At 42.8% G+C, this 60948-nt stretch overlaps 1 protein-coding gene across 1 annotated transcript; it reads left to right on the top strand.

Annotated features, from left to right (window-relative positions):
* Positions 1-3179: 3179 nt before the first annotated feature.
* lingo3a (leucine rich repeat and Ig domain containing 3a) lies at positions 3180-44259 on the top strand. The gene is made up of 2 exons (XM_021603822.2): positions 3180-3985; positions 39674-44259. Exon 2 carries the CDS (start codon positions 39724-39726, stop codon positions 41542-41544), a length of 1821 nt encoding a protein of 606 aa, XP_021459497.2. The 5' UTR covers positions 3180-3985; positions 39674-39723; the 3' UTR covers positions 41545-44259.
* The last annotated feature ends 16689 nt before the right edge of the window (positions 44260-60948 follow it).

Raw genomic sequence — 60948 nt, 5'->3', positions numbered from 1 at the left:
GCATCTCTGTTTTGTCCGAGTTTAAAAGTAGAACGTTTGCAGCCATCCACTTCCTTATGTCTGAAACACAGGCTTCTAGCGAGGGCAATTTTGGGGCTTCACCATGTTTCATTGAAATGTACAGCTCTGTGTGTCATCCGCATAGCAGTGAAAGTTAACATTATGTTTTCGAATGACATCCCCAAGAGGTATAATATATATAGTGATAACAATAGTGTTCCTAAAACGGAACCTTGAGGAACACCGAAATGTACAGTTGATTTGAGGACAAACCATTCACAGAGACAAACTGATATATTTCCGACAGAAACTGGCCTGGTTACAGCTTGAGGACAGGAGACATGGTTTGTCGAGGAGTCCCCTGACTAAAAGACAGGCTGATACAGCTGGAGGACAGGAGAGATGGTTTGTCGAGGAGTCCCCTGACTAAAAGACAGGCTGATACAGCTGGAGGACAGGAGAGATGGTTTGTCGAGGAGTCCACTGACTAAAAGACAGGCTGATACAGCTGGAGGACAGGAGAGATGGTTTGTCGAGGAGTCCCCTGACTAAAAGACAGGCTGATACAGCTGGAGGACAGGAGAGATGGTTTGTCGAGGAGTCCCCTGACTAAAAGACAGGCTGATACAGCTGGAGGACAGGAGAGATGGTTTGTCGAGGAGTCCCCTGACTAAAAGACAGGCTGATACAGATGTCTGAACTGAGAGAGACCTTGCACTCAGCTTTAAAATGATACAAGACACATCTATTACTTTTCATAGTCTTTTGTTATTATTGAATGGTAGGGGGGCGGGGACTGTCTTATATGGGACACCATATGAAGAGATGACGACTAACATGTACCCTCAGACAAAATGCTGATAGCTACAGTATCTATATCAGATTTGAATGACAATAGAAGATGAGAGACAAGTGTAGCCTATTTACAGTAGAAGATGTTTTGTCTTTGTAACACAAACACACCCATGGAATTTTGTTGTTGTTGATAAATGTATCTACACATAACCCTGATAAGTCAGAATTGTAATAATTATTTTGCGCAAAATGAGTGTACTGGGCCTTTTATTAGTTCTGTATGAGCGGACAGAAATAGCCGTCAGCAGCATGGGGAGAAAATGTTCTCTCATACCCCATTCATTGTAGTCCTTGTGATCTGTAGAGTTGCTATTTTCTTGATTTTTTTTCGTGTCAATTATCTCGTGACATTCCTGGATTACTCATCATATTACTAGTCAGATTTAATCAACAAATATGATATTAAGTAGAAAAAGGGTTAAGGGTACAAGACTGTCCAAATCTGGATGTGTTGGCAAAATCACTACATACAGTATCCCATCAAGCCAAGCGGGGAAAGGCACATTGTCACAGTTCCAAGACCAGTCAGAAACGCCCAGCTAACCCTACGTCAAGGATGCCGGTGGATCTGAAAACTGAACTTAGATCTGCGTAAGCAATGATATCCTTCACCACCGTCATCTTCCGACAGATATTTCAAACCTATTCAACAAAACAATACATCATTTGGAAGTTTCTTTACAGCGAATTCCTTAGTTACGTGATTGTATTATTTGCAAAGGAGTTTTGAAGGTGCAGTATTTATGAAGTTTGACAATGAGGACGAAAACTAGCATAGTTCAGCTAGTTTAGCCATGGAAAACCGTGGAAAAGTTTGATTGAAAAATTCAGAGACTGAAACATATAAATCAGATGATTTATATTTAAGGACAGAAAATCGATACACAATCCTGAAATCAGCAGTACTGCCAATAGTAAAACAAAGCTTAAAATGATGTTTGAGTGAACCCTGAATATAGAACATTCGCTTCCAGACACGGTAGACACCTCACCACTTTATTGAGAAGCATGTACATGAAGAGGAAAGGCCCACCCCCCCACTTGTACCATGTCATGAGGATACCTGGACCTCCTATTGAGATGTACCTTTTAAGTAAATCAGGTGAAAAAAGTAGACTGGAGTGTGAAATTTAAACTCTGTTAGGGATCAGTTGTAAATCCTCAGTCCATAAAACAGCAGAACAATATAGGAGATTTTAACAGATAAAAATATGATAATATTATAATGTAGGCTGAAATATGATTATGAACATGTACAGTGCCTTGCGAATGTATTCGGCCCCCTTGAACTTTGCGACCTTTTGCCACATTTCAGGCTTCAAACATAAAGATATAAAACTGTATTTTTTTGTGAAGAATCAACAACAAGTGGGACACAATCATGAAGTGGAACGACATTTATTAGATATTTCAAACTTTTTTAACAAATCAAAAACTGAAAAATTGGGCGTGCAAAATTATTCAGCCCCTTTACTTTCAGTTCATGATTGTGTCCCACTTGTTGTTGATTCTTCACAAAAAAATACAGTTTTATATCTTTATGTTTGAAGCCTGAAATGTGGCAAAAGGTCACAAAGTTCAAGGGGGCCGAATACTTTCGCAAGGCACTGTATGTGGGCAACTACATTCCAATACTTTAAGTAGGAGTGGTGCTAGTACAGAAAAACAATATCACCCCTTCCATATTATCACTGGGTGGTTCCTTACATAATATAACTGTGTTCGTATTTGCTACATTTTGCATAGAGATTCTCCATCAGTGCACACGAAGTGCTGTCTCTAAGTGACAATAAAGGGATAATAAGTCAGCCAGCAGTAGAGGGTGAAATTGGGTACAGTCTGTGTTCACCTGAATATGACACTCCTGCAATGCCTCAGGCTCAAATTTACTCTGTGATTAAACAGCATGGCTTAAGTATAAAATATCTGTGTGAAATGCCTGAAGGTAAAGCAAAAGTTATCTCCTCATTCTCAGCTTCAGAGCTTACTGGGGGGGGGGGGGGATGAGCTAAGCCCTTGACTCCTGTTTTCTAGACTTTTGAGATGATCCCTAAGCAGTTTATTGACCATCAGAGTAAGTTGTGAAGCTAAACAGCCAGTGAAGTGGAGCGGCAGCAACAGTGCATAATGAGTTCCACTGAACAGCAGCAGCCGTAGCGGCAGTATCTCTCCCTTACACACACATTTACTTGCAGGGCTGTCTCTCTCCCTTACACACACATTTACTCGCAGGGCTGTCTCTCTCCCTTACACACACATTTACTTGCAGGGCTGTCTCTCTCCCTTACACACACATTTACTCGCAGGGCTGTCTCTCTCCCTTACACACACATTTACTCGCAGGGCTGTCTCTCTCCCTTACACACACATTTACTCGCAGGGCTGTCTCTCTCCCTTACACACACATTTACTCGCAGGGCTATCTCTCTCCCTTACACACACATTTACTTGCAGGGCTGTCTCTCTCCCTTACACACACATTTACTCGCAGGGCTGTCTCTCTCCCTTACGCACACATTTACTCGCAGGGCTATCTCTCCCTTACACACACATTTACTCGCATGCTCCCGTAGTGAAAGAGCACACCGCCACCAATCCAGGCTTTCACTGTGGCAGAGCTCCATCCTCCCCTAGACACAAAGCCCCGTGCCTACTGGGATCCAGGTTCTGGGTCTGGAACACAAAGAACAGAGAGAGTAGAGAGACTTCAGTTGCCTTTTTATCTGCAGAGGAAGAGGGAGTTAGTAGATGCTCTATAGATAGGGAGGTAGCGCGGGGGGAGAGGGGGAACAAAGCGATTTGCAGTCAGGCTCAGCTGCTGATGCTACAAGCTGGAGGCTCACTGACTGCTATAGAAAGCTGGAGGCTCACTGACTGCTATAGAAAGCTGGAGGCTCACTGACTGCTATAGAAAGCTGGAGGCTCACTGACTGCTATAGAAAGCTGGAGGCTCATTGACTGCTATAGGAAGCTGGAGGCTCACTGACTGCTGTAGGAAGCTGGAGTAACAACATCACAGTACAGCACACACTCTCCGACAGACCGCGGAACCAGAGACGCACAGACACATACACGCTGAGTGAGGAACAGGTTTGCGAATGTGGATGGACCAGTCAAGTTCCAGTCCTGGGTAAGCCAACTTCCTCTGATACACAAGCTCCACACACACAGGCATGCACCCAGTATAGACACCGAACAGAGAGAACTAAGAATGGGTACTCCGACACTGACACTCACCTGTAATTAACTGAAGGCATACAAACATTATTTAATTAGGTTCTCAAACCACATATTAGGTCATAGATACGTGAATGGATACTGTCTCTTCATCCTGTTTTGACTCCCTGCCTTGTGGACTTTTGTGCGGTTTCCTATCACATCAGTGTCATCCCAACCCTTCTGTTATTTCTCTCAGAGGCTCTGTTTGTTGTTTCTACATCAGCCTCAGGTCAAATTAGGTTTGGGGGTTATGGAGTCATAACAGATCAAATCCAATTTTATTGGTCACATACACATATTTAGCAGATGTTATTGCGGGTGTAGCGAAATGCTTGTGTTCCTAGCTCCAGCAGTGCAGTAGTATCTAACAATTAACAACAATACACACAAATCTAAAAGAATGGAATTAAGAAATACAGTGCGGCAAAAAAGTATTTAGTCAGCCACCAATTGTGCAAGTTCTTCCACTTAAAAAGATGAGAGAGGCCTGTAATTTTCATAATAGGTACACTTCAACTATGACAGACAAAATGAGAAAAAAAATCCAGAAAATCACATTGTAGGATTTTTAATGAATTTATTTGCAAATTATGGTGGAAAAGTAAGTAAGTAAGTATTTGGTCACCTACAAACAAGCAAGATTTCTGGCTCTCACAGACCTGTAACTTCTTCTTTAAGAGGCTCCTCTGTCCTCCACTCGTTACCTGTATTAATGGCACCTGTTTGAACTTGTTATCAGTATAAAAGACACCTGTCCACAACCTCAAACAGTCACACTCCAAACTCCACTATGGCCAAGACCAAAGAGCTGTCAAAGGACACCAGAAACAAAATTGTAGACCTGCACCAGGCTGGGAAGACTGAATCTGCAATAGGTAAGCAGCTTGGTTTGAAGAAATCAACTGTGGGAGCAATTATTAGGAAATGGAAGACATACAAGACCACTGATAATCTCCCTCGATCTGGGGCTCCACGCAAGATCTCACCCCGTGGGGTCAAAATGATCACAAGAACAGTGAGCAAAAATCCCAGAACCCCATGGGGGGACCTAGTGAATGACCTGCAGAGAGCTGGGACCAAAGTAACAAAGCCTACCATCAGTAACACACTACGCCGCCAGGGACTCAAATCCTGCAGTGCCAGACGTGTCCCCCTGCTTAAGCCAGTACATGTCCAGGCCCGTCTGAGTTTGCTAGAGAGCATTTGGATGATCCAGAAGAAGATTGGGAGAATGTCATATGGTCAGATGAAACCAAAATATAACTTTTTGGTAAAAACTCAACTCGTCGTGTTTGGAGGACAAAGAATGCTGAGTTGCATCCAAAGAACACCATACCTACTGTGAAGCATCATGCTTTGGGGCTGTTTTTCTGCAAAGGGACCAGGACGACTGATCCGTGTAAAGGAAAGAATGAATAGGGCCATGTATCGTGAGATTTTGAGTGAAAACCTCCTTCCATCAGCAAGGGCATTGAAGATGAAACGTGGCTGGATCTTTCAGCATGACAATGATCCCAAACACACCGCCCGGGCAACGAAGGAGTTGCTTGGTAAGAAGCATTTCAAGGTCCTGGAGTGGCCTAGCCAGTCTCCAGATCTCAACCCCATAGAAAATCTTTGGAGGGAGTTGAAAGTTCGTGTTGCCCAGCAACAGCCCCAAAACATCACTGCTCTAGAGGAGATCTGCATAGAGGAATGGGCCAAAATACCAGCAACAGTGTGTGAAAACCTTGTGAAGACTTACAGAAAACATTTGACCTCTGTCATTGCCAACAAAGGGTATTTAACAAAGTATTGAGATAAACTTTTGTTATTGACCAAATACATATTTTCCACCATCATTTGCAAATAAATTCATTTAAAATCCTACAATGTGATTTTCTGGATTTTTTTTCTCATTTTGTATGTCATAGTTGAAGTGTACCTATGATGAAAATTACAGGCCTCATCTTTTTAAGTGGGACAACTTGCACAATTGGTGGCTGACTGAATACTTTTTTGCCCCACTGTACATAAATATTAGATTTAGCAATGTTGGAGCGGCATTGACTAAAATACAGTAGAATAGAATACAGTATATAGATATGAGATGAGAAAAGCAGTATGTCAACATTATGAAAGGGACTAGTGTTCCATTATTAAAGTGGCTAGTGATTCCAAGTCTATGTGTATAGGGCAGCAGCCTCTAAGGTGCAAGGTTGAGTAACCGGTTGGAAGCCGGCTAGTGATAGCAATATATTGTCTAGCTCCTTTGAAAACAGACATCTGATCTTGTTATCTTTGCAGGTGGGTATTCTCTCCTTGTCCCTAAAACGTGTCTTCTCTATTTGCTTCCTCTGTGCCGCCCTGCTCGGCCTGTGTCTTTGCTCATCCTCACACAATTAGATCTTAATTACCAGGACATGGGCTTGAGAGAAGGTTGCACCCCAGGATCGATCCTGCAGGCGTATCACGGTGAGGGGGACGTGTTGTCTGACTCCCTGTCCTGCCACAATCAGACTGACTGGCTTAGTGGGACTGACTGACTGTGAAGCTCCTCTAGGGCTTCCAGCCTCCCTAGACACGCAGACCGAGAGAGAGAGAGAGAGACAGGCAGGCAGACAGACAGACAAGCGAAACAATAACTGCTGGTGGAATGCAGTTCAGTTCTCCTATCCAATTCACCTGCCTATATGCCTGGAGTTATTTCTGATGATGCCTGTCCTTATTGGTTTTCCTGATGTTTGTTACGTGAGAGATAAGATGAGATGCGATTATACTTGGTCTATTATGGGATATTGGATGGGATATTGGATGGGATATTGGTTCTTCAGAAACAGAAGGGCACCGGTAGCTATTGGACTTATACAGCTCAGTCAATTGTGTTTAACAGCATCTAGCCACAGTATAACCCTGTCCATCCATAACGAAATGTCCTAATGAATGTTTATGGCATCCAGAATGCATCAGAGTGCAATGTATCCATTATGCCTGCGGTTCTTTGCCATCTCCTGCTGTTGCATATAAAGATGTCCACTGTGCTCAAATGTGACATTACATCTCCTCAGTACTGGCAGTGCCGAGCTTCATTGTGTTCCATCATGGCTTTACGAGGCCAGTAAAACCCATGCATCCCCTGTCATCAGGCTTAATGCACTGCTACTATCACAGTCTGCAGTAGAGAATGAGGGAACAAGTAGAGGTGTGGTGGAGGACAACCCAGGGGCTACTAGTGGCATGTCAGTGGCCACAGTGAAAATGTCCAGCTGGACAGTTCACTCTTGAAATATACCTCCCACTCACTCAGTTGCATAATGAAAGTTCAGAATGACCTGTCCTTGCCAAACTGCAGCGCTGTCCCTTGGCAACATCAATCGTACCTTAAGAACATCAAACCTGGATCACAGCTTATGAAAGTCATTGAAGAGACAGATTGACAACATTGAAAAGAGCCTGTCTTACACGTTTGTGTGAGGGCTTTCATTTACTACATTGCCTTGTTATGAAGGTGTACTATGTACAAGAGAGGTGTAGTGATTGGAATTAGCACCATTATGTAACTTGATTCAGTATTGTACTATGATGTCTACCTGCTGGTGACCAAAGCTAATAAGTAACATTATTCTGCAACAATAGGGAATATTCCTCAGTTCGATCAGAGGTGGACCTATCATCAATCTTATCATCATATCGCACCTATCCAATTGTCACCTCCACGAACCCTAATGCATTTCCTCTGTTTCCCCGGTCCCCTTGTTGAGCGGAGCCCTTGAACCCGCCGTGTAGTTACATTTGGCATCTGAGCTAATGAGTTTGCCTGTATCCCCTTTGTAGCGCCCAGATCATCTGCCAGCGCAGATACTAAAATAGCAGGGCAGAACAGAGGAGAGGCGGAAACAGGGATTTGTATTACTTTGTATGTCTTTTGGGTTTCGGCATGAAAGAGAGTGAACAAGTCATGTCTATACATGGGTGCTGAGAGAACACTCATTAGTAGTGGTATACTGTATGTGCTGTAGCTGGTTATTATTTCTATATGCTATTTCTGTAGCATGGTCAATGTGATCTGCTACAGCCTGGAATATATATTGAGGAGTGAACAAGTCATTTTGTTCAGGTTTTTAGTTGTTGGTTTCCCATCACATTTCATATCAATTATTGAGCAACAATATATTTGTTATTGTTTTTTTCTAAAATGCACTCAGAAACACTTAGATCCTGTTATTTTCAGAAGGTCAACAAAATGGCAGAAGATAGAGGTATGGTAGTGTAAGAGGCTAGCAGTTAAAAACATGAACCTTTAGGTGTAACTGAGTGTGGCCGCAGAGCCGCTAAATCACCTAGTGGGCAGCTTTACGAGGAGGGGGCTGTGAGTTTATATACTTGTCAGTCTCCACCTCATTTGATTTGATGAATTTTCTGGGCCTGGCAGCTTCACTGGAAATAGTGTGACTTTCTGGCCATAAAACAGATCTCTCTCCGGTATGGTACATGAGTGGGTTGTGGGGGCAGCAGGGTGAGTTCTACAGGCTCTATACTACAGTAGCTGTATCACTCATAGGCCATAGCGTCTCTGGCATTCCTGTTTTATCCCACCTATTTGCTTGGGCCTTTGGGGACGATGGTTCAGGTTCCTCTCTCTCTCTCTCTGTGTGGACCTATTGTTTGGGTCAGCTCTTTAATTATGTAATTAGATTAATAATCATCTAGTCATCGCACAAGCCACAAGCTGGTTGTACCAATGTGCCATAATGTGATTGATGTGAGTCCACAGGGTGTTTGATTACCCGGCCCAGGGTCTGCCCACCACTTGCCAGCAGGTGGCTTTAATTTGATTGATTTATAAGTGTTTGCCCAAAATAGCTGTTATATTGTATAACTGTTCCCACACACAGCCCCGACCCAGGCTATAAGTCATAATAGAACCCTATTTATTGTGTAACCAGCCTTAAACAGATTGCTGCTCTGTGCAAATGGGAGTATTTAACATTAGATGGATCCATCCGTTTTCACATGGAGCATTTAACGCACGTTAGTTAATAGTTTACAGGGCCGACTGAGCTTGGAACTGGCAACGTTCAGCAGGGGAGTGAGTGACAGGTGAAGATGGGTGATCAGTCACATTGTGCTGGAGCTCAGTCATCCACCCGCACTTTCCTCAATCAGCCTCTCTGTCTATTGCAGGGGATCATGGTATCCGTTCAGAAGCATGCTACATTTTAGCTGTTCAGCATTAAATAATAATGTGTCAGTTCATCAAATCATGTTATGAGGAGGCAGAGGATACAGCAGAAGAAGGAGAGCAGAGCAGAGCAGACACTGCTATCCAGCAGCAGGGAGTCGGGTAAATTATATTTTATTTCTGAGAGCTGTGGCAGCGAGGGGAGCTAATGATGAAAACTGTAAACCCAGTTGTTTCCTTCATTATGCAGGGTTAATGTGTATGTGATGTAAAGAGCCGACGGCAAGAGGAAGAGAAGAAAGACCTCCTCCTCCTCCTCTCCAAAAGCATCCCAGGAGTTGGAGTGTATTTTTAGGTCATTTGCTACTTTTTATTTTTTTATTTTTTACATTTGCAGGGGAAGGGACCTATTCCATTTCTATCTGGATGTTTGGAACCAAGATATTGAATGTCTGTTGTACATGTTGGTGACAGTTGATGGTGAGATCTTTCAGCTTCACTGCCAGAGCAAGTTTGATCAGAAATACAGTGCTGAGAATCCAGGCTTTGAACTACATGAAAGACATGGATAGGACTTTTCATTGTATTGAGGCCTGCACTGGAATCTATGATATGCTGTGCACACACTGCATATTTCTGTCAACTCACATGAGAATTTGACTTCACTGGCTGCTTATACATTAGCTTTATTGTCATTTAGTACACTCTTATCCAGAGCAACTTATAGGAGCAAATAGTTTTAAGTGCCTTGCTCAAGGGCACATGGGCATATTTTTCACCTAACCGGCTCGGGGATATTCGAACCAGCGACCTTTTAATCCCTGGCCCAACACCCTTAACTGCTAGCTTAACTTCCGTATACAGACAGAGTGAGGGGAATACTTTGTTGGTGAGTATGTGTGTGTATGTGTCGCCTCTCTCAGAGCCTTGACGAGCAGGGCTGAGGAACATTTGGTATGCATTGTGGGTGCGTTTCTGGATGGCATTCACTGTTCTCTCTATTTGACAGGTATACTCATCTCTCTGCACCGGGTTGCCACACTCTTAAGGTTAAGAGGACGGAGCGCCTTTGGTTCATGAATTCATCATGGGAGTTGAAATGGATGCAGCGGCATCTATGCCTCTCTCCACTCCAGCATGCATCTGGCTGAAATGAATTATGCAGCTTTCTTAGAAATAAATACACAACCATCACAGATTCACAGATTGGCCAGTTGTATGGCAGTAAACTGTCAGAACCTATCTCCCTCTCCAATCCTCTATCTAGCATGTCTTTCCTGCCCCTCTCCCTGTCTCATCGCTCGCTCTCATCTCAGAACAATCAATCTCTCGTACTTCAGATGAGGAGCGGCCTTTCTTCGTTCATGGTGTGGTGAAGGCTGATTGGTGGATGTGTCTGGGTTAACATTGTCTAAGGGGCCTATTATCTGTGTGTCGGGAGTTTGTTGTTTGTGTGCTTGGCTGTGCGGTTTCTTTGAGACTAACTGCCTGCATGCGTTTATACAGCATGCTGTTTTATCCCAGCTCCAGTGAAGCCAGTGAATTCCTGTGTGGTGTCAGAAGAGATCTGTGTTTGATGTGCAGCACCCAATTACCCAGGGACCTCATTGTACAGAGCAGACCATGGCATGCTGCCTACCCAAGCCTTTGGGAAGCTATGAGGTGAATATGGGACCTCTATGTTAGCATCTGCCCAAATCCAGGGTCAGTAAAATTACAATTAATTCTGATTTCAATTGACAGGTTTAGTGTGACTCAATTTTGTTGGTTATCATTACGCTAGACATGCTACAGACTGTCGCCATTGTAATTTGAGACTCTATTGTTGGCCTTTTGGTGGCATTTTCTATAAGGCAAATAATCAATCATTCATGATCTATATTGTAGATTCAAATGACATGTGATTGTAAAAACGTATGATACATCTCACTTAGTACTATTCCTGTTGGGAGGCCGGCCCAGTTTGCAGGGGTAGGAATCACATACTGGGATAGAGAGCAAGCAGCTGAGTCCTCCTTCCCCTCCTCTTAAGTCCCTTTTCATCCCTCTCTCCTTCCCTTTCTCCCATAAGCTCTAAAAAAAAGAGCAGCTGAGTCCCCTGCTATCTTTCCCTCCTCTCCAATCCTTCCACATTCCTCCCCTCTATTTTTTCATTCTAAGCTTTCATCAGGGAGAACTCAGAACCTCTGTCGTTTGCACGGTTCAGTGTGAACTCTCCCTGGAGCATTAGGCAGACTTTAGCAAGGCCACTGCACAGTGGGGTAGTATTTCTCTAACGCTGAGATTTACACCGGAGAGACAGGAGAGAGCACCTGTCAAATACCCATCCAATCACAAACGTCTGCACTCTCCGCAGCGCCTCAACTTCGGCAAAACCCTTTTTTCTACTCTCTCTTCTTCCCTGGTTCTGTCAAATTGTATAATCCCTCATCACCTTCCCTTAAACCCTCTTTCTCCTTTACTCTGTTTCTTGTGATTAGTTTTTTTTTCAAATTCTTTCCTTCTTCAGGAAATGTTTTTTTTTTGTTCGCTTCCTCTCCATCAATTTGTAATTTCTGCCATATCATCCTACAGACTTCTCTTTTTCCTTAACTGTAATTTAAATTATTCTCCCCTCCTTTTGACTTTCCTTCAACTGTTTACTCGTCATGGTCACTCGGTCTCTCCACACCTCTATTTTCTTCCCTCTCTCTCCCTCTGTAACAAGGGGCTATATCAGATCGTTTTAGAATGATTTCTCTGTAGACGTGGCTCTGTAGTTTGTCCTGAAAAAAGTTTCTCCCAAGTGTGTGTGACACCTACTCAACTTGTCTGCGACACTGACTCTGAAGTTATGGCTAGCCCCAAGTCGTTATATTTTTTTATTGTGCTTTATGCCATTTGCCTCATGACTCCTGCATGCTTTGTTTACTATGAACTTGCTTGTTTACCCAACTGTGGGACAGACTATGTTCGTTCCCACAGTTGGGATGCTGACTCTCTATTGGTTAGATGGACTCCTGGCCTCCCATCCTATTCTAACCACCTCTCGCTGGTTTTGTATTCATGTTACCTGATGAAATCGCTGTACAATATGATCTTATTGCCATCTAATGCACATTCAAATGAGGACAGCTCTCCCTGTCCTCTGCCATGCCCTGATTGTATTACTGCTGCTGATATCTAGAAATGTGCATGTACACCCTGGCCCATCTACTGGTGCTGTTGCAGACTCTGATTTCTGCTTCACTGATTTCTGCCCTCATAAAAGCCTGGGTTTTCTGCACGTTAACACTAGAAGCTTATTACCTGAAATGGATCAATTGAAAGCTTGGGTTCACAGCTCCAATCCAGATGTGTTGGTCATTACTGAGACGTGGTTAAGAAAGAGTGTTTTGAACACCTTTCTGGTTAGAACCTTTTTTGTCAAGACAGATCTTCCAAAGGTGGTGGAGTGGCAATCTTTACCAAGGAACACCTTCCGTGCTTGGTTGCTAGGTGACCTAAACGGGGACATGCTTAAACCACCTGACCATGTCCTAAAGCAATGGGACTCCCTAAATCTTTCTCAGATTACTACCAATCCCACAAGGTATGACTCCAAACACCCAGAAAAGGCTCCTCTCCTTAATGTTATCCTAGCAAACATTCCTGATAGATATTAGTCAGGTGTTTTCTGTAATGACCTTAGGGATCACTGTTTTACAGCCTATGTTTGTAATGGCTGCTCAGTGAAACAACCTGTCCTGATTCATAGACGCTTGCTAAAACACTTGAATGAGCAAGGCTTCCTTCATGAACTGGCCTCTGTAAACTGGTATAGAAGCAGCTTTATCCCCTCTGTTGAAGATGCTTGGACTTTCTCATTTTTTCAATATTTTCAGTGGTTTTGTTAACAAACACGCCCCCATAAAGAAAATGAGAATTAAAAACAGGTTCAGCCCCTGGTTCGACCCTGATCTGACAGTTACTCCACCTCAAGAATTCCATTTGGCAAAAGGCTCGGCATACTCAGCCTGACTGGCTCTCGTTCAGGAAAATGAGAAATAAGTGTACTCCGGCTATGCGGAAGGTCAAAGTTAGTTACTTTAAGGAGCAGTTCTCTCTCTGGGTCTAATCCCAATAAGTTCTGGAAAATGGTTGAATACCTGTAGAATAAACCCTCCTCCTCACAGCTGCCCATGTCCTTTAATGTTGATGATGTGGTTGTTATTGACAAGGAGCACATGGCTGAGCTCTTTAATCACCACTTCATTAAGTCAGAATTTCTATTTGACTCAGCCATCCCTCCTTGTCTGTCCAACATTTCCTCATCTCCCACCCCTTCTAATACGACTAGCCCCGATGCTCCTCCTTCTTTTCCCCCGCCCCGCTACAAAGTTTCTCCATGCAGGCGGTCACTGAGTCAGAGGTGCTAAAGGAGCTCTTTGTTTTTGTGGTCAAATTTAATCTGGGTCAGAAGGTTTAGAACCTTTCTTCTTTAAGGTTGATGCCCCTATCATCGCCACGCCTATCTCTGACCTTTTTAACCTGTTTCTCTTCTCTGGGGAGGTTCTCATTGCTTGGAAGGCAGTCCCGGTACATCCTTTAAATAAAGCTAATTCTAACTGTTAAAGGTCCATTTCTATTTTGCCCTGTTTATCAAAAGTGTTGGAAAAACATGTCAATAATCGGCTACACATACCTCTCCCTAATGTCAATATGCCTTGTCTATTGCTGTTTTGGTTTGTGATTTTTGTCTTATTTCACTGTAGAGCCTACAGCCCTGCTCAATATGCCTTAGCTAGCCCTTTTGTTCTACCCCCACACATTCAGTGACAGCACCTGGCTTAAATGGTGCTTCTAGAGACAAAACCTCTCTCATCGTCACTCAATGCCTAGGCTTACCTCCACTGTACTCACATCCTACCATACCCTTGTCTGTACATTATGCCTTGAATCTATTCTTCAGTGCCCAGAAACCTGCTCCTCTTACTCTCTGTTCCGAAAGCACTAGACGACCAGTTCTTTTAGCCTTTAGCCGTACTCTTATCCTACTCCTCCTCTGTTCCTCTGGTGATCTACAGGTTAACCCAGGCCCTGTAGCCCCCAGCATCACTCCCACTCCCCAGGTGCTCTCATTTTATGCATGTTAACATTAGATGCCTCCTCCCTAAGTTTGTTTTATTCACTGCTTTAGCACACTCCGCCAACCCGGATGTCCTAGCCGTGTCTGAATCCTAGCTTAGGAAGGACACCTATAAGGAATCCTATAAATAACTATAACATTTTCTGACAAGACAGAACTGACAAAGGGGGCGGATTTGCAATCTACTGCAGAGATAGTCTGCAGAGTTCTGTCATACTATCCAGGTCTGTGCCCAAACAATTCAAGCTTCTTCTTTTAAAAGTCCATCTTTCCAGAAACAAGTCTCACACCGTTGCCGCTTGTTATAGACCCCCTTCAGCCCCCAGCTGTTCCCTGGATCCCATATGTGAATTGATCGCCCCCCATCTATCTTCAGTATTTGTACTGTTACAGTGCCTTGCGAAAGTATTCGGCCCCCTTGAACTTTGCGACCTTTTGCCACATTTCATGCTTCAAACATAAAGATATACAACTGTATTTTTTTGTGAAGAATCAACAACAACTGGGACACAATCATGAAGTGGAATGACATTTATTGGATATTTCTAACTTTTTTAACAAATCAAAGACTGAAAAATTGGGCGTGCAAAATTATTCAGCCCCTTTAATTTCAGTGCAGCGAACTCTCTCCGGAAATTCAGTGAGGATCTCTGAATGATCCAATGTTGACCTAAATGACTAATGATGATAAATACAATCCACCTGTGTGTAATCAAGTCTCCGTATAAATGCACCTGCACTGTGATAGTCTCAGAGGTCCGTTAAAAGCGCAGAGAGCATCATGAAGAACAAGGAACACACCAGGCAGGTCCGAGATACTGTTGTGAAGAAGTTTAAAGCCGGATTTGGATACAAAAAGATTTCCCAAGCTTTAAACATCCCAAGGAGCACTGTGCAAGCGATAATATTGAAATGGAAGGAGTATCAGACCACTGCAAATCTACCAAGACCTGGCCATCCCTCTAAACTTTCAGCTCATACAAGGAGAAGACTGATCAGAGATGCAGCCAAGAGGCCCATGATCACTCTGGATGAACTGCAGAGATCTACAGCTGAGGTGGGAGACTCTGTCCATAGGACAACAATCAGTTGTATATTGCACAAATCTGGCCTTTATGGAAGAGTGGCAAGAAGAAAGACATTTCTTAAAGATATCCATAAAAAGTGTTGTTTAAAGTTTGCCACAAGCCACCTGGGAGACACACCAAACATGTGGAAGAAGGTGCTCTGGTCAGATGAAACCAAAATTGAACTTTTTGGCAACAATGCAAAACGTTATGTTTGCCGTAAAAGCAACACAGCTGAACACACCATCCCCACTGTCAAACATGGTGGTGGCAGCATCATGGTTTGGGCCTGCTTTTCTTCAGCAAGGACAGGGAAGATGGTTAAAATTGATGGGAAGATGGATGGAGCCAAATACAGGACCATTCTGGAAGAAAACCTGATGGAGTCTGCAAAAGACCTGAGACTGGGACGGAGATTTGTCTTCCAACAAGACAATGATCCAAAACATAAAGCAAAATCTACAATGGAATGGTTCAAAAATAAACATATCCAGGTGTTAGAATGGCCAAGTCAAAGTCCAGACCTGAATCCAATCAAGAATCTGTGGAAAGAACTGAAAACTGCTGTTCACAAATGCTCTCCATCCAACCTCACTGAGCTCGAGCTGTTTTGCAAGGAGGAATGGGAAAAAATTTCAGTCTCTCGATGTGCAAAACTGATAGAGACATACCCCAAGCGACTTACAGCTGTAATCGCAGCAAAAGGTGGCGCTACAAAGTATTAACTTAAGGGGGCTGAATAATTTTGCACGCCCAATTTTTCAGTTTTTGATTTGTTAAAAAAGTTTGAAATATCCAATAAATGTCGTTCCACTTCATGATTGTGTCACACTTGTTGTTGATTCTTCACAAAAAAAATACAGTTTTATATCTTTATGTTTGAAGCCTGAAATGTGGCAAAAGGTCGCAAAGTTCAAGGGGGCCGAATACTTTCGCAAGGCACTGTAGGTGACCTAAACTGGGACATGCTTAACACCCCGGCCGTCCTACAATCTAACCTAGATGCCCTCAATCTCACACAAATTATCAAGGAACCTACCAGGTACAACCTTAAATCCGTAACCATGTGGGAACCCTCTTAGATATCACCCTGACCAACTTGTCCTCTAAATACACCTCTGCTGTCTTCAACCAGGATATCAGCGATCACTGCCTCGGTCAAATGACCAACCCTCATCACTTTCAAACGCTCCCTAAAACACTTCAGCGAGTAGGCTTTTCTGATCGACCTGGCCCGGGTATCCTGGAAGGATATTGACCTCATCCCGTCAGTAGAGGATGCCTGGTTGCTCTTCAAAAGTGCTTTCCTCTCCATCTTAAATAAGCATGCCCCATTCAAAAAAATGTAGAACTAAGAACAGATATAGCCCTTGGTTCACCACATACTTGACTGCCCTTGACCAGCACAAAAACATCCTGTGGCGTTTTGCATTAGCATCGAATAGCCCCTGCGACATGCAACTTTTCAGGGAAGTCAGGAACCAATATACTGAGTCAGTTACGAAAGCTAAGGCTAGCTTTTTCAAACAGAAATTTGCTACTTGTAGCACTAATTCCAAAAAGTTTTGGGACACTGTGAAGTCCATGGAGAATAAGAGCACCTCCTCCCAGCTACCCACTGCACTGAGGATAGGAAACACTGTCACCACCGATAAAGCTACGATAATCAATCTTTTTTTTTCTTTTACCCCCTTTTTCTCCCCAATTTCGTAGTATCCAATTATTAGTAGTTACTTTCTTGTCTCATCGCTACAACTCCCGTACGGGCTTGGGAGAGACGCAGGTTGAAAGCCAAGCGTCCTCAGAAACACAACCCAACCAAGCCGCACTGCTTCTTAACACAGCGCGCATCCAACCTGGAAGCCGGCCGCACCAATGTGTCGGAGGAAACACCGTGCACCTGGCGACCTTTGTTAGCGTGCACTGCGCCCAGCCCGCCACAGGAGTTGCTGGTGCGCGATGAGACAAGGATATCCCTACCGGCCAAACCCTCCCTAACCCGGACGACGCTAGGCCAATTGTGCGTCGCCCCACGGACCTCCCAGTCACGGCCGGCTGCGACAGAGCCTGGGTCTCGACAGAGCCTGGGAACCCAGAGTCTCTGGTGGCACAGCTAGTGCTGAGATGCAGTGCCCTAGACCACTGCGCCACCTGGGAGGCCGATAATCGATCATTTCAATAAGCATTTTTCCACGGCTCGCCATGCTTTCCACCTGGTTACCCTTAACCCGTACCAACATCTCAGCACCCCCTGCAGCACCCCCCCTCCCCTCTCCTTCACCCAAATCCAGACAGCTGACTTTCTAAAAGAGCTACAAAATCTGGATCCCTACAAATCAGCTGGGCTAGACAATCTGGACCCTCTCTTTCTAAAATTATCGTCCGGAATTGTTGCAACCCCTATTGTTGATTATTACTGCATTGTCGGAACTAGAAGCACAAGCATTTCGCTACACTCGCATTAACATCTGCTAACCATGTGTATGTGACAAATAAAATTTGATTTGATTTATTACTAGCTTATTCAACCTCTCTTTCGTATTGTCTAGGATCCCCAAAGATTGTAAAGTTGCCGCGGTTGCCGCGGTCATCCCCCTCTTCAAAGGGGGGGACACTCTAGACCCAAACTGTTACAGACTTATATCCATCCTGACCTGCCTTTCTAAAATCTTCGTTAATAAACAGATCACCGATCATTTCAAATCCCACTGTACCTTCTCCACTATGCAATCTGGTGTCCGAGCTGGTCATGAGTGCACCTCAGCCACGTTCAAGATCCTAAACGATATCATAACCGCCATCGATAAAAGACAGTACTGTGCAGCCGTCTTCATTGACCTGGCCAAGGCTTTCGACTCTGTCAATCCTCGCATTCTTATCGGCAGACTCAATAGCCTTGGCTTCTCAAATAACTACTTCTCAGTGTTCAGTGTGTCAAATCGGAGGGCCTGTTGTCCAGAACTCTGGCAATCTCTATGGGAGTGCCACAGGGTTCAATTCTCGGGCCGACTCTTTTCTCTGTATATATCAATGATGTCGCTCTTGCTGCTGGTGATTCTCTCATCCACCTCTACGCAGACAACACTATTTTGTATACATCTGGCCCTTCTTTGGACACTGTGCTAATAAACATCCAAACGAGCTTCAACGCCATACTACACTCCTTCCGTTCGTCCAACTGCTTTTAAATGCTAGTAAAACTAAGTGCATGCTCTTCAACCAATTGCTGCCAACACCCTCCCACCTGACTAGCATCACTACTCTGGATGGTTCTGACCTAGAATATGTGAACAACTACAAATACCTAGGTGTCTGGTTAGACTGTAAACTCTCCTTCTAGACTCACATTAAGCATCTCCAATCCAAAATTAAATCTAGAATCGGCTTCCTATTTCGCAACAAAGCCTCCTTCACTCATGCTGCCAATTGGGGCGGCAGGGTAGCCTAGTTAGAGTGTTGGACTAGTAACCGGAAGGTTGCAAGTTCAAACCCCCGAGCTGCCAAGGTACAAAACTGTCAGTCTGCCCCCAGGCAGTTAACCCACTGTTCCTAGGCCATCAAATAAGAATTTGTTCTTTTAACTGACTTGCCTAAATAAAGGTAAAAAAAATAACAAAAAAACATACCCTTGTAAAACTGACTATCCTACCGATCCTTGACTTTGGCAATGTCATTTACAAAATATAGTACTCAGAGCACGCGCTCCAGCAGGTATATTTCACTGGTTATTCCCAAAGCCAACACTTACTTTAGCCTTCTTTCCTTCCAGTTCTCTGCTCCCAATGACTGGAACAAATTGCAAAAATCACTGACACTGGAGTCTTATATCTCCCTCTCTAACTTTAATCATCAGCTGTTAGAGCAGCTTACTGATCACTGTACCTGTACACAGCCAATCTGTAAATAGCACACCCAATTACCTCATCCCCATAATATGACTTACCCTCTTGCTCTTTTGCACCCCAGTATCTCTACTTGCACGTCATCCTCTGCACTTCTATCACTCCAGTATTAATGCCAAATTGTAATTACTTTTGCCTCTATGCCCTATTTATTGCCTTACCTCCCTACTCTTCCACATTTGCACACACTGTACATAGATTTTTCTATTTTTCTCTTTTTATTTTGTGTTATTGACTGTACGTTTGTTTATGTGTAACTCTGTGCTGTTGTTTTTGTCACACTGCTTTTTTTTTATCTTGGTCAGGTCGCAACTGCCTACCTGGTTGAAAAAAAGAGAAATAAATACAGATGTACAAGTATAAATAATCAGCTTTCTTGATGTCTATAGTATTCTCTCTGGTATGCAATCTGGTTTCCGCTCAGGTTATAGATGTGTCACTGCAAGATCCTAAATGTTGTCACCATTGCCCTTGATTCTTAGTCATGTTGTGCTGCTATTTTTATTGACTTAGCCAAAGCTTTTGATACGCTAGACCATTTCATTCTTGTGGGCCGGCTAAGGAGTATTGGTGTCTCTGAGGTGTCTTTGGCCTGGTTTGCTAATTACCTCTCTCAAAGAGTGCAGTGAATGAAGTCAGAAAATCTCCTGTCTCAGCCACTGCTCAATCCTAGGCCCCACACTCTTCTCAATTTACATCAACTACATAGCTCAGGCAGTAGGAAGCTCTTTCATCCATTTATATGCAGATGATAGTCTTATACTCAGCTGGCCCCTCCCCGGAACGCTCTACAACAAAGCTTTCTTAGTGTCCAACAAGCTTTCTCTGCCCTTAACCTTGTCCTGAACACCTCCAAAACAAAGGTCATGTGGTTTGGTAAGAAGAATGCCCCTCTCCCAACAGGTGTGATTTCTACCTCTGAGGCTTTAGAGCTTGAGGTAGTCAACTCATACTAGTACTTGGGAGTATGGCTAGATGGTACACTGTCTTTCTCTCAGCACATATCAAAGCTGCAGGCTAAAGTTAAATCTAGACTTTGTTTCCTCTATCGTTAATCGCTCCTCTTTCACCCCAGCTGCCAAACTAACCCTGATTCAGATGACCATCCTACCCATGCTAGATTACGGAGACAAATTTATAGATTGGCAGGGGAAGGTGCTCTAGAGCGGCTAGATGTGCTTTACCATTCGGCCATCAGATTTGCCACAAACGCACTTATAGGACACATCACTGCACTCTATACTCTTCTGTAAACTGGTCATCTGTATACCCGTCACAAGACCCACTGGTTGATGCTTATTTATAAAAACCTCTTAGGCCTCACTCCCCCCTATCGGAGATACCTACTGCAGACCTCATTCTCCACATACAACACCCGCCAGTCACATTCTGTTAAAGGTCCCCAAAGCGCACACATCCCTGGTTCGCTCCTCTTTTCAGTTCGCTGCAGCTAGCAACTGGAACAAGCTGCAAAAACACTCAAACTGAACAGTTTTATCTCCATCTCTTCATTCAAAGACTCAATCATGGACACTTACTGACAGTTGTGGCTGCTTCATGTGATGTATTGTTGTCTCTGTCTTCTTGCCCTTTGTGCTGTTGTATTTGCTCAATAATGTTTGTACCATGTTTTGTGCTGCTACAATGTTGTGCTGCTGCCATGTTTTGTTGCTACCATGCTGTGTTGTCATGTGTTGCTACCATGCTGTGTTGTCATGTGTTGCTACCATGCTGTGTTGTCATGTGTTGCTGCCACGCTACGTTGTTGTCTTAGGTCTCTCTTTATGTAGTGTCGTGGTGTATGTTTTGGCCTATATTTTAATTTGATCCCAGCCCCCGTCCCCGCAGGAAGCCTTTTGCGTTTTGGTAGGCCGTCATTGTAAATAAGAATTTTGTTCTTCAATGACTTGCCTAGTTAAAAAAAGGTTAAATAGATAAAATAGCTCATTTGAATTCGAGCCCTTTTACCAGATGGGTTCTCCTCTGGAATATCGTCTCCCCTCGTTTGTGTATTTGGCTAAGAATGTTATAGATACAGTGCAATGGGCTAGTAATTATATCTGTAGATGTATCACCAGTTCATTTTCTATGATGTGATGAGAGACTTTCCTCCCTATGCGCCGTGAAGAAGATTGCCAATGTTTTCTGTGGCTCTTAATTGCATTAGCAATTAGTGTAATTAGCGTAATCTTGCCAAATAGCATTGGCATGAAACCCCTCATTATTTGGCTTTATCAAGAAATAGACATTATTAACACTCAGAGAATAGCTCACTAAAGAAATAAATTACCCAACAACATTACCTCATAGCAAAATGTAACATCAATGTTGGTCTGTGAAGTGGACCTTCTTTTTATGGTCAACAAACATAAATCAAAATACTATTTTCATTACAACTGTATCACAATAATTGCCTGTTGGACTGGACGTGTCAAACTTTATTGGTCACATACACGTGTTTAGCAGATGTTATTGCAGGTGTAGCGAAATAGTTTTGTTTATAGCTCCAACAGTGCAGTAAAATCGAACAATTTCACAACAATACACACAAATCGAAGTAAAATGAAGAATGTATAAATATATGGACGAGCAATGTCAGAGCGGCAGTCCAAACGTGCCCTCAGCTCCACCCAGTTCAAACAGTTTACATCACACACCAATCTCCCCGCAGACTAGGCTCACAGTGCTACATGTCTCTTGTGATTGGGTCAGGTGAGTTCCCTCCCCGAGGGATACATTTTTTTTTGCCTCCAATGTAATTCTCCCAAACTGTCCTGTCACTAAAACCTTGAGGTGGAGGCTGCAGACAGCATAGCAGGGAAACCATTTGGGATGTTTAACCTTTTGTTCCGGTGTTTAGACAGCTTTCTGTGTGGTCTCAATTTCCTAGAGAGCCTCCAAGGCTGCCAGCTGTACCCAAAGGCCGCCTGTCTTGGAAGCGGTGAGATTACCAGGGGTGTAGGAGGCAGAGTGGGCCGGGCGGCCAGAACACCACAGGATTAGACCGAGTACACTGAAGTAAACCAGGCAAACATGCCCAGGCTTAAATATGGACAACATAGAACATAGGACTATCACAATAACAGTATATGATAATCATTCTCAGTATGCCTTAGATTTGTGTGTCAATTTTTTTGATTTGGTCAGTAGTAGTAGTTGTTATTGTCTGAACTGCACTATTAACAAAAAAATAAAAAGGTTTCTATGGATCACATTATCTGAAGAGCAAAGACGAAGCAAAAAAATAATAATTTTGTACGTCCATAAAATCCTCTAAGGAATCATTGTTGTGCAAAAGATTAACAAACAAAAATCTAATATATACTAAAATAGCCTTCTGTATCTCAAGCTGTTGCCCTGTCTTTGAGCTAACAAGCATTAGGCTACTGCATGAGGGGAATCACGTGACCTATTCTGCTATACTTTTTGAGTCTTACTGCACCAGCAGCTTGTGAGAGACCTTTTCAGGTGTGTGAGGGCTGGAGTATCGGGTGTTCTCTATGTTGTTGGGGATGAGAGCCCAGGGTTAGCCCTAGTCTTTAAGCCACTCTGGTACAGTGGTGACCCCTGGGGCCCCCTGAGGCCATGTCCACCTCCTGTTGGCCTTTACTCCCTCTCTCCTGTCCCTACTATTGCCCTTTACTCCTCCACTCTGCCCTTCTGCCACCTACCCCTTCCTCCTTCTCTCCCCCTCCGCCCACCCTCCTCACCCAAGGTCAGGGCTGCAGGTGGCCAGTCTGCTGCAGGACCACTGTGTCCCACAAACCAATCAAGATGTGCCATCATTGGACAAGATGTTGATTTCACATCACTCCGGTTTTCTTTAGAAAGTATGTTTTTGACATAGTTTGCTTGAAATTGTTTTGAATTGACCTTGATACCAATCAGACATCTTGTCCTCTACGGAGACTAAACCTCTCTGCCAGTTGGAAATAGAGCAGTGAAATACCATTCACTTCAAAGGTACTTCGATTCTCTCAAGTAATGGCTTTTAAATTCAGTAGAGATATATAAGAATCTATGTGGAAGGCTGTTGTGAGTGAGATCGTATTGTATATTGTTTATTTTGAAGTGTTACAGTATGTATTTCCCTTATGTACCATGAGTTTGCACAAGCATTTCGCTACACTCGCATTAACATCTGCTAACCATGTGTATGTGACAAATACAATTTGATTTGATTATTGATTTGATTATGTGCCATGAGTTTGTGTTTTACAACTTCTGTGTTTAATTCATCTGAGTGAAATCCCGTGTCACTTCAGAGGGAAACGGGTCATCAGCCATATTTCACATACATTATTTGAATTTCATACTCTGAGAGCCGACCTTATCACGTTGGGTTACCATAGTAAATGCCAGGTTAGCTTTTTCTTGGCGGCCCCCTTGAGGCTTCATTATAAGGACTAAATCCCTCTTCTCTTATAATGGGCTATTACAATGTTGGAATGCATTGTATGTACAAGTAGCACTGGAATACAGATCTTACTGAGAATAAATAATTATCCCTCAGAGCTCAGTTAAGTTTAATAATTGGACTTGTGTCATATACAGTTGAAGTCAGAAGTTTACATACACGTGGGTTGTAGTCATTAAAAGTTGTTTTTCAACAACTCCACAAATGTCTTAAGGACAAGGACATCTACTTTGTTGTAACACACTTAATTTCTCCAACAATTGTTTACAGACAGATTATTTCACTTACAATTCACTGTATCACAATTCCCGTGGGTCAGAAGTTTACACTAAGTTGAATGTGCCTTTAAACAGCTTGGAAAATTCCAGAAAATTATATCATGGTTTTAGAAGCTTCTTATGGGCTAATTGACATCATTTGAGTCAATTGGAGGTGTACCTGTGGATGTATTTCAAGGCCTACCTTCAAACTCAGTGCCTCTTTGCTTGACATGGTAAAATCAAAAGAAATAAGCCAAGACTTCAGAAAAAAAATTGCAGACCTCCACAAGTCTGGTTCATCCTTGGGAGCAATTTTCAAACGCCTGAAGGTACCACGTTCATCTGTCCAAACAATAGTACCCAAGTAACAACACCATGGGACCACACAGCCATCATACCGCTCAGGAAGGAGACGCGTTCTGTCTCCTAGAGATGAACGTACTTTGGTGCAAATAAATCCCAGAACAACAGCAAAGGACCTTGTGAAGATGCTGGAGGAAACAGGTACAAAGGCATCGATATCCACAGTAAAATGAGTCCTATATAGACATAACCTGAATGGCCACTCAGCAAGGAAGCTGCTCCAAAACCGCCATAAAAAAGCCAGACTATGGTTTGCAACTGCACATGAGGACAAAGATCGTACATTTGAGAAATGTCCTCTGGTCTGATGAAACAAAAATAGAACTGTTTGGCCATAATGACCATTGTTATGTTTGGAGGATAAAGGGGGAGGCTTGCAACCCGAAGAACACCATCCCAACTGTGAAGCACAGGTGTGGCACCATCATGTTGTGGGGGTGCTTTGCTGCAGGAGGGACTGGTGCACTTCACAAAATAGATGGTTTCACAAAATAGATGGTATCATGAGGCAGGGAATTTATGTGGATATATTGAAGCAACATCTCAAGACATCAGTCAGGAAGTTAAAGCTTGGACGAGAATGGGTCTTCCAAATGGACAATGACCCCAAGCATACTTCCAAAGTTGTGGCAAAATGGCTTAAGGACAACATTGTTAAGGTATTGGAGTGGCCATCACAAAGCCTTGACCTCAATCCTATAGAAAATTAGTGAAGTGCACCAGTCCCTCCTGCAGCAAAGCACCCCCACAACATGATGCTGCCACCCCTGTGCTTCACTGTTGGGATGGTGTTCTTCGGCTTGCAAGCCTCCCCCTTTTTCCTCCAAACATAACGATGATCTTTGTTTCATCAGACCAGAGGACATTTCTCCAAAAAGTACAATCTTTGTCCCTGTGTGCAGTTGCAAACCGTAGTCTGGCTTTTTTATGGCGGTTTTGGAGCAGTGGCTTCTTCCTTGCTGAGCGGCCTTTCAGGTTATGTCGATATAGAACTAATTTTACTGTGGATATAGATACTTTTGTACCTGCCTCCTCCAGCATCTTCACAAGGTCCTTTGCTGTTGTTCTGGGATTTATTTGCACCAAAGTACGTTCATCTCTAGGAGACAGAACACGTCTCCTTCCTGAGCGGTATGATGGCTGCGTGGTCCCATGGTGTTTATACTTGCATACTATTGTTTGAACAGATGAACGTGGTACCTTCAAGCATTTGGAAATTACTCCCAAGAATGAACCAGACTTGTGGAGGTCTACAATTTTTTTTTCTGAGGTCTTGGCTTATTTCTTTTGATTTTCCCATGATGTCAAGCAGAGGCAATGAGTTTGAAGGTAGGCCTTGACATATATCCACAGGTACACCTCCAATTGACTCAAATGATGTCAATTAGCCTATCAGAAGCTTCTAAAGTCATGACATAATTTTCTGGAATTTTCCAAGCTGTTTAAAGGCACAGTCAACTTAGTGTAAACTTCTGACCCACGGGAATTGTGATAGATTATTTCACTATGTCTGTAAACAATTGTTGGAAAAATGTATTGTGTCGCGCACAAAGTAGATGTCCTAACCAACTTGCCAAAACTATAGTTTGTTAACAAGACATTTGTGGAGTGGTTGAAAACGAGTTTTAATGTCTCCAACCTAAGTGTATATACACTTCAGACTTCAACTGTGTGTGTATGCATGCATGCATGCATGTATGTATGTATGTACTGAACAAACATGCAACACTTGCAACTATTTTACCGAGGTACAGTTCATATAAGGAAATCAGTCAATTTTAATTAATTCATTAGGCCCTAATCTATGGATTTCACATGACTGGGAAGGGGTGCAGCCGTGGCTGGTCCTGGGAGTGAATAGGCCCACCCACTTGAGTGGGAGCTTGGGAGCCTGGCCCAGCCAATCAGAATGAATTTTTCCCCACAAAAGGGCTTTACTACAGATAGAAATACTCCTCAGTTTCATCAGCTCTCCGGGTGGCTGGTCTCAGATGATCCCGCTGGTGAATAAGATGGATGTGTAGGTCCTAGGCTGATGTGTTTACATGTGGTCTGCTTTCGTGAGGCCGGTTGGACATACTGGCAAATTCTCTTGCAGTATATTTAGTTGGTAGGGGTCTTCTACATTATTGTGTTTTGATGTATTTCTAATACCTTTTGAAAACTTTTTTCTGGTACAGCAAGATGTTGTCTAAGACCCCATTTCCATCTGTTTGACCAGAAATCAAAGCCTTTTCTTATTCCAAATGTTTAGGATGGAAAGTGGTTGAAATGTGTATATATACCTTCATTTCTCCAACATATAGACTCTCTTCGCTTTCATTTGACACCTATATTTGACACGCTCCTATGAATTTGTCCTTTCAGATGGAAATGCCCCATAGCTCTGTTCAACGTGGTATAAGAGCATTTCACATTGCTATGGATGTAAATCCGAACCACTCCATTTAGTATGACATGTTACTTTTTGTATGGTATGTTAATTTGTGGATGTCCATCATCCATTTTGTATGATATGTTATGAATTACAATTCGTATGATATGTTATTAATTTGCTAAATGTACAACATTTAATGAATTTGTTAAATGTATGATGATACGAATACCAAATTTGTTGGGCCTAACATTGGCTAGGTGGCTAACTTTGGCTAGGTGGCTAACGTTAGGTATCTGGGTAACGTCAACTTCAAGGCAAGTGTGTCAAAATCATTCCATGGCGGGCCTAGTGTCTGCGAGTTTTTCGGGTTTTCCTTTCATTTAAGACCTAGACAACCAGGTGAGGGGAGTTATTTACTAATTAGTGACCTTAATTGATCAATCAAGTACAAGGGAGGAGTGAAAACCCGCGGACACTCGGCACTCCATGGAATGAGTAGGGGGTTATTGGTTAAGGTTAGGATTAAGGTTAGGGTTAGCTAAAAGGGTTAGGGTTGGGGAAAGGGTTAGCTAAAAGGATTAAGGTTAGGGTTAGCTAAAAGGGTTAAGGGTTGGGGAAAGGGTTAGCTAAACGGATTAAGGTTAGGGTTGGGGAAAGGGTTAGCTAAACGGATTAAGGTTAGGGTTGGGGAAAGGGTTAGCTAAAAGGGTTAAGGTTAGGGTTGGGGAAAGGGTTAGCTAAAAGGATTAAGGTTAGGGTTAGCTAAAAGGGTTAAGGGTTGGGGAAAGGGTTAGCTAACATGCTAAGTAATCGCAAAGTACCCAAAAAGTAGTATGTAGTTGCAAAGTTGCTAATTAGCTAAAATGCTGAAGTTGTCCGTGATGAGATTTGAACACACAGCTAGACGTTTGCGTTATGCGCCCACCCATCTACCTCAACCAACCACGCTCCTTTAGTTTTTGCCTTAAGTAACCGTCTATCTTATGTAACCATACCCAAACGGAACATGTCATACTACACTGAACAAAAATATGAATGCAACATGCAAGAATTTCAAAGATTTTACTGAGTTACAGTTCACATGACTGGGAATACAGATATGCATCTGTTGGTCACAGATACCTTAAAATAAAAGTAGGGGCGTAGATCAGAAAACCAGTCAATTTGTCCACCATTTGCCTCATGCAGCGCGAGACATCTCCTTCACATAGAGTTGATCAGGCTGTTGATTGTGGCCTGTGGAAGGTTCAATGGCTGTGCGAAGTTTCTGGATATTGACAGGAACTGGAACAGTCGGTTATGACGCCGAACTGCAGTCAGGTCAAGAGCCTGGTGAAAACGACGAGCATGCAAATGAGCTTCCCTAAGACGGTTTCTGACAGTTTGTGCAGAAATTATTCAGTTGTGCAATCTCACAGTTTCATTAGCTGTCCGGGTGGCTTTTCTCAAACGATCCCGCAAATGAAGAAGCCAGATGTGGAGGTCTTGGGCTGGCGTGGTTACAGGTGGTCTGTAGTTGTGAGGCCGGTTGGACGAACTGCCAAATTCTCTAAAACTAAGTTGGGGGTGGCTTATAGTAGAGAAATTTAAATTACATTCTCTGGCAACAGCTCTGGTGGACATTATTGCAGTCAGCATGCCAATTGCATGCAGGTGGTTGGATTATATTGGCAAAGGAGAAATGCTCACTAACAGGGATGTGATCTTTTATTTCAGCTCAGGAAATATGGGACCAACACTTTACATGTTGAATTTATATTTTTGTTCAGTGTAATTTGAGTGTCCCGGATTTACGTTTACTATCCTACGTCTAGTCTATGAGACCAGTCTGCTCTGTTAGGTAGTCTTCTCCTACACAGCACGGATGGCTGAGCTTGATAAAGCTAATGGATGAGCAGCAGACATATTTCTACACTGTCTTGGCTGTCTCCTTGTCTCATTGTAACTACCTACCTCAGCATTCTCTCAATTCTCACTTCAACATCTAATTGGACCTTCTCTTCTGGAGATGTCATGGCCTATTAAACTTTCCCACTGCTTCTGAGTGATGAATGAGTTTGAATCCATTTGGCCGGGCAAGAGGAAAGGGATTACTGTCAATTTATACACCGCTCCCTCTGGCAGAGCACTTCCTCAAGGAGTTTGGATTTTGAATGCAGTATTGGATGGCCAGAAACACTAGCCTGCCAATCATCATAGACGTTTGAGAAATGTGCATGCTCATGTCACTGACTCTCTGTTTGACTCCTCACCATCTGACTCACAGTTCTCACTTTACTGACAGAAGCTAAAGGAAGAACCATCCGTAACGTTCTCGGATGCTCATTGACTCCTGTAAATTGTGCTTAATTGCCCTGGTTGATATGCTTGCAGTGAAAGCAATAGACTGAAGGATGGAGAGTCAGAGAAACCCTAATGGAGGTGATGAGAAGGACACAGAACGCCTGTGGGTCTCATCCGGATTACACAGCCTGTTACGTGTCACTGCACTGTCTGTTGCGCCAATCAAAGCACAGGAAACACAGAGGCCATGTTCTGTGGCGTTCTGGGATTCCAGAGACCCACCTTCATTAGCACAACATGGATGTGTTTGCAAATAAGGACTCTGCCTGTGACCTTGTGTGTTCTCTCTCTGCCTACAGACACTGACCTTTAGAGGGAACAGTCACAGTCACGCTGACTGCACAGGAGATGGAGGCATAGGGAAATACGTGTGTATGTGTGTCATAAGGGTGCGTACGAGTGTGAGTGACTATGCATCTGTGCATGAGTGTGAATGTGAGTGCGAGTGCTGATGGGACTGATAGTCTGTGAATGTGTGTAATCAAGTGTTAGTGGCCTCATATGCCCCATCTCTGCATCTACGCCAAGTGAATCCCACAGGCAATTCCCGACCCGGGTGAAGGGATGGATCTTGACAGGGCAGTGAGGCCAGCCAAGGAAGGGTGAATGCCAAGCAAGATGGCAGCTCACACTCACCTTCACTCTGTGGCAGCCACTTCACCATCCTGCCTCCAAGCAATCTATACAGTCCTGCAATGTACAGTGCACTCTGGCCCCCTGATAGAAATCAATGGACAGCCTTATGCAGTTATAAATATCCACTTCTTCATCCTCAATGTCATCATGTCTATTTCTGGCTAAAGATTTAGCTACCTGGAATAATGAGCAATTATTCTGCAAACGTAATAAGCGATGAAATATATTTTAGTTTATAATTCCTCGACAGGAAATGGAATGAAGGTATATCAGCGTGGTTGAACAGATGCCATGAATACTTAAACAATCAGAGCGCTTGACAAAAATCCACTTGCTATGATCATCAAGGGCCATGGAGTAATGGATGTTTCAAAGTCATTACATTTGGTACTTGATGAAAGTGCTTTTCAATGACAGAGTACTTTCCAAATGATGTTCTACTATAACTTAATAGCAATCCGAGGCTACAAAAGGAGATTATATTTTCTCTGCTTTAATACTGCAAGTTTCCCAGACAACCGTGAACTATATACAGTTGAAGTTGGAGGTTTACATACACTTAGATTGGAGTCATTAAAATTGGTTTTTCAACCACTCCACAAATTTCTTATTAACAAACTATAGTTTTGGCAAGCCGGTTAGGACATCTACTTTGTGCATGACACAAGTATATCCATCCTGCCCTGCCTATCTAAGGTCTTCGAAAGCCAAGTCAACAAACAGGTCACTGACCATCTCGAATCACACCGTACCTTCTCCGCTGTGCAATCTGGTTTCCGAGCTGGTCACGGGTGCACCTCAGCCACGCTCAAGGTACTAAACGATATCATAACGGCCATCGATAAAAGACAGTACTGTGCAGCCGTCTTCATCGACCTTGCCAAGGCTTTCGACTCTGTCAATCACCATATTCTTATCGGCAGACTCAGTAGCCTCGGTTTTTCTGATGACTGCCTTGCCTGGTTCACCAACTACTTTGCAGACAGAGTTCAGTGTGTCAAATCGGAGGGCATGCTGTCCGGTCCTCTGACAGTCTCTATGGGGGTGCCACAGGGTTCAAATCTCGGGCCGACTCTTTTCTCTGTATATATCAATGATGTTGCTCTTGCTGCGGGCGATTCCCTGATCCACCTCTACGCAGATGACACCATTCTATATACTTCCAGCCCGTCCTTGGACACTGTGCTATCTAACCTCCAAACGAGCTTCAATGCCATACAACACTCCTTCCGTGGCCTCCAACTGCTCTTAAACGCTAGTAAAACCAAATGCATGCTTTTCAACCATTCGCTGCCTGCACCCGCACGCCTGACTAGTATCACCACCCTGGATGGTTCCGACCTTGAATATGTGGACATCTATAAGTACCTAGGTGTCTGGCTAGACTGTAAACTCTCCTTCCAGACTCGTATCAAACATCTCCAATCGAAAATAAAATCTAGAGTCGGCGTTCTATTCCGCAACAAAGCCTCCTTCACTCATGCCGCCAAACTCACCCTAGTAAAACTGACTATCCTACCGATCCTCGACTTCGGCGACGTCATCTACAAAATAGCTTCCAACACTCTACTCAGCAAACCGGATGCAGTTTATCACAGTGCCATCCGTTTTGTCACTAAAGCACCTTATACCACCCACCACTGCGACCTGTATGCTCTAGTCGGCTGGCCCTCGCTACATATTCGTTGCCAGACCCACTGGTTCCAGGTCATCTACAAGTCCATGCTAGGTAAAGCTCCGCCTTATTTCAGTTCACTGGTCACGATGGCAACACCCACCCGTAGCACGCGCTCCAGTAGGTGTATCTCACTGATCATCCCTAAAGCCAACACCTCATTTGGCCGCCTTTCATTCCAGTTCTCTGCTGCCTGTGACTGGAACGAATTGCAAAAATCGCTTAAGTTGGAGACTTTTATCTCCCTCACCAACTTCAAACATCTACTATCTGAGCAGCGAACCGATCGCTGCAGCTGTACATAGTCTATTGGTAAATAGCCCACCCAATTTTACCTACCTCATCCCCATACTGTTTTTATTTATTTACTTTTCTGCTCTTTTGCACACCAATATCTCTACCTGTACATGACCATCTGATCATTTATCACTCCAGTGTTAATCTGCAAAATTTTAATTATTTGCCTACCTCCTTATGCCTTTTGCACACATTGTATGATGTTGTAACTTCAATGTGTTACAGAGTTAATGTTTAAGTTTATTCTTTGAGCTGTATCTAAAGATATTTCTTTAGATTTATTTGCATATGTAATTGTATTGGGTTGTGTTGAATTACGCTTTTTGACTGCAAGTCCCAGAATGCCTTGCGAGAGGAATGAAAGAGAACGCGCCAATTATGTGCAGGGGCAGTGATTGTGGCTGACTTTCCGACAGCATCTTACCTGCATTGCTCTGTACCAAACCAAAGTTGTTAAATGTAACGTGAACAAGTATTATTACTAAAAGAAGCTTTCGTATCAAACCCGACATCCCGAGTCATTACTTTGAAGTGAGTTAATCTAAAATATATAGACTCTCTTTTTTTTCTACTGTGTTATTGACTTGTTAATTGTTTACTCCATGTGTAACTCTGTGTTGTCTGTTCACACTGCTATGCTTTATCTTGGCCAGGTCGCAGTTGCTAATGAGAACTTGTTCTCAACTTGCCTACCTGGTTAAATAAAGGTGAAATCTTTTTTTAAATTTTTTATTCTCCAACAATTGTTTACAGACCGATTATTTCACTTAGAATTCACTGTATCACAATTCCAGTGGGTCAGAAGTTGACATACACTAAGTTGACTGTGCCTTTAAACAGCTTGGAAAATTCCAATAAATTATGTCAGGTCTTTAGAAGTTTCTGATAGGCTAATTGACATCATTTGAGTCAATTGGAGGTGTACCTGTGCATGTACCTTCAAACTCATTGCCTCTTTGCTTGACATCATGAGAAAATCAAAAGAAATAAGCCAAGACCTCATAAAAAAATTTGTAGACCTCCACAAGTCTGGTTCATTCTTGGGAGCAATTTCCAAACGCCATGTTCATCTGTTCAAACAATAGTACGCAAGTATAAACACCATGGAACCACCTAGCCGTCATACCGCTCAGGAAGGAGACGCATTCTTTCTCCTAGAGATGAACGTACTTTGGTGCAAATAAATCCCAGAACAACAGCAAAGGACCTTGTGAAGATGCTGGAGGAGACAGGTACAAAAGTATCTATATCCACAGTAAAAGGAGTCCTATATAGACATAACCTGAAAGGCCGCTCAACAAGGAAGAAGCCACTGCTCCAAAACCGCCATAAAAAAGCCAGACTATGGTTTGCAACTGCACATGGGGACGAAGATTGTACATTTTGGAGAAATTTTCTCTGGTCTGATGAAACAAAAATAGAACTGTTTGGCCATAATGACCATCGTTTCGTTTGGAGGAAAAAGGGGGATGCTTGCAAGCCGAAGAACACCATCCCAACCGTGAAGCACGGGGGTGGCAGCATCATGTTGTGGGGGTGCTTTGCTGCAGGAGGGACTGGTGCACTACACAAAATTGAGGAAAGAAAAGGAAAGAAAATCATGTGGATATATTGAAGCAACATCTCAAGACATCAGTCAGGAAGTTAAAGCTTGGATGCGAATGGGACAATGACCCCAAGCATACTTCCAAAGTTGTGGCAAAATGGCTTAAGGATAACAAAGTCAAGGTATTGGAGTGGCCATCACAAAGCCCTGACCTCAATCCTATAGAAAATATGTGGGCAGAACTGAAAAGGCGTGTGCGAGCAAGGAGGCCTACAAACCCGACTCAGTTACACCAGCTCTGTCAGGAGGAATGGGCCAAAACTTATTGTGGGAAGCTTATGGAAGGCTACCTGAAACATTTGACCCAAGTTAAATAATTTAAAGCCAATGCTACCAAATACTAATTGAGTGTATGTAAACTTCTGACCCACTGGGAATGTGATGACAGAAATAAAAGCTGAAATAAATCATTCTCTACTATTATTCTGACATTTTACATTCTAAAAATAAAGTGATGATCCTAACTGACCTAAGACAGGGAATTTTCACTTTTTACTAGAATTAAAAGTCAGGAATTGTGAAAAACTGAGTTTAAATGTATTTGGCTAAGGTGTATGTAAACTTCTGACTTCAACTGTAGCTACACACACACCTATATCCCCATTATTTTGTATAGTCTACTACTTGTTATTCCTCTGATGAAGATGTAGGGTTGCACTATCATCACGTAGTCCTCCCTCCATCTCTGTATCTGTGTTGATGTTGTGTAACAGGTCTGGGCCTGTCCCCAGAGAGGGTTGACAGACTCTTGGGGCTTTAAGGAGAGGATGTTTATTTTAGAGTCCTACTGCCTGCGCCGGCGCCCACATGCCTCGGGTGCCACACATGGCTGACTTATTTACTGTACCAAAGCCCAGTCCTCTGTCTCTATACGACCCTCTGTCACTGACTGCTATGCTACTCACCCCGCCTGCCTACACCCACATCTGGAGAGCACAGCCACAAGTGTCTCAACCCTCTGAATTTATAAATGGCCCAGAGCACCCTCTGACACTATGAAGGCAATTTACGAACACACCCTTTATTGCATGAGAGAAAATGTTTATTGTTTTGAGTCATTTTGGAGTGAAATGATGTGTGACTCGAAGATATGTCATGTAGCATTACGGTGATGGAGTTTGGATCATTGGAGAGTGAAATTTGCTGTAACTTAATGTTATTTTGAGCAACAACTATGGTGTTAGCTTGAACTGACTTTGCTTTGAGGGATAGATTGTTTTGGAAGTGTTTGTCAAGGACCTCACCTTATCCCAGTTTTTACCTCAGAGCGATATGCTGTCAATGCTGCCCATTCAAAATGTCAGCTTACCCTTTGCCACCCAACAATGAGGTAGGCCTAATGCAACTATACCCCTTTATAGTCAATGTAAACATAATCGTCTACACTATTCTGATTGTAAATAACATTGAAAAGACTGCTAAGAATATCCATATGACACTATGGTCTAACCTCAGTCCCTGGGTCTAACCTCAGTCCCTGGGTCTAACCTCAGTCCCTGGGTCTAACCTCAGTCCCAGGGTCTAACCTCAGTCCCAGGGTCTAACCTCAGTCCCAGGCCTTATTGGAAAGCCAACACCTGGTTGCTGGTGAAGGGGCTGGTCTGGACAATTGTCTTGTCTATGGATCTAGTATCCATACAGTATCCATATCCACCCATCTATAATCTGTTGTGTGTCAGCGGTGGGGGTCTATGGGGGTCTAATGAGCCAGGTAAGGTCACTGTCTCTGAGTCGAGGGTCATGACTGGAAAGTGACATTTTGTCAATTATTCAGCGGCTGTTTTAAGAACCCCTCCCCCACCGTTTCTTCATCATCAAATATGCATGTTGGACAAAGTCTTACCTCCGTCCTCTGTGTGACATTTGGTTTCTCCACATGATTGAAAGTCATCCCTGATGCATTTTAATAGAAAGTTGCACCTCTATAAAGCCTGAAGACACATGAACATAATGAGATGACATCCATGAGTGAGCAGACATCAGTAACACTACTTTGCATATCGCCTGAGGACAAAAACACACTTACGTGTTTTTGTTATTTACCTCCACTTCCATCTTCCCCTGACCTGCCATGCCACCATACTGTCCACATTGGGCCCCCAGACCACCCCTGGCTTGCTGTCCTCCAGTGGTGGAAGGGTGTCCTTGCCTCCTGGTGTGGGCCCAGGGCCCAGGCTGGTTGTGCAGAAGTGATCTATCATGTGGCTACGAGGTGTCATTCTGGGGAATAGAGCCCACCTGGAGAATCAATCTTCAGGCTGGCCTGCTATGCCAGGTGCCCCAGGGCTTCGCCATGCTGGCTGGGTATTACCACAAACAGAAGGGGTAACCCAGACACGTCACTATCGCTATAAAGCTGAAGCATCCATTTGGAATGTTTTCTCACCACCAAATATGCTAGTGAGAGGAAGTCCAGTCGCGGGTAGTGGGAGAGGATGGTCCTAAGTGTAACTGGGCCGACATTCTGCTAATTTTCTCATCAATTAAACATTTGATCTCAATACATTTTCTGTTCCCCAAACTAGAATCTGTTACGAACACAGTGCACAAAGTTTCATAGACTTGAAGCTTTGATAACTTAAAAAAAAATTGCGACGTGTCGGAGTGCAAGGTCGACTTGAGTTTGTGCACATGCGCACTTCCCAGAGGAGGCGTTCCCTAACGGAAAGATGCAAATACATGTCACAATGCATCAATATGATCTCTCTAGCTCGTGCTTGGCTTTGTTCTGCCCACTATGCTTAATTTGCTCCCACTGTAAACGACACAGGTGAACTATCTTGGGTTAGTTATAAATATCTTTGGTATTACTGCTACTGACAGTTCCTCATAGATGAGTGCTGTTTCAGACTGAGGAGGACATGCTTATGTAAAGTGTGAGTGTTCATGGTGGTGGAGCTGAAATCGATGCAAGTCCATCACTTGCAGTGGAAACACTGGAGAGATTAGATGATGATGTGCTGCCTGCTGAAGAGCGCAACACACACCCACACCTCTCCCTAGCTACCGCTAAGCAGCCTACACATTATCATCATCATCACTCCGGCAACTTCCTGGATTATACACACCAAGTCAATTCAACCCAGTGGCACAGTTGCTGATGTACGAGAGAGATATTCAGAGAAATAACTTTGTTTCAGGGATTGAACTACATTGATCCCATTAAACCCTGTTGTGTTAGCTGTGAGATATTGAGTGGGCTGAATTTTTTTTCTGAAATAATTTCCTGTTATTTTTTCGGAACACCTACTGTAGTCAAGGATGAGAGTCCATAGTAACATAAACAACTACCTCAGTTCTCCTGTAGAGAGGTTTGATGCTGCATGCATTACATTACATTATATTACAGTGGACTCACTGACCCATGGTGAGTAATGTGCTTGATTTGGCAGAGCTTCCGCAGTGCCCCCTCTCTCTCGGATCCTCTCTTAATATCTGTCATGTTTCAAAATGTGGAGGCTTCACACTCCATAACTATGAATTGGTATCACAAAGAAAGGACGGACAGACATTGTTTAGGAAACAGCTCATCTAATCAGCACATTTGCTTAATTTGTCGTCCATTTTGTCCACTAATAGCCATTACGCAAACACAGGTGAACAAGGAGAAGCAAAGAACCGAGGCTGAGGTGGGAACGGTGTTGGGGGCAACATCACAGTCACAGTGGGCCCTGCCCCTGCGCTACACAACCCACTCTATATTCTAAATCTGTCTCTGTTGCTAACCTGCGCTCGGTACTTTGGAGCTGAGAAGTCACACTTTGCTGGAGTCTCTCTGGGTGTTTCCAGTGGCTGCTGGGTAATTGGGCTCCGGTCAGAGAAGTGATGAGTTCAGGGTCACTGTGTCCACCCACTCCACTGTCTGTCTGTCTGTGTTTATCTGGCTGGCAGTGTATAGTATGGTCCCTGTAGGAGAAATGGGAGAACTATCTGTCTTGGCCGTGTGCCCCCCATGAGTGCAATGATTTCATATATTATTCATTAGTTTTTACATCTGCCCACGTTTGGAGGATTGACATATGATATTAGACTCCCATTGTTCATACCAGTGCAGCTTAAATGTGATGAATTTGAAAACTTCAAAGGTTCTGGTCACAGAGCAAAACGTATGTTCTTGGACCATGTAAATAGAAACAGAAAGATATGCTAACAAGACAAGTACACCATAATCTTCTTTTGCTGTAAAGGACCTCATTCATTTATTAATTCACAATTACACATAGTGTATGGGCTCCCCAAGACGAGGCAGTAACATTTAAATGGCAATTGGTATGTGTTGCGTGGACAGTTGGAGAAGTTCTAGTCAGTCCATTAATCACGTCCCAAGACAGCACTAACAACTCCCCCTCACTCTAACAATTGACACCTGCTCTGTAAGACACACTTGCAGGAACCAGCCCTGACGGACACACCAGCTGACTCTCCCAGCTCAGTCCTCCTGTGTTGGAGATAATTGTCCTATAAGAACCCACACTCACCACCTGCTACAGAACAACAGTGCAGGGTCGGTCCATGTGCTGGTCGGTGGGGGCTTGTTAGTGCCACCAGATATGGGGTCAAAAGAGGTATGATCATGTGACCTGTGAGTTTATTTACTCTTGACTTTTGGGAGGGGTGCTCTGTGGATGGGCTCTATAGGTGGGAGTATTCTTACTCAGCTGAAATGACAATAACATATTTGAGAAGTGGATTATTTTGAACCAGGATTGAGTCCGAGCGCTTTGTTGGGATGACTTGGTTTGGGCAGCGATGTGCCTCTAAGTCCTGTTGCCGAGGGAAAAAAAATCAAAGGACCTCCGAGCCTGCCAAAAATGATTTCGCCTGGCAAGATAGCATTTGCAAACTGCTGCCCTAAATATGTCCTAATATACTCGTTGTTTTGTTCACATGCTTTTGAGGATTACTGTAATCTGAAACTATTTCCTGTGTCTCTTCAAAGCTATACTGTAAACCGACTTTAAACCGATCAGAATAAATGATCAGTTTTAGGCTGACAGGTTGACTAATGGGTATACTTATTCTCTACGTCTTGAGATAATTTGAAATTAGAGTGTGTAAATCTTAGGAACATGAAAAGAATGATTAAGAAATCGGAAACAGCAGCTTGTGGGAGTTGAAAATCATCAGACATGTTTTGTTTCCCTTCGAGTGTCACTGGTCCTCTCTGGTCTTCTCCCTATGGTGGGTGTGATGGTGTGAGGGGGTTGGGTGTGTGCATATGATACTGTGTCAAAGGTGAGGAGACTCTAACTCAGTGTTAGAGTTCACTGAATTCTCACTAATAACCCCCCCCCCAAAGGACATTACATTACACTGGAACTGTAGAAACATTTCAGTCTATAATTGATTCATACATTTATAGCACTGTGTGTTGAGTGCATATTTCATGGGTGTTGCTGTGTTTGAACACACTCAGGCATACATCTGCTACTCGGTTCATGATTTCACTGTGTTCATTTATGGCCTGTAGTAAGTAGAGTATCTGTGTGCTCAGGTGACACACAGCACATTGCTCTGGGACTTCCTCATGCATGAACTAATGGGATTGACAGGTCTCATGGGTTTTTAATACACCCCCCCTCCCCCCCTTAAGCCCAACATTCAATTAATATTATGTTATGGAACACGTTATCAAATCAAATTGTATTTGTCACATGCACCAAATACAACCTTACAGTGAAATGCTTACTTACAAGCCCTTAACCAACAATGCAGTTGTAAGAAAATACCTACAAAAAAGTAAGAGATAAGAATAACAAATGATTAAAGAGCAGCAGTAAATAACAATAGTTATTCCTGGGATGTTTCATGTCACAGGTATTGTCCTGGTAAATTGGAGAAAAGGATGTATTTAGGAAAGGATTAACGCTCTGATGCATATGGTCTGTTAGAGACAATGTGGAGATGTAATGGAAGTATTATAGTGCTGTGCGCTGGGTCATAGCCTTGTATGATGTATGATCTTGCCTGCGAGCTACACTAAGGAGTCATTTTCACTCCCGGATTGAACACTAGATCTTCTGCCCAGCGGTGTGGTTGATGTTGGAGCATGACAAACAGGGTACAATAGGTCGGTGAGACAGACTCATGTTAAGATCACGCCAGTTTCTCACCTACTCATAATGAGTAAATTAACTTCTCGTTATCTTCTGGGGTCGTGCCTCGAAACAGAATAATAATTTACTGGAAACTTAGGCCAGGTTTCCCATGGTGTGTAATCCTCTGAGACTCGGGCTCAGAGCACTAGCTAATTAAAGAGGTAATTAAAGTCTGTAATAGTAATTTTACTCATTTACAGTGTCTGATCACAGCTGTTGGAGGGAATAGAGATGCACTCATTTGTATCTGTCTCTCTCTCCCCTCTCTCCTTCTCTCTCCCTATCGACAGGTGTCTGGTGCACTGATCCAGCCACAGTGGTGCGGAGGTAGAGCGGGGGCATGGCGGCCGGTCCAGGCATGGGGTGGCCTGGCCTGCTCCTGCTGCTGATGACTACTGTGGCCTCCACTCAGAGCCAAGGCTGTCCCCAGCGCTGTGAGTGCATGGCCAAGCTCAAGTCTGTGGCCTGCCAAGGCAAGCGCCTGTCTGCCCTCCCCGACAGCATCTCCTCGGACACACGCTTGCTGGACATGAGTGGGAACATGCTTCGTTGGGTGGAGCATGGCGACCTCCTCTCCTACCCTCGGCTGGAGGAGCTAGACCTGAGTGAGAACATCATCAGTGTCCTGGAGCCCAACGCCTTCTCTAGCTTGCAGAACCTGAGGGTGCTGTCGCTGAGGGGGAACCAGCTCAAACTGGTCCCCATGGGCGCCTTCTCACGCCTCACCAACCTCACCACACTAGACCTGAGTGGGAACAAGATCGTCATCCTGTTGGACTTCACTTTCCAGGATCTAAAGAGCCTGAGGAACCTGGAGGTTGGCGACAACGACCTGGTCTACATCTCCAACAAGGCATTCCTGGGCCTGGTGGGTCTGAGGCAGCTCACCATTGAGAGGTGCAACCTGACCTCCATCTCCAGCCAGTCTCTCTCCTACCTCCGCAGCCTGGTCACTCTGCGCCTGCGCCACCTCAGCATCTCCTCCCTGGATGACCAGAACTTCCGTAAGCTGGGCGGGCTGCGGGGTCTGGAGATCGACCATTGGCCCTTCCTGGAACACATCTCCCCCCACAGCCTCCAGGGCCTCAACCTGTCTTGGCTGTCCATAACCAACACTAACATCACCTCTGTGCCCACAGCCGCCCTACGCAGCCTGGCCCACCTCACCAGCCTCAATCTCTCCTACAATCCCATCTCAGTGCTGGAGTCCTGGGCCCTTAGGGACCTGGTCCGGCTGAAGGAGCTACACCTGGTCAACACCAACCTGATGACGGTGCAGCCGTACGCCCTTGGTGGCCTTCGGCAGATCAGCCTACTTAACCTGTCCACTAACGCCCTGGTAACCCTGGAGGAGGGCGCCTTCCAGTCTGTCAACACCCTGGAGACGCTGCGTGTAGATGGGAACCCTCTGTCCTGTGACTGCCGCCTGCTTTGGATTCTCCAGCGCAGGAAGACCCTCAACTTTGATGGGAAGTCCCCAGTGTGTGCGGGACCCATGGAGGTGCAGGGCAGGGCCCTCAGCGCCTTCTCAGACTCTGCCCTCTTTGACCACTTTACCTGCCAGAAGCCCAAGATACGCAACAGGAAGCTGCAGCCTGTGACTGCCAGGGAGGGCCAGGTAGTGTCCTTTGTGTGCCGGGCGGAGGGAGAGCCCACACCTATCATCTTCTGGGTATCTCCCCAGCGCCGTCGGATCACTACCAAGAGCACTGGACGTGTCATCGTCCTACCTGAGGGAACGCTGGAGATCCGCTACGCCCAGGTGACCGACAGCGGCACCTACATCTGCATCGCCAGCAATGCCGGGGGTAACGCCACCTACTTTGCCACGCTGACCGTGAGCGCGCTGCCTCTGGACGCAGCGCTCATGGCCAACCGCACATACTACACAGGTGACCTCAACGAGACCAATCTGAACGACACCAAGGTCTTCCTCAAGTTCACCTTGGACCTCAAGACGATCCTGATATCCACAGCCATGGGGTGTTGCTTGTTCCTTGGGGTGGTGGTCTTCTGTTTCCTGATGCTGTTCGCATGGAGCCGGGGCCGGGGGCAGCACAAGAATAACTTCTCAGTAGAGTACTCCTTCAGAAAGGTAGATGGCCCTGCTGCCAGTGGCGGACAGGGAGGGGCCCGTAAGTTCAACATGAAGATGATTTGAGACAGAAAATGGGCCGCTCTGTTTACTTGTAGACTTAAACGGGGACAGAATAACTTTGGACTTTTTGACACTGATCTCTGTCAGTTCAGAAATCAACTCACTAGGTTCATCCAAGACAGATTACTAAGACTTTTTTTTTTATCTGTAAATGGCTGTATCAACAACAAAAAAGTAAATTGATTTGGTACAGTCCGATTTTTCTCAATTGCTACTTGTGTATTGGTCTGTCTTCTGCAGAAGAGTCTGGATGATAGTTAAAGATGTCCCAAAATCCTATTGACATGACCCCTGCACAGCTCCACTGGTCTCTCTGCAGTGCACCCTCCATCCTCACTCATGAATACATAATCACAGGGTGCTCTCTGAATGCCAATACTCGTTTAAACAGATGATATTATTTGTTTTCCTATAGGAGGACTGGTAATTTATATAGTTTGAATCTATTCTCCCACTATAGCGGATTTGAGATCCAGCTACCACAATACCACACAGGTAGAGATCTTGCATACAGTAGATAGCTGACATTGATTCTCAACAGTAGTCTATATTGTATACTACACTGCCAAGCTATAACCATGGGCGCCGTACAGAAGGACTTCAACTGCAAACTACATTACAGGATACTTCCAACCTCGTCTGTCATTCAAAAGCATGAAATGCTGCTACACATCGTTACATTTTTTTAATGGATTTGTTATGTAAAGTACCACGAATGAAACCTTGTGTACCATATAGAAACCTTGTGTACAGGTGAGTGATCACTCACAAAACCATACACAATTTCCTATGGGTTCAGATATCCTCGTTCTGGTGTATTCAGTAAATAGCATACACCTGCCCTCAGACTGCACCCCCTCTGACATGTGAAAAGGTGTACAAAATGTTTTGTATATACTGTATGGTTTTTGTTGGGTGTACAGATTTGTTGTCTCAATTTCTGAATATCTTGCTATATAATCTTTCTTAATTCGTCGTTGTCTCATGGCTTCATCCACAGACTGTTCATACTGTATCGATTGGTTACATCAGATGTCATACATTTTAATCTTTCAAAGCTATTGTGGTTGTTCATATTGTGGATGATTTTATGTGGATTATTCTAAGTCTAATTATTCTAACTGGTAATAGCCAGTAATTTCATTCATAGCAAACACATATTGCCTGGCGAAGAGATTCGCCTTTTCTGTGCTCTCCAAACAACTTATGAAGGACAAGCGTGCAGTGTATCAGATCAGTTTGCTATTTTGTGGAAGCAGTGGGAAGCCTGGTGACCAGCAGGGACAGTGCTTCTCATCAGGACCCAAGTCTCAGATATGCAGGAAAATGCTAATGTAACAGAGACCTTGGATGCTAGAAGAGAGGTCACAATGGAACAGAGCCAGGATGTGCTAGAGGGCCTTCATTGCCCAAATCACAAGGCTGACATCATTTGCTTTCTGCAGATAAATTAGAATAGGATCAGAAACTAAGAGAAGATTACTCTGTTCTTAAAATATTTGTAAAATGTGAATTTGATTATAACAGCAGTACATTGTATTTTTTGGAAGAGCAGTTATTGCTAAGGATTTGTAAACTTGCTAATGGGAAAAATGATTTAATCATCATCCCTCTGCACTTTGTGCAGGTGCCTGGCACATAACTATTATTCTTGAGCCGCAGCACAGGAGAAATTGCATTTAAATTCCCAAAATACACTGAGTGAACAAAACAGGAACACCTGCCTAATATTGAGTTGCTCCTTCATCTACACTGATTGAAGTGGGTGTAACAACTGACATCAATAAGGGATCATAGCTTTCACCTGGATTCACCTGGTCAGTTTATGTATGCTTGGTGTATATCCTAATATCTTATTTGGATTTAGGGTGCTAACCATGGTTTGGAACAATTACAATTTAATTTAAAATTCCAATTAAAATATTGAATTCACTCATAAAGTGGAGGATTTAGAGTGAATTCAACTTGAATTTCAAAATGTTCAAATTATGGAATTGAAATGTAATTGAAATTGGACTGTTTGGACAATTTGAAATCGAATTGACTTAGAATTGTAAAAATATGAATTATTTGAAATTTGATTTAATTGAAATGACATTTCCCAGTTAATTAAATTGATGCACTTTGTATAGAAATGTCATGTTGTATTTCTATATTCCCAGTATAGCTAGGCTGTATGAACAGTGACATGACCAGCGATTTGGGGATCCCGAGTGGCACAGCGGTCTAAGGCACTGCATCACAGTGCTTGAGGCATCACTACAGACACCATTCGATTCCAGGCTGTATCACAACCAGCCATGTTTGGGAGTCCCATAGGGCGGTGCACAATTGGCCCAGTGTAGTCCAGGTTTGGCCGGTGTAGGCCGTCATTGTAAATAGGAATTTGTTCTTAATTGACTTACCTAGTTAAATGAAGGTACATTTAAAACAAATATTATTCTAGTTTCTATCTACATCTGCCTCTCTTTCAAGCTTTGGTTTGGCTGTCATTGGCGCCACAGATTGTTCCCTCACTCAATGCACCACTGCCAACAGTCCCAAATAGCTTACCTTTGCTGCCCTCTGCTGGAAAGCATAGGAATCTACAGCATTGTCACAGAAGTTCCAAACATTTTGTATCAAATCAAATGTATTTAAATCAAATCAAATGTATTTACATAGCCCTTCTTACATCAGCTGATATATCAAAGTGCTGTACAGAAACCCAGCCTAAAACCCCAAACAGCAAGCAATGCAGGTGTAGAAGCACACTGTTTTATATATATATACATATATACATATATATATATATATATACAGTACCAATAACTGTGTGTTATATCATAGCTTTGATGTCTTCACTATTATTCTATAATGTAGAAAATAGTAAAAATAAACCTGGAATGAGTAGGTGTGTTCAAATTAATTTTTGACTGGTACTATCTATCTATCTATCTATCTATATATATATATATTATATATATATATATATATATATATATATATATATATATATATATATATATATATATATATATATATATATATATATATAAACTCAGCAAAAAAAGATACGTCCTCTCACTGTCAACTGCGTTTATTTTCAGAAAACTTAACATGTGTAAATATTTGTATGAACATAAGATTCAACAACTGAGACATAAACTGAACAAGTTCCACATACATGTGTCTAACAGAAATGGAATATTGTGTCCCTGAACAAAGGGGGGTCAAAATCAAATGTAACAGTCAGTATCTGGTGTGGCCACCAGCTGCATTAAGTACTGCAGTGCATCTCTTCCTCATGGACTGCACCAGATTTGCCAGTTCTTGTTGTGAGATGTTACCCCACTCTTCCACCAAGGCACCTGCAAGTTCCTGGACATTTCTGGGGGGAGTAGCCCTAGCCCTCACCCTCCGATCCAACAGGTCCCGGACGTGCTCAATGGGATTGAGATCCAGGCTCTTCGCTGACAATAGCAGAACACTGACATTCCTGTCTTGCAGGAAATCATGCACAGAACGAGCAGTATGGCTGGTGGCATTGTAATGCTGGAGGGTCATGTCAGGATGAGCCTGCAGGAAGGGTACCACATGAGGGAGGAGGATGTCTTCCCTGTAACGCCCAGCGTTGAGATTGCCTGCAATGACAACAAGCTCAGTCCGATGATGCTGTGACACACAGCCCCAGACCACACAACCCTCCACCTCCAAATCGATCCCACTCCAGAGTACAGGTCTCGGTGTAACACTCATTCCTTCGACAGTAAACGTGAATTCAACCTTCACTTCTGGTGAGACAAAACTGTGACTCGTCAGTGAAGAGTACTTTTTGCCAGTCATGTCTGGTCCAGCGACGGTGGGTTTGTGCCCATTGGCGACGTTCTTGCCAGTGATGTCTGGTGAGGACTTGCCTTACTGTAGGCCTACCAGCCCTCAGTCCAGCCTCTCTCAGCCTATTGCGGACAGTCTGAACACTGATGGAGGGATTGTGCGTTCTTGGTGTAACTCGGGCAGTTGTTGTTGCCATCCTGTACCTGTCCCGCAAGTGTGATGTTCGGATGTACCGATCCTGTGCAGGTGTTGTTACATGTGGTCTTCCACTGCAAGGGCAATCAGCTCTCTGTCCTGTCACCCTGTAGCGCTGTCTTACTCGGAACCCAAACCAAACAAAACGAGGCAACGGTATGCTTTAGAAACATGCGGTCGGTTGGGCTGCTTGGAGTGTTTATCCGACTGGATAAAAAATAAATATATAATATGTCCCCCCCACTTCTAAAACCAAAGTTGCACCCCTGGATTACCAACATATTCAAATAATGACATTTTCATCAAAAACTTTATTTTTATTAATTTATTCACACTATTTCATCCCGATACAAATCTAAGGTTGCTACCCAAGCCGCTGGTCGTTTGTTCGTATCCGTTCGGTTGCCAGAGTCGTGACCCAGTTATTAAAAGTATTTTTGTTCTGTATCTACACTACCATTCAAAAGTTTGGGGTCACTTAGAAATGTCCTTGTTGTTAAAAGAAAAGCAAAATAATGTGTCTTAAAATAACATCAAATGGATCAGAAATACAGTGTAGACATTGTTAATGTTGTAAATGACTATTGTAGCTGGAAACGGCTGATTTATGGAATATCTACATAGGCGTACAGAGGCCCATTATCAGCAACCATCAGTCCTGTGTTCCAATGGCACGTTGTGTTAGCTAATCCAAGTTTATCATTATAAAAGGCTAATTGATCATTAGAAAACCCTTTTGTAATTATGTTAGCACAGCTGAAAACTGATGTGCTGATTAAAGAAGCAATACAATTGGCCTTCTTTAGACTAGTTGAGGGGGGTCAAGTGCAAGTGCTGGTTAAGTGTTTTGTATTGTTATTATTTGTTATATATTTTTGGGAGGGAGAGGGGTCGAGGTGAGGAGGATTTGTAAGATGCTGTTGGAAGAGGTAGGGTTTCAGGGGAACTCTGCTGTCCTAGCTTCAGGGAAAGCTGGTTCCACCATTGGGGTGCCAGGACAGAGAAGAGCTTGGACTGTGCTGAGCGGGAGCTTCCCTCTCATCAGGGTGCCAGGGCCAAGAGACCTGAGGTGGCAGAACAGAGTGTTCGGGTTAGGGTGTAGCGTTTTAGTATAGCCTGAAGGTAGGGAGGGGCAGTTCCTCTTGCTGTTCCGTAGGTAAGCACCATGGTCTTGAAGTGGATGCAAGCTTCAACTGGAAGCCAGTGGAGTGTGCTGAGGAGTGGGTGACATAAGAGAACTTGGGAAGGTTGAAAACCAGGTGGGCTGCTGAGTTCTGGATAAGTTGCAGGGGTTTGATGGCACAAGCGGGGAGCCTGGCCAACAGCGAGTTGCAGTAGTCCAGACCGAAGAGGACAAGTGCCTGGATTAGGACCTGCACTGCTTCCTGTGTGAGGGAGGGTCATACTCTACAGATGTTGCAGAGCATGAACCTGCAGGAGCAGGTCACTGCTTTGTTGTTTGCAGCAAACGACCGAGTGTAGTCCAGGGTCACACCAAGGTTCTTTGCACTCTGGGAGGGCGACACTGTGGAGAGGTCTTTGAGCAGTCAGGCCTTTGTAAATAAGAATTTGTTCTTAACTAACTTGCCTAGTTAAATAAAGGTAAAATAAAAATATATCAATAAATTACTATTCAACAAAGCAGTACAGAATTATCAAGTTTCTTTCCAGCAAATGTTTAGTTATGTGATTGTATAACTAGAAAAGGAGTTTTGAAGTTGGGGGTGCAGTATGTTTGGCAATGAAGACAACTAGCATAGTTCAGCTAGCCAGCTTGTTTAGCCAAGGAAAACAGGAAAACAAGTTTGGGCCTAGTGCGCATGTCAGGCTAATTCAGGAGACAGATTGTAGTTTGTATGTCCTGATATCAGGAGCCGGCAGCAAAAAGATTGAACAATTCAGAGACTGAAACTAATAAATCAGATTACTTAAATTTAAGGAGAGCAAATTGATATAGAATGTAAAAATGAGTTGTAACTGTCAATAGTAAAACAAAGCTTAAAATGATGTATGAGTGAACCCTGAGTACAGAAAATGAATGGTGAATTCACTTCCGGACACGGGAGACTCCTCCTCCTCATCACTCTATTAAGTCTTCACATAGGAATGAATAGTGTCACGTGATCGATGGCTTTTTCCATTCATATATACAGTCATTGATAGAGTGCCACAGTGTTGTCATCATAATACCCATAAAACCTAGGTCCTTTTTACTGTGACATCTTTTTCATAGGGGTCATCAAAGTTCATTGCAATATAGCTATATTTAAATTCTAAAGATAAAGAATGTGAGAATAGGTGAAGTTAGATGAAGTTAACACTTTTTTTATTCATAGTCTCTAATGAAATACAAAGAAAAACATATCAAGCTCACTTATGCTGCAATTGTATTTGCTTGCAACTGAGTTTCTTCTTGATTGCTTCGTGAAACACCCCCTGCAACTAATAAGCAACTCACCTGCAACTTGGTTGCATCCAGGGCTAGTAAAGGTTAATGTACATGGTTTGGACGTAAAACATATATAAAAGTAAAACATATAAAAAACAAAAGTAAAACATATAAGTGAACCCAGAACTCTCTCTGATCAGTTTCAACTGAAATTGTTCAACACGAGCTGACTAGCTAGCAAGTTTGTTGCTAGCTTGGTTAGCTCGTTGCTAGCTAGCTAGCTTGATAAAACAGTGCTGTCTATTTCATTTTGTCTAGCTAACTATATTGCACAGCCAGCATTTTGTGTAAATCGATCCTGATAAACAAATATTTTATGAAATCCAGGGGTGCAACTTTCACTGGGAATAGGGGGGTCATGTCCCCCCCACATTCTGAAATTGTATTTTTGTCCCTCCTAGTGTTGTAATTGCAATGTCATACAAAAATTGACAACAGTGTGCTTTAGGATCATGCGGACGCCTCCGATCGGTTGGGTAGGCTGTTTGGAGTGTTCAGCTGGAAGGCTGTGTGAAGGCAAACCTTCTGGAAGGCTGGCTGGACCAGCACGGGAGAGTTGAGCATAGTTTAGTGTGTATGTGTTGAGCTCTTTCACTGATTTGTAAAAGCAAGCAGAGCAGAAACTGGCTACTCTTTAGTTGACTGGCAAGGTAACTGCTGTAACGTAACAGAAAAAAAAACGAAACTAGTATTTACTCGCAGTGCTGAGCTAGTATTGTAACTGACATGTAACATATTATTCAATTTTTGTTTTAAAAAAAACTGTGTGTGGTAGATCAGCTATAATTTTGCAGACATGCAACATTAGCTAATGTTTCGTAGCCTAGTGGTTAGAGCGTTGGGCCAGTAGCCAAAAGGTTGCTGGATCGAATCCCTGAGCTGACAAGGTAAAAACTTTCTTGTGCTGCCCCTCAGGTGCTGAAGATGTGGATGAATAAGGCAACCCCCTTTCACCACTCTGATTCAGAATCAAACGATTGAAGATTGATATTCTGACAGTTTTTTTCAGTGCAATGTGAGTTTTTATTAGTCAGTATGGCAATGTAACATTATTGATCTGTCAGTTTCCCTAGCTAATTCACTACTTTTCACACTGACACAGTAATAAACAGCTCTAAAGTGACAGGCCTCACTGTCATGGTGCAAAGTTTCTTCATCCCGCTCCCGCCTTCAACCGCAGCTTTTCATATTACATTTATACTCCACTAAGCCCGCACCTACTGGTTTTCTGTCTGACTCCCACCCGCTACCACACAAACTGGTTCCGAACCCAACTGCAGTCCCGCAATCTTATTTTAGGCGTATGTGACGCAGCTCACTTGTCAGCCATGGTCCCAGCAATTTTGTGCCCTACAGGCAATATCAAATGCGCAAAAATAATTTAAGAAAGTACCAGAGATTCTCACATGGCCCTTATATTAAGCCATGTCTGCCAATATACTAGATGTAAGTTTGAAGAGAGCAGAGTAGGTGAGACTTGCACTTTTTCTTGAGCTATTTTTATAGCCTACCTTTTAGGAGTGGGAAGATTTTCAGACAGAAAAACATGGGTGATCAATATTTAGGCCTATTTTTAGGCAATGCAGTAAAGTATTTAGGAAGTACATTTCCATTTCCTTATTGTTTTGACATTTTGAAATATATTCTAATGAAGTTAGATCTATAATTGTTTTTTTAAATACACAAGTAGGAAAGTCTTGAGATGAACAATCCACTTGTTTGGAGAGAAATGTAGATAATTTTAGAGTAAAGTAGTAATATGTTGGATGAGTGTGTTGGGGGCAACTCGCCTCCCCCCCCTTATGGTTATGAATGTGATTATTCAAGTCATTTAGATAATGACTAGCCCACTTAGCACTAGTTTACGCTAACTTACTAGCTAGCAACTTCACTAGCAGTAAATGCTAGCCAGCTAACTAGTTATTATAAGCTGCTAGAAGTGCTAGCTAGCAACCTTACTAGCAGATCATCTGAAATAAAATACATAATATATAACGTAACTTGTTTGCAGTTGTAAATGTTTCCACTTGTGACTGATAGCTTTACAGTTCATGTTGCTTTATATCCTTTAACAGTCCCTCCAGGATGAATTTTTTTTTTGTGATTTCTGCAGACAAAAATGCTTGATTTTGTGGCAGCTTTTCTGAAATTCTGCGATACATTTTGCGCTGTTTTTTTTCCACGTTAATTTCATATAAAGCAATAAAAAGTCATATGTAGTCAGTTTTAGGATGATTTTAAACAGAATACATAATACAAAAAATAATTTGAAACATCTAAAGTACTCTATTTTGTTTATTTCCCTGAACAAACAGCTCTGTCATAATCCACTCGCATTCACACACACCTTTCCTCTCCATCAGGCTTGGGGCTTTGCTATCAACACGAGATGCAACTCCCATTCCCATTCCCCCTTCCAGAGTGCCCACCACCCTACTAAAGCCAAGGTCAGACTGGGGAGAGTAGAGTGCCCACCACCCTACTAAAGCCAAGGTCAGACTGGGGAGAGCAAAGTCCCCACCACCCTACTAAAGCCAAGCTTAGCGGAGTAAAAGTTTGAGTAAAACACCCCTTATCTTGATTCTTTCAGCGCTTGCCACAGTCTTCCCTGTTACCACTTGAGTCATGGTGATCTGTCGCTGCTGTGGGAACTGTTCTGACATTCTCATATGCTTTGCTGATTCAAAGTGACTGTTGATTGTTGACTTTCTATAGTTTCCAAAACCATTTGGAAATGGTTTTGCACCACAATTTGCAAATAAATTCATTAAAAATCCTACAATGTGATTTTCTGGATTTTTTTCTAATTTTGTCTGTCATAGTTGAAGTGTACCTATGATGAAAATTACAAGCCTCTCTCATCTTTTTAAGTGGGAGAACTTGCACAATTGGTGGCTGACTAAATACTTTTTTGCCACACTGTATATGTATATGAGCAGTAGATGAGAATGTAGTATCAGTAGACACAACTATGTGACAGCTCAAAAATTATACTCCTGTGTAAGGGTCTGCAGCGAATCACAGCCAGCCGCCAGAGAGAAGCAAATGTAACCACAGGACATGTGACAGAGTTGATGGACACCCTATGTTCATCAATGGACAGAAAGTTCCACAGAATGGAATATAATCACGTGCTATCAGAAACTGTTGCACTTGACCCCAGGTTTAAGAAGTTAGCCTTCTGTGATGCCAGAGCAATTGATGAGGCTCTTCAAATAATAACCTCAGCAGCAGGGAGGGATAGCCCCAGAACGAGCCGGCTCACTGAGAAGATCCGGAATGCCCATCACTAGCTGGCAGGCCAGGGGGAAACTTTGTTGACGTGTTTTTGGATTGGGCCATTTTCCACGGTAAGAGTGCAGTAATTGGTCAAAATTACAAACCCGCTTTTGATTGGTCCCTTTCATGCGCTAAAAGTACGGGGATTGGTCAAAATCGCGAGCTCTCGCATAATATAGGTTGATTTTGCATTGAATTATGCGATCGCAGAATCGGGGAATCCTGGGGGGACTGCTTTTAGCTATTTTACATAGCATTTCAAGTCATACAGCTAGATAGCTAGCTACGTTTTTAAGCGAGAGCTTTCAATTGGCATCTCTCCCCCTGTTTTCAGTCACATGTGGGGAATGGATTAGGCGTGAGCAGTGCAGGAGGTGTGCTCATGAGTTGTCCTCCAATTTGACTGGGGATAGCCTTACTTGTGACCTATGTATAAATTAGAATCATGCAATGGCAGAGCATAAGAGAGTTGCCACATCAATGTTACACTAAATTAATTAGTTAAGTTATTGTTATTAAATGTTCAAATGTTCAATTCCAATGTTATTATTTATATTCCATTCCAATATTGTATTCCAATGATAAAAAAAAAAAAATGATGCTCCTGAATGTCATTTTAAAGATTTCTGGGTTTTAAAATCTTGCATGAATCAAATCATATTTAGTGCAATTGTATATTAGTAGCCTGGTACTTTAATAAAACTCCCCTTTTCTAAAAAAAAAAAAACATTTCCTGAAATAACAAAACAAGTGTAAACTGTAGCCATTAAATGCCACATACAATTTTTTTTCAACAAGCATTTTTTTTTTGTGTGTCAGTAATTAGACACTACTAGCCGCATTTGAACTCTCATGCCCAACTAGGAGAGGTAGACTACTAAAGCTGAAGCAGCAAATTGTGTGGATAATGCGAAAAATGTGCTTTTAATACAATAGGTAGGCTAACACATACAAAGCAGAAAGAGGACTGTTTCCAAATAATCTATGAAAAAAATAATAATAATAATCCTGAAGTTGTCTGTCTGACCGCTCGCACCATGAAAAATGCAGCCCTCTAATGCACAGTCAGTACACAACACTGCTCATCAGGCCTTAGCAGGATCAGTTGGTGACAGGGTCCCAGCAGGGTCAGACAGCCAGGGAAGACCAATCTATGGCACTCAGGTGAATTTTGCAGTATATTAACAATATCAGTGAATGATACAAAGTTCCATCTTGAGTTGGTGGGTAGACCTACAGTAGCTACAGGACAGCAGCTTAAAGCTACAGTCTGGGATCTGTGAATAATGGTCATTTTAATTATTGAACCACTATTCTTGGATAATATAATGTATAAATGTACACCAATGTAATTCTTTGTCATACTTCATCTTAGGAGGATCAGATGGTGACAGGGGTCTCAGCAGGATCAGGGAAGACCAGTCTGTGACAGAGCTGAGGTCAGGCAGCCAGGGAAGACCAGTCTGTGACAGAGCTGAAGTGGATTTTTGCAGATACAACACTTTATTCACTCTGTGCAGAAAACACTGAACAAGCCAGATGCTATTTTAAGGCAGTCTGACAAACCTCCAAAGTTGATTTGCAAACTGTATCAAGGGTTGATAGAGGCTTTTCCCGATGACACAAAACATGTAAAACAGAAATGTGAGGAAGACCTGGTAAAAACGATTTGATGATGATGAATGGATACAGATATGTTAGAATGCCCATAAATGACTGCAGTTTAAGACCATCCATGGAACGTTACTATATGCCAGTGAAACTGATTTGCATGCACTCAAAAATGTAAACATCTTCTGGAGGTGTAAAACACAAAAGAGGATACATTTGCATATGTTATGGTCTTGTGAAGGCTGTCTTAATTCTGGCAAAGAGTATCTTCTTTTATCTCAGCATGTCTACATATTCTCCGTTTTCCCTGTTTTTGTTTGCTTGGAAATGTTGATACTGGACACTGTTCTCTGAAGAAACTGTGTAACCAAGCATTTGACCAAGCATTTTAATTTTCATAATGCCCACGTCCACGTTTTCCCCATGCCCACGTCAGGGGAGATACCTATTTAGGCAATCCTTAGCTGCTGGGCTGCTCAGTCCTGGCCCTGGGGGTCTGCTGTCCTGTGGGCTGTCACTCTATCTTTGGCCTAACATACCCAAAACCAATCAAATCAATATTTCAGTAAGATCCTAAAGCTGAGTGGGGTGTGTTGGGTTGGGGCGCTGCAGGGTGGTGGACCCCTAGGGACAGGGTTGAACTCCGTCAAAACTGTTAGAAAAGCATTCCACGTGAAGCTGGTTGAGAGAATACCAAGAGTGTGCAAAGCTGTCATCAAAGCAAAGGTTTGCTACTTTGAAGAATCTCAAATATAAAATATATTTTGATTTGTTTAACACTTTTTTGGTTACTGCATGATTCCAATTGTGTTTTTTTCATAGTTTTGATGTCTTCAGTATTATTCTACAATGTAGAAAAAAGTACAAATAAAGAAAACCCTGGAATGAGTAGGTGTGTCCAAACTTTTGACTGGTACTTTATATATAATTTTTTTGTGCTGTTTTGCATGTTATTTTGGTATTAATACGTGTCACATATCAGTTTGCATACAATGTTAAAAAACAACAACATTGAGTTAATAAAGCTGCATACTAACATGGTCTCTTTTCTGCATTCTTGAGTAAAGCAGCTCCAAAATGCAGATGTTCAGCCTAGCTCAGTGTTTTCTGTGATGGTGGAGCAGCCAGCCAAAAATAGGGAGAGTAGGGGTTGGTAATGTCCTCTAGTTGTGCCGTGATTGGCTCAGTGTTCTGTCACTCATGGGGACACTACATCACCACAAAATCTACGGGGTGAGCTCTAAAATTCAAGACATTGGGTGCTGCCATAGATTTACATTAGAAATGCCTATCAAAGGATTCTCAAAGGTCATTGGCCAAAGATAAAATGAAGTCAAATCACGTTATATCTACCGTAGCTTTGATTGGACTAATCATGTCAACATCAAACTTTCAAAATCTTAGCTAGCAAGCTAGACAAGCAGTCATCTTCATGAATCAAGACGACAATCTACTGGCAAATCCTTTTCATGAAATTATAGATAAAGGTATCGGTGCTCATCGGGCCATTGGAAATCGCAAATTCAATAATGACTGGTTTGGAAGGAATCAGTGGCTAACTGCAAGCGTTGCAAAGCAATCACTAGCTTGCTATTCAGGGGTGTGGGTGTGTGGTCCAAGTCTGTGTTTAAGGGTATCTTTACCAAGCTTAAAAGGATAAACATTCACATAACACCATGGGCCAGAAAAGGTTGAATACATTGGCCATGCTGTCAATCCAGCATGACTTCTGCCGCATTCAAAACAATTGGGAACTGGAAACTGGGAAATCTCAGACTTCAGTGAGTTCAAGACAACTGGGAACTCTGATGTCTTTCTAGAGCTCCGACCTGAAGATCACTGACGTCATGATTCGACCTTGTTTTTTTTCCAGAGTTCCCAGTTGTCTTCAAAGCACCATAAATCCTTAGAAGACTTTGATGACAAAATTTGATGACATAATTAGCCTACAAGAAGGACTGTCGCGCCACCTTCCTGTTCAAGTGAGTATAGAACAACAAGGTCAGTACAAAAATGTCTTGTATGCTGTAATGATGTAATATGCCAGGGAGATATGTATAATGTAGCTAAGAAAGTCATATTAAGTGTATGTTGTGTAGAAAGCTGTTAGTAGCCTATGCGCCTCACCCTAATTATTTGGTCCCTTTTCACCTCTTAACTTAGCGTACTGTTCTGACTTGGTGGTGCACTTGTAAACTATATTCCGTTTTAGAGAAATGTAGTCATTGAATATTGTAAGAGCTTTCATTTTCTGTGTATATGCCCCCTTGATTTATCCTACGGTTCTGACTTGGTGTACATCGAGAATACTGTAAGAACGGCCCATGTTCTGAATTCTGTCGCTGTACATTTCAAAAGTGCTGAACAAATAGTTATATTGACTACGTCCATCCTAGCTCATTTGTTCTGGTAGTAGGTAAGGAACAGTGTCCTCTACCACAGGCCTGCCTCTTGTTGTTGTTGAAGCCGCCTGGGGCACAGGATCTGTGCTTGGACCTGCCTCTGCCTACCGGGGGATGATCACCGAGAGGCGGGGCTCCAGCACATTGCGTTCTGGAACCCTGTCCCTGATCTGTCCTCTGCAAGGATCTAGGCTAAATAAGTTAGAGGTTAAGGAAGACACGTTTATTCTTCAAAGTGTGATTTAAAGGTTCACTGCCACGGTATTTAGTGTTGTGTTTTGTATACAAAGATACAAAATAGGTGTTTTTAATTAAGGATATCATTGTAAAATATCATGTCAATTTTGTTTCCATATGGTTGATGTTTGAAATACTGACATTTGAATCAGTTTTACATTTGAATCAATTTTGAGATTTCATCAAGGTACAGTGCCTTGCGAAAGTATTCGGCCCCCTTGAACTTTGCGACCTTTTGCCACATTTCAGGCTTCAAAAATAAAGATATAAAACTGTATTTTTTTGTGAAGAATCAACAACAAGTGGGACACAATCATGAAGTGGAATGACATTTATTGGATATTTATAACTTTTTTAACAAATCAAAAACTGAAAAATTGGGCGTGCAAAATTATTCAGCCCCTTTACTTTCAGTGCAGCAAACTCTCTCCAGAAGTTCAGTGAGGATCTCTGAATGATCCAATGTTGATCTAAATGACTAATGATGATAAATACAATCCACCTGTGTGTAATCAAGTCTCCATCATTTTACTACATGTATTTTTTAAATTCTACCAGGGTCTGTCTACACCAGGGGTGGGCAATTCCAGTCCCCAAGGGCATGATTGGTGTCACAGTTTTGCCCCAGCCACATCTAACACACCTGACTCCAATAATCACCTAATAATGATCTTCAGTTTAGAATTTTGCAATTTGATTTAATCAGTTGTGTTTGCTAGGGAAGGAGAAAAAGTGTGACACCAATCAGGCCCTCGAGAACTGGAGTTGCCCACCCCTGCTTTAAGACATGAAGGTCAGTCAATCAGGCCCTGGAGGACTGGAGTTGCCCAACTCTGCTTTAAGACATGAAGGTCAGTCAATCAGGCCCTGGAGGACTGGAGTTGCCCACCTCTGCTTTAAGACATGAAGGTCAGTCAATCAGGCCCTGGAGGACTGGAGTTGCCCACCTCTGCTTTAAGACATGAAGGTCAGTCAATCAGGCCCTGGAGGACTGGAGTTGCCCACCTCTGCTTTAAGACATGAAGGTCAGTCAATCAGGCCCCTGAGGACTGGAGTTGCCCACCTCTGCTTTAAGACATGAAGGTCAGTCAATCAGGCCCTGGAGGACTGGAGTTGCCCACCTCTGCTTTAAGACATGAAGGTCAGTCAATCAGGCCCCTGAGGACTGGAGTTGCCCACCTCTGCTTTAAGACATGAAGGTCAGTCAATCAGGCCCTGGAGGACTGGAGTTGCCCACCTCTGCTTTAAGACATGAAGGTCAGTCAATCAGGCCCTGGAGGACTGGAGTTGCCCACCTCTGCTTTAAGACATGAAGGTCAGTCAATCAGGCCCTGGAGGACTGGAGTTGCCCACCTCTGCTTTAAGACATGAAGGTCAGTCAATCAGGCCCTGGAGGACTGGAGTTGCCCACCTCTGCTTTAAGACATGAAGGTCAGTCAATCAGGCCCTGGAGGACTGGAGTTGCCCACCTCTGCTTTAAGACATGAAGGTCAGTCAATCAGGCCCTGGAGGACTGGAGTTGCCCACCTCTGCTTTAAGACATGAAGGTCAGTCAATCAGGCCCTGGAGGACTGGAGTTGCCCACCTCTGCTTTAAGACATGAAGGTCAGTCAATCAGGCCCCTGAGGACTGGAGTTGCCCACCTTTGGTCTACATGATATGGTTCTTATAATGTCACAATTCTACCTGCATCACTGAAATCTACCTGCAAAGCATTGTAGTTTATTTTTAACGGATTTCTACTGGGAACTTTTATGGGAACTTTGAAAAAAGCCTCTAAACTAGATCATTTATGGTGTAAAAAAAATATTACAAAAGTAATATAGGTGGCATCGATCGGCAGCGTTTGTGAATAGAGAAATGTTATAGGAAGAAACTAGTAAACGTGTTAAGATTACATGATTATTGGGGTTGTCATCTCTTTTTCTTTCATTATTTTTGCCCTGTAGGCAACATTTTATTTAGAGAAATACCTCACAGTGCAAACACGAGCTATTTGAGCCTCCATGAGTCCCCATGTTTGTAGTTAGCCATGGTTACTATGGGAATATTTAGGTCCTTATGAAGTCTGTGGAGTTACATTCTATCTCTTCTAATTCGATGGTTCTGCCAGCAGAGATCCTATTATTGCTAGTGTTCTAGTTCCAAATGCTACGGTTTTGCCAACCTGCAGCAATCAGGACCTACCTGAAATGTTGATTGCAATTATTGATTGAAATAATTTGTCAACTAATAATTCTGAGAATCATAGCTGCTGTTTCTGAACTGCTTTTGTACTGTTAAATAAGAACTGTTTTGCAAACCAAAATCAATGGTTTTCAAGGATTCCTGGTGTCCTGATACCTTTTCTCTTAGGTGATCTGATCGAGTAAAACCAAAGTAAAAATGTGAACCAATATGAGTTGGTCTAAATGAATATATCATATGATTAATCATTCAGTTAAAATAACACCATTTCATAAATCTGTTTGACTTCAATCAACTTAATATAATATTTGTATTTATATCATCTTCACTCAATTTATTTGACCACATCCAAACCGCTTACTCCAGCTTATCTACTCATAAAAACAAGCGAAAATATCTACTCAAAAATATTATGTATAATTTTGTTGCCCGTGCCTACATGGAACAGCTACCATGACCCTGGCCACAACTAAGTTTGATACTAGCCTATGTGAGATTTCATAACTTTTAAAACCATGACCAGCGAGTGACTGTCAAAGAATACAACAAAGAGATGCTGTTTTTATGAATGAGTTAATATCTACATTTGTTCAACAGTGTTGTTATTAAACACTATTACAAAACATAACACGCGCTTCTCTCTACTTCTACTCGCGCTGCAGCTGCAATTAATGAGTAGCCGAGTATCGACAGCCCTGTATTTGTATTATTATTAACAACTCGTGTATATTTTAATATCGAGGAGTATTACACTTTCCCTGGTCATAGGAACAACATGAATTTGTGCCTGCAGATGCAGTGCGAGTCGACTTTCGCCATCAGGTGGAAGACTGTGTCCCCTTTCTCTGGTCAGTCTCACCGGAAGAAAGGAAGGATCGGGAGCAAGTATCATGAGTTGCGGACCCTCTGCTGCTCTCTTCCCTCCCTCCACTGAGACTAATGCCGTGTTAAAAACAACTGGGAACTGCGAATTTGGAAATCACTGACTTCAGTGCGTTCATCACAACTGGGAATTCGGAAGAAACGAGATCCGACAGGGAAAATCGCTTTGAACTGTAATCCAACTCGGAAACTGGGGTATGTTTCTAGAGCTCCTACTCAACGAGCTGAAGTTCACTGACGTCATGATTTGACCTCATTTTTTCAGAGTTCCCAGTTGTCTTGAAAGCACCATGACCATCAGACGCAGGTACGTACCATCAGTCCAGTAAAACAAAAAAACTAATTATTTGCAAATTATTTCAATTTAGGCTCAGCTATGCCTCGCAAGTGCTACACCAACTGATCTATTTTGTTATCAAAGCTCGAGTTTTTAAATATAATATGGTCTGAGAAGAACAGTATCGACAGGCCAGGTATATAGACAATATGCTGTGATAATGGTTTACGTCTAATGCACAAACCTCATCCCGACCAAGAAATAAAGTAATGTTTAAAAAAAATTGAGGGGTAGTTCTCGGATTGCTTTTTGAAAGTGATGTTTTTCAGGGGGATATATAGTGACAAGAAAACCCTTTGGAATTACCTGGATTTCTGCATAAATTGGTCATACAATTTGATCTGATCTTCATCTAAGTCACAACAATAGACAAACACAGTCTGCTTAAACGAATAACACACACATTATTGTATTTGTCTTGACTATATTGAATACATCATTTGAACATTCACAGTGTATGGTAGAAAAAGTATGTCAACCCCCTAGGCTAATGACTTCTCCAAAAGCTAATTGGAATCAAGAGTCAGCTAACCTGGAGTCCAATCAATGATATGAGATTGGAGATGTTGGTTAGAGCTGCCTTACCCTATAAAAAACACTAGAATAAAATGTGAAGCATTGCCTATTCACAATAAGCATTGCCTGATGTGAACCATGCCTCAAACAAAAGAGATCTCAGAAGACCCAAGATTAAGAATTGTTGACATGCATAAAGCTGGAAAGGGTTACAAAAGTATCTCTAAAAGCCTTGATGTTCATCAGTCCACGGTAAGACAAATGGTCTATAAATGGAGAAAGATCAGCACTGTTGCTTTTCTCCATAGGAGTGTCTGTCCTGTAAAGTAGACTGCAAGAGCACAGCGCATAATGCTCAATGAGGTTAAGAAGAATCCTATGTCAGCTAAAGACTTACAGAAATCTCTAGAACATGCTAACATCTCTGTTGGTGAGTCTACGATACGTAAAACACTAAACAAGAATGGTGTTCATAGGAGGACACCACGGATGAAGCCACTGCTGTCCAAAAAAAACATTGCTGCACGTCTGAAGTTTGCAAAAGTGCACCCGGATGTTCCACAGCGCTACTGGCAAAATATTCGGTGGACAGATGAAACTACAGTTGAGTTGTTTGGAAGGAACACACAACACTATGTGTGGAGAAAAACATCAAAACCTCATCCCAACTGTAAAGTATGGTGGAGGGAGCATCATGGTTTGGGGCTGCTTTGCTGCCTCAGGGCCTGGAGAGCTTGCTATCATCAACGGAAAAATGAATTCCCAAGTTTATAAAGACATTTTGCAGGAGAATAAAAGGCTGTCTGTCTGCCAATTGAAGCTCAACAGAAGTTGGGTGACGCAACAGGACAATGACCCAAAACACAAAAGTAAATCAACAACATGGCTTCAACAGAAGAAAATACGCCTTCTGGAGTGGCCCAGTCAGATTCCTGACCTCAACCCGATTTGAGATGGTGTGGTATGACCTCAAGGGCAGTTCACACCAGACATCCCAAGAATATTGCTAAACTAAACGTTTTGTAATGACGAATGGTCCACAATTCCTCCTGACCGTTGTGCAGGTCTGATTCGCAACTACAGAAAGCATTTAGTTGAGGTTGTTGCTGGCAAAGGAGGGTCAACCAGTTATTAAATCCAAGGGTTCACATACTTTTCCCACCCTGCACTGTGAATGTTTACAGTGTGTTCAATAAAGACATGAAAATGTATGATTGTTTGTTATTAGTTTAAGCAGACGGTTTGTCTATTGTTGTGACTTAGATGAAGATCAGATCAAATTGTATGATCAATTTGTGCAGAAATCCTGGTAATTCCAAAGGGTTCACATACTTTTACTTGCCACTATCTTAAAAATAAATGTTATATAATTTTCTTTGTTTCAGGTCAACAACATAATCAAATTGTAGATATCTATTTGAATTCCAAAATGAAATAAGGTAACTTATAACAAACAAAAACAATATGAATTATACATTCCCTTTCAGTTCTCTGCT

The sequence above is a fragment of the Oncorhynchus mykiss genome, chromosome 5 (genome assembly GCF_013265735.2).
Source record: "Oncorhynchus mykiss isolate Arlee chromosome 5, USDA_OmykA_1.1, whole genome shotgun sequence".
NCBI lineage: Eukaryota > Metazoa > Chordata > Actinopteri > Salmoniformes > Salmonidae > Oncorhynchus > Oncorhynchus mykiss.
This window is presented reverse-complemented; position numbering and strand designations above follow the sequence as displayed.

Coding starts and splice junctions, on each gene's coding strand:
- lingo3a (XM_021603822.2), top strand. CDS start 39,724: ATGGCGGCCGGTCCAGGCATGGGGTGGCCTGGCCTGCTCCTGCTGCTG.